This window comes from Oryctolagus cuniculus, chromosome 6 (genome assembly GCF_051225735.1).
Source record: "Oryctolagus cuniculus isolate XC-2025 breed Fujian yellow rabbit chromosome 6, ASM5122573v1, whole genome shotgun sequence".
NCBI classification, from domain to species: Eukaryota; Metazoa; Chordata; class Mammalia; order Lagomorpha; family Leporidae; genus Oryctolagus; species Oryctolagus cuniculus.
In genome coordinates this window covers 104,322,360-104,394,448 of record NC_142872.1, presented here as the reverse complement: position 1 = coordinate 104,394,448, position 72,089 = coordinate 104,322,360, and positions in this window count along the sequence as shown.

Sequence of the window (72,089 nt, the reverse complement as noted above, 5' to 3'; positions counted from 1 at the left end):
TTGTAGGTACATAACAATAGGACTTTCTGGGTAATAGTTGTAATTTGTAGGGATTGTATTCAATATAGTTCAAACGGAATAGAGATAATATGCAAATATGTGAATATTTTCATGTGTCTTTATGATATGAGATTCATGTTTCTTTATGTTAATAAAATAAAAATCTTAAGTAAAGATGGGATCAGTAGCAGTGCCAGCTGAATTATATTGGAGTTTAGGGCAAACGCGAAACTAAGTAATAGTCACCTTTTACCTGACTCTTCCTTCTTTGTCTCCTGAGTAATTTCTTCCTGTTATTGTTGTGTTCTTGCTACTCCCCATTCCAACACCTCACTACATCTCTCTGTGTTTTGCTCTCTTTCACTTACGTCAGTTTCTGCTCATTCATAGCTTCTTCTTATTATTTAGCCTTTCAGGATTACTCTTATTATTCATTTGTCCTTGATGCATATATGGTTTAAAGAACACTTTTTCGTCTGATATTTCTATTTTAATTCACTTTCTGAATGAAGATAGCTGATAGGTTCAGTTTTTTTTATGACTGGCATTATATGTCATTGCCATGTATGTATTTAATGCTTGTTTGTTGTTGCATATCAAGTAATGTGTGGCCTGGTTATGATATAAAAATGGTGGAATAGTACTAAAAATTGTTGTTTTTTTGGATGTTCCCAGAAGCAAACTTGTGATGAGGATTCAAGTGTATGCATTACTTTGTTTCACAGGTGTATGGGATTACAAAGTGAGTACTGGATAGTACATGCTGGTTTCATCATTGTCTTCATAAGTGGTGTATCCCCAGTGATCAGGGAAGAGTGACAACAATGCCTATTAAAATACCATCAAAAGACTGATACTTCAAGACAGCATCAGGTCCTGGAATGGTTGCCAAAATCAGTTTATTGAAGGCACCTTTGCTGAAATCTAGCATAGTATAGAAAAAAGTTCCCTAAATACATATTTCCTGCTTTTATAAGTTTCTGTTTTGAAGATTCCTCAGAATTTTAGTGATGATTGCAATCACAATTTCATGAATAATCAACATGTATCATTCTTATGTTCAGTATTTATACATATTGTATATAGATCAAAATATCCTTAGAATACTCTCCTGTTACAGAGGGCTAGATTGCTATTAAATGCTTGTGCCACCTGTTGCCAATCTTGTTGACAGTTAGAAAGCCATAAGTAAGCTGAGAAAAATCACGTTACTGGGACAAACTAATTTTAATCTACTATATTTCAGAACCCAAAACTGATCTATGTAACTGTATTAAAGAGTTAGCTGGTAGAATCCCACTGTTAGACACAAGTGGCCAAAATATGGAAAACAATTAACAATTGTCATCATTAAATTATTCATACTTATGCTTTATAAAGGTATAAGTCATTTTAAAATCAGATGTACTGATGTATTAGCCTGATGTACTCGTGTTTTATAAAAGTGAGGGATGTGTGCACATTTATAAATCACTTAGAAATGATAACAAGTATGTCCACAGGTGCTCTAAGCATACCGGAAATGTGATACATTATTAAATCTCATTTAAATAGCTTCACACAATTTCTTTTCCTACTTGGTCTTTTTTCCTTCTTTTTTAAAATTCCCTCTTCTTTCCTTCCAATTTACCATAATTCATTCAGTCTTTTGAGACTCAGGAATTCTCTTAATTAAGTGGCTTTTAAGTGTTTTTAAACCTTTCTGCCTCTCTGTTATCTGTATCACTTAAAAACTCTGTATTTCTTTGGGTCTCTTTCAGTACTAACTTCAAAACTTGACGTTTAATAGTGCTATTTCACAGTAGACAATGAATAGTTTTATAAGGAGAAATCTAAAGAATTAAAGAAATAATCAACAGAATGAAAGAAAGAGACACAAAGAAAAGGAAAGAAGGAAGGAAGGAAGGAAGGAAGGAAGGAAGCAAGGAAGGAAGGAAGGAAGAAGATAAACCATGGTGGTGGGGGTGGGGAGCGAGAAATCTGGCTTTAGATCCCAACCTCTTATAATTCATGTTTTTTATTAGAGGATTGAGTTGCTAGAGGGAATCTGAGATTGTTATTTTAGAAAACTTTAGTCTGAGGCCAAAAGTTAATGATGAGGATGTTCTATCAAGTCCCTCCAGGGCATCAAAATCCTTTCAACCAAACCTACCTTCTCTCTCATTCTTTACTAATCTCTTAGTTCACTCATCAAAGAAGATATCCCGAGATCAGTGTTATGCACTTGGCCCTGATCAGTGTAGTGATTCTTGCACCCTGCTCTCTGCCCCATTTTGATTGCTCAGCACCGATTCCTGTTAACAGCTTATATCTCATGCCAACCCCATTGGCTATCATAGAAGAGTTTGTAATACAAAGTTCAAAAAATTCAGTATGGACATTCAGGCTATTTAGTTTGATAGTGACATCGACTCGAAAGGTATAGATATTATAGGAAACAAACCCAAATATTTCTATTGTCTGTAAATGATTATTTCTGCTGAAAGATGATCAGCCTTTGAACTGCTTTTTAAACTAAGGCATGTTACTAATTTTCTGACAAAAATCCCTCTTTAACCCCTTCCATTTAATTAATATTGAGTTTAAAGCCAATGATGATAGTGCTTGTCCCAAATTTCAGCGTTTCAACAATAAATTATCTAAATGAATGATATACTTAAAAGTCATTACTTTAAAATAGTGATATACTTTTATTACAGCTTAGTTTTCAAAGTAGTCCTCAAGGAAAAATCTTTGATCTTCATTAAAAGAATAGTGAATTGGGCAAGAGAGTTATTGCTAATTTTAATTACATGTAAAGAAACGTGAGGTATGGAAACATTTACAAAACAACTTTCAATAAACTTTTCCTACTGTAAGATTATAGATTGTGTTTAGAATTTATTTCTGTCCTCCAGCACAAATGGCAACTTAACAATTAAGAGTATCAAATAGATGGAGGTTTACAGAAAAAATTGCTTGAAAGTGTATTTGTCTCCCTCCCTACATCAAGAAAATTTTTTCTAGTATTAATGTCTCACACTGGTGTGACATGTCTGCTACAAGTGATGAACTAGCATCGATAAATTGTTATTAACTAAATGTGGCCCCTTCCCTTAGGTCTCACTTCTTGTGTTGTGCAGTCTATGGTGCTCGCCTTATACGTAATGTTATGTATCCATCATTCCAGGATCGTACAGAGCAGTTTGATTCCTCTAGAAATTCTCCTTGCAACTCTAGCAACCACTGAAATTTTTACTTCCTCCATAATGTTTCCTTTTCCAGATTGTGGTAGACTCATGACAATGGATTTATAGCTTTCTGTATTAACATTTTCACTTATAAATGTGCATTTTAGATTCCCCACATCTTTTTTAAGCTTGATAGCTAGTTACTTTTTATTTGTATAAACTTTTCTTTTATCTATTCACCTATTGAAGGGTATCGTGGATTCAACTATGATTTTGCAAACATGAATAAAGCTGCTGTCATGTGCAGCTTTTTTGTTTACATGCATTTTTGGGTTATTTCTGAGAATACCAAGGAATTCTGTGTTTTATGGTGAGGGTATGTTTAGCTTTACAAGAAATTGCAAAGCTGTCTTCCAAATGTTTACTCCATTTTCCAATCCAAGCAGCAATGGAGAAGAGTTCCTATTTCTTCACATCTAATCTAGCATTTAGTCATGTCACTGCTTTAGATTTTTGTGTTGGCTAAGTACTTTTTTCTACTGTAATTGGGTTTTAAATTTTATTTTTTGTGTTTAACAGCTTACTGCATATTAAGCTTTATCAGATATAGATAATTTGCCACTATGTCCTCCCATTGTTTTCACTTTCTTAACAGTATCTTTAACACTATTCCATTATCACATGGAGCAGAAAATTTTAACTTCAATGAATTCCAACTTATATGCTTGTTTTTCTTTCTTAGATTGCACTTTTGGCAGTGTATATAAAAAGCTATTTCCATGCCCAAGGTCATCTGGATTTTCTTGAATATTACCTTCTAGTAGTTTTGTGTTTCACATGTAGCTCTAAGGATTTGACTTATTTATTTATTAGTTTCTTTAAGATTTATTTACTTATTTGCAAAGTAGAGTTATAGACAGCAAGACAGAGAGGCAGAGAGAAAGGTCTTCATCCGCTGGTTCACTTCCCAAATGGCTGCAATGGCTGGAGCTGGGCTGATTCAAAGCCAGGAGCCAGGAGGTTCTTCTGAGTCTCCCCTGCTGGTGCAAGGGCCCAAGCACTTGGGCCATCTTTCACTGTTTTCCCAGGCCATAAGCAGAGAGCTGGCTCTGAAGAAGGGCAGCCAGGACATGAACCAGTGCCCAAAAGGGATGCTGGTGCTGCAGGATGATGCTTAGCCTACAATGCCACAGCTCCAGCCCCAGTTCTAAAGTTTTAAACAATACTGTTTCTTGGCATCAATATAAATGTATTTAATAAAATTGTTAGAAAGAGTCTTTGGTGCTAGAACTTCTGGGTTCTAATTTTTGTTGCATTTCTTTACTTGGTATGTCTTGCGTTAGGCTACTTTTGTCACACTGAATAGGCAATCAATGAAGTAGATTTACAAAACAGAGATACAAGGACAGAACAGATACTTGAAGAGAAGCTTCTGTGAGAACTGGAGTCTACTGTTGACCTACCTAATTGCAGCAACTTCCAAATGCCAAACTGCATTTTTGTTTCTTTTATTAGGTACTCTTATGATCCCATTAATACAGTCTTACCTTTTGCTTAGTGTTGATACAGGTGACTCTTGTTAATGTCAACAGCAAACAAATAGTCCTGGATGTAAGGTGGATGAATAATGAAGGGTGGTGGCAGGGTTAATGGGGAGCTCTCTGGAGTGGGGAACCTGAATCATCATTCCAGTTTTCTGATCCTTCTCATCCTCTCCAGCTTAGTTCTCATAGCCAGAGAGTTCAGCCCAGTATTTCTTTGGCGGCTTTGATTCTTATTAACTAAACCACTCTGGAAGATAGAAATATTATCTTTTCAAATTGCAAATTTGAAGAATTGTAGATCAGAAATACACTTGGTCTGATAATATCCAAGTTGATTATGAACTGGAACTTTTAGTGGCTTTTAAAAATTGCAAAATCATTTTTACTTATGTTTTAAATTTAAATTTTTATTATTATTTGAGTGGCAGGGAGGGAGATTGAGATAGCGAGAGAGAGAAATATTTTCCATCTGCTATTCAAACACTCCCTAAATGCCCACAATAGTTGTGTCTGAGCCAGGCTGAAGCCAAGACCCAGGAACTCAATTTATTTTTTCCTTTTTTAAGATAGTTTTTTTTATTAATATAAACAGAATAGATCATATGCATTCCATAGGTATAGTTCCAAGAAGACAATCACACTTCCCTCATTCTCTGCAAATCCTTCTCTCTCCCTCCCTTCTCTTTATCAGTTTTTGCAAAGACATAATATCAATCTACTCCATATACACTGGCTTAATTTGCCACCATGCATAATATTCGACAAGTAAAAGCACAAAGACCACAGCTCAACATGAGCACAAAGTTCCAAAACTTGAATCATATTTCAAATGACCATTTCACTCCCATACATGTTTTATATTCTATATTAACTGCAACATATCAGAGAAGACATATTTGTCCTTTTGAGACTGGCTTATTTCACAAAGTGTAATGGTTTACAGTTAAATCCATTTTGTTGCAAGAGATAGGATTTCATTATTTTTTTCATAGCTGAGTAGCATTTCATAGTGTGTGTGTGTGTGTGTGTGTGTATTTATTTCACATTTTCTTTATCTAGTCATCAGTTGATGGACACCTGGGTTGATTCCATATCTTAGCTATTGTGAATTGAGTTGCAATAAACATGTAGGTGCAAATAACTCTTTCACGTGCTAATTTCATTTTGTTTGGGTAAATTCCCAGAAGTAGAATTGCTGGGTCAATACAGTAAAGCTATTTTCAGATTTGTTATGAATTCCCATACTATATTCCATAATAGTTTTGTTAGTTTGCATTTCCACCAACAGGGGACTGAGGAACCTTTTCTACCATATGCTTGCCAGCATGCATTATTTTTTGATTTCTAGATTATAGCCATTCTAACTGGGATAAATTGATACCTTATTATGGTTCCAATCTGCATTTCCCTGACAATGATTCTGAGCATTTCCTTTTCTTGTGTCTGTTGGCCATTTGAATTTCATCTTTTGAAAAATGCCTATTTAAGCCATTTGCTCATTTCTTAATTGGATGGTTAGTTTTGTTATTGATGAGTTTCTTGAGCTCTTTATAGATTGTGGGTATTAATCCTTTATCAGTTTCATAGTTTGGAAATATTTTCTCCCATCCTGTTGATTAATCCTCACTTTGTTGAGTATTTCCTTTCCAGTGCATAAGCTTCCTAGTTTGTTGCAATCCCGTTTGTCTATTTTTGTTTTTAATGCCTGTGCTTCTGAGATCTTTTCCAAGAATTCTTTTCGTATGCTAATGTCTTGCAGAGTTTCCCCGATATTTTCCTCTAGTGATTTCGGAGTACCATGGAAGTAGATTGAGGTCTTTCATTCATTTTGAGTTGATTTTTAATTAAAGTGTAAGGTAAGGGTCTAGTTTCATACTTCTGCAAGTATATATCCAATTTTCCCAGCACAATTTGTTAAAGAGACTGTACTTTCTCCAGCAATTGATATCACCTCATTTGTCAAATATTAGTTGGTTGTAGATGTGTGGATTAATTTCTGGGCTTTTCTATTCTGTTTCATTGGTCTACATGTCTATTTTTTGGCCATACTAGGGTGCGTTGATTATAGTTTCCCTGTAATATGTCTTGAAGATGACTGGTATTATGATGCCTCTGGCTTTGTTTTCATTGTTTAAGATTGCTTTAGGTCTTCAAGATCTCTTTTGTTTCCACATGAATTTTAGTGTCATTTTTTTCTAGATCTGAGAAAAATGTCATTGTTATTTTTATTGAGATTGCATTGATTCTGTAAATTGCTTCCAGAAGTATGACATACTGCTGATATTAATTATTTTGATCCACTTACCATGGAAGATTTTTTTATTTTTTGTGTCTTCTATTTATTTCTTTAATGTTTTGTAATTTTCAACGCAGAGATATTTCACCTTTTATTTTTAACTTTTATTTAATGAATATAAATTTCCAAAGTATAGCTTATGGATTACAATGGCTCCCCCCCATAACTTCCCTCCCACCTGCAACCCTCCCCTTTCTTCTCCCTCCCCCCTTCCATTCACATCAAGATTCATTTTCGATTCTCTTTATATACAGAAGATCAGTTTAGCACATATTAAGTAAAGATTTCAACAGTTTGCACCCACATAGAAACACAAAGTGAAAAATACTGTTTGAGTACTAGTTATAGCATTAAATCACAATGTACAGCACATTAAGGACAGAGATCCTACATGAGGAGTAAGTGCACAGTGACTCCTGTTGTTGACTTTACCAATTGACACTCTTGTTTATGGCATCAGTAATCACCCTAGGCTCTTGTCATGAGTCGCCAAGGCTATGGAAGCCTTTTGAGTTCACCAACTCTGATCATATTTAGATAAGGTCATAGTCAAAGTGGAGGTTCTCTCCTCCCTTCAGAGAAAGGTACCTCCTTCTTTGATGACCTGTTCTTTTCACTGGGATCTCACTCACAGAGATCTTTCATGTAGGGTGTTTTTTCTTTTTCTTTTTTTTTTTTTTCAGAGTGTTTTGGCTTTCCATGCCTGAAATACTCTCATGGGCTTTTCAGCCAGATCCACGTGCCTTAAGGGCTGATTCTGAGGCCAGAGTGCTGTTTAGGACATCTGCCATTCTATGGGTTTGCTGTGAAGATATTTCACCTTCTTGGTTAAATTTTTCCAAGTTATTTAAGTTTTTTTAGCTATTGTTAATGGGACTGATCTTACAAGTTCTTTCTCAGCCATAGTATTTTCTGTGTATATGAAGGCTATTGATTTTTATATCCTGTTGATTTTATATCCTGTAAATTTCTTAAACTATTTTTTGAATTCCAATTATCTCTTAGTGGAGTTTTTTTTCACATTTACTGTTTTATGTTTATATTTTTTCCCAAAGAAACCTTTTATTTAAGGAATACAAATTTCATAAGTGCAACTTTGGGATTATAGTGATTCTTCCCATCATACTAGCCTTCCCACCCATACTCTCACCTCTCCTCCTCCTCCCTCTCCCATTCTCCATTAAGATTCATTTTCAATTAACTTTATACACAGAAGACCAACTCTATTCTAAGTAAAAATTTCAATAATTTGCACACACATACACAAAGAAAAAAAAGCTTAAAACAAGTTTTACAGTTAACATAATACAGCTTATTGAGGACAGAGGTCCTGCATGGGAAGTTAGTGCACAGTGACTCCTGTTGTTAATTTAGCGATTAGCACTCTTATGTATGGCATCAGTTGGGTTCCCTTATTTATAGAATTATGTCACCTGAAAATAGGGATAAATTGGCTTTTCCTTTCCAATACCTATCTCTTTGATTTCTTTTTCTTGCATAATGGTTCTGGCTAACACTTTCAGAACTATTTTGAATAGCAATGATGAAAGTGAGCACACTTGTTTCGTTCTGGATCTTAATGGAAATGCTTCCAATTTTTTCTCATTCAATAAGATGCTGGAAGTGAGTTTGTTATATATTAACTTGATTGTTTTGAGGAATGTTCTTTCTGTACCCAATTTGCTTAAGGTTTTTAAAATGAAAGGATGTTATATTTTTTTCAAATGTTTTCTCTTTCAATTTAGATCATCATCTAGATTTTATTTTTTAATTTGTTAACACAAATTAACATCACATTTATTGATTTGTAAATGTTGAAACATCCCTGCATACAAAGGAAACATCCCACTTGTTCTGGGTAAATGATCTGCTTATGTGTTCTTGGATTTGATTAGTCAGTATTTTGTTGAGAATTTTTGGATCTTTGCTCATCAAGAATATTGATCTATAGATGTCTTTGTTGTACCTTTTTTTTTTTTTTTTTGGTTTTAGAATCAAGCTTATGCTGGCCTCAGAGAAAGAGTCTGGGGGGATTCCTCTCTTTCAATTGTTTTGAATAATTTGCAAGATTTGATTTAGTTCTTCTTTTAACATTTGGAAGAATAGAGCAGTGAAGCTATCCAGTCCTGTGCTTTTTTGTTGGGAGAGTCTTTACTACTGATTGAATCACCATCTTGTTTATTGATCTGTTTACTTTTTCTAAGTTTATATGACTTAATTTTATAGATTGTGTGTGTCCAAAAATCTATCTTTTTCTTCTAGATTTTCAATTTTTTGGCATATTGCTTTTTGTAGAGCCTATGATAGAGAAGGCAGATGTGACCACCTCACAGTACTAAATTGGTGCCCTACTCCCTGCAAACCCTCTGGGCCAGACTCAAAGTCAGGGTGGTCCACAAAGTTCTCCCTAAGACAATTTCACCAGTAGAACTGGCTGCCTTCTCTCACCTCTTTGTCAGTAGCTTGCATCTCCTCCAGCCCCAGGCTGCAGGAGTTATGGGTTCTGCCCCCCTGCTTGCTGCTGTGTGTCAGTACTATCCACACTGCTCCACAGTATTTCTCTTCTTTCTGTAGAATTTCCACTGCAAACTTCTCTCCAACTCTCTCCTGTGAATGCATTTCTATTATATTCCCCCGTATGAAGCAAGCACGTCTTTTCCCGAATCAATCATCTTGAAATTCCCTCAGAAACTCAATCTTGTTCTCTCATGTGAGTGGCAGGGACCCTAGTGCTTCAGCCATTACCTGATTCCTCCCATGATGTGTGTTAATAGGAGGCTGCAATTGGGAATGAAGAAAGTACTCAAACACAGCAACTCCAACTTGGGATGTAGGCATCCTAAGAATCATTTTTAACCATTATGCCAAAAGCCCACCCTATGGTGTCATTTTTTTTTAAAACCACAAAAATGTTCAGTTTCATCCCTATAATTCTGTCTAGTAGATTCTTTTTAGTGTTTGAGAATTGACGTTATTGTGAAAATAGAGAGCTGATTCAGAAATAATATTTGAGAACCGCTGCCCTAGACAAGAAAGTGTTGTCAATAGTGCTTCTCTAGCTTTGACTTCCATGGCACCAAACCTTAATTTTTTAACTTTCCTGTTAATTGAATATTGTCCATTTTGGTTTTACCATGAGAATAATTCCATAATCACTTTAAATTATTTCAGATGATTTTTCTAATATAAACTTTATTCTCCTTAGCTTAACCATAATTTTTTCCTGTTTCAATAATTCTACTACTGATCAAAATATCTACAAATCATAACTTACTTGAAAATGACCTTTCATTCTTTGGCCTTTTTTCATTTTGTGTTTCTGATATCAAGAACTGAGCATTTGGATTTGTTCTATGCTTTGTACATTGCTTTTGATTGCATTTTTAAACAATTGACTTATTTATTCAAAAGTCAGAGTTACAGAGGGAGAGGGAGAAACAGAAAGAAGATCTTCCATCTGCTGGTTCGCTCCCCATATGGCTGCAACAACAGGTTTCCCACACAAATACCTGAGCCATCTTCTGCTACTTTTCCCAGTCTATTAGAAGGGATCTGGACCAGAAGTGGAGCAGCCAGCACTCAAAGTAGTACCCCTTTGGGATGTTGGCACCACAGGCGGAAGCCTTACCTGCTATGTCACCAAGCTGGCCCCTGATTTTGATTTTGATAGGGAGGCTATCAACCTCTATTGATTGTCAGCAAAAAAAAAAAAAAAAAAAATCATAACACTTAACAAGTGTCAAACCTACAGTGTTTTTGGCAGTTTTTGATGCCTCAATATCCTTCTTCATTCTCTACCAGAACCATCTCCAACCTTCTCCACTACTTAGCATTTCAAGTGCCTTTTGACCACATAACATGACTTCATCTCCCTTTTTCCTGAGACAAAAATCAGTCTCATATGAGATTCTTCATGTTGCCTTCTGTCTACCACCAAGTCTGTCCTTATCATCAGTTTACATTTTGCTTTTAGTTCTTATCTTTTAGAAGAACATGCTCCTTTCCTTTACTGAGACAAACTCTTACATCTGTGGTCCTTATCTTATCTTTCGTGTCCCAGACTCTTTTTGCATCAATTATTCTCCTTACATGCATCTTTAATCTTTTTTTCTTTCTACTTGATTCTTTACTTCTGCCTTCAAATATGTTTTTGTCTTCCCATCCTTGCACAAAGAATGTTGCTCCATAAATATTTAATGAAGTGATATTGAATTGAGTTGAACTTAATTCCTCAAACTCACAGTTACTAGTGGCAGATTGAAAAAATTAAAACTTGGGATTTCTGAGTTAATTCACCATTCTTTCTTAAAATAAACAGTTATTGAAGGTGTATTTATAGCCTCAAAAAACTAAATCTAATGACTATTATTTGTTGAAGTGTAAATATTTAATCTACTGAAATGTATTGTTTGTCTATTCATCAGAACATACTTTTGATTCTAGTCCAATATTATATTTGGTCATTAAAATCACATGTTATACATTATACATGTAAATAATTAGTTATAGAATTGTAAACATATTAGTCATGTATGATAGATAAACTAATTTGAAGGGCTTATTTTATTATCTCATGTAACTGCTGTTATAGGTTAATTTAATAGCAAAGACTTTTTATTTATTACCAAATTGATTATTACTTAATAACTTACTATGTTTATCTCTTGGAGATGCTTGAAAAACAGTCACTTAATTTAAAATCATTTATAGTAGTTGAAAAAAGAACCATTATCTTTTTTCTGACTAGAAAAAAAAAACCTAGCACCAAAACAATGCATCATTTTTTAGAATTAAAATCTTCTGAGAAAAATGATGCCAGTCACACACATGCAATACAAATCTCTGACCAGACATAATGCTATTATATTAATTTATTGGTTAACTCTTCTTGGGCAGCTATAAACATAACAGGAGCCAGACTCTGAATTACAAAATATATTCACATGAATAACTGAATACTAGAATTTCAACATGATATAAAGGAACATTCTTCTGAACAAGAATCTCAATTTCTGGTTTCTTTTGAACATAAGTGCCATGCTGTTTCATATCAAAATAATTTAATATAATGACAGCATAGAAAATTTTCTGAGAAAGCTCTTATTTGTGGTCAATATATGACCATACTGTTCTCTCAAGCTGAGGTTTAGAATTTTGAATTTTTGTTATTGTTTATACAGGTATCTTGAGACACTAAGTGCTGCTTGCAATTTTAGTAATATATTTTCATTAATTTAATTTTTGGGGTTTTAGATATTTCAAAATTGTATAAGGACATGTTTTCAGATCATATTTTTTAATAATTTTTGTGCATGACTTCCCTCAAACCTAGAAAATTTCTCTTAATTGACCATAACATTATTCTACTTATATTGATGTGAACCAACTTTTGTCCTTTCTAATTGTAAGATTTTTTTCACACATAATCTACAATAATTTTAACTGTATAATAATGAAAAAATAAAGTCCATGACAGAGGAAATCTAAACTTGTTAGGTATTTTGAGATTACACATGATATCTGCACTTCACTATATAGCATTTTTATTGATACTGAATGTTTTATCACTGTACCACAATATTGATGCTTTTTTTTTATTACCTTAGCATACCATTATAAAGAAACTGGATACTCATGTAAGCTGCTTATGACTTTGTGTTTAGATACGAATTGTGAACCAATGCTTTGTTCAAGATCAAGTGGGTCCAGGTGGGTTTAGCTAATATCTTTATATGTTCTATCATGTCAACTCTATCATTTCCCTTCTGTCATGAGGACAAGTAAGGTTTATCTAGGAAATCCATTAATGATAGTGTATTCAATATTTGCAAAGTGAATTATTAGAATATGCATATTTTTCTACTGTCACTAAAATGATGACCCTGAATAGCATAACCAAGTGCATAACAAAACAGGATGTGTGTGCTTTGGTTTTATGGGAACATTCATTTCCTTCATCATCAGTGTCACCCTGCTAATGTTTACATCCTGTTTATAAGGGAGGAAAAGGACAAGAATGCCATTTACCCTTTGCTGAAATAATGGAGCCTGTTTCTTACAGGACTAATATCTTTCAGTATCTCATAATAAGCACCACTCAATTAGATGTAGAGAGACAGAGTGGAAATGGGTGAGAGGAAGCAGTAGATCCTAAGAGAATCTGGGAAATTGTCCTAAACATAATATTATTATAGTTCTCAAATTTCAAAGATTATTTTAAATACATAAAAAATGGTCATGACTTTCTATTTAGCTTGTCACAATCTTTTTATATCATAAATGCTATATTTATTATCTCAATATAACTTCTGAAGAACATACTTTATTTCAGAATAAAATGTTTAAAATTTAAGAGTTCTATCAGACCTCAGACATTTTTGATATGTTACCACAACTTGTTTGTGCACTTGTTGGTTGCTTTATTCTGTGATTTATACATTTTATTTGTTCTTTAAAAATTAATTATCAATACTGTGTATTTGTGAATTACAGTGCAACATATCATGAAATAAATTGGTAAGAGGAAAGATGGAATAAAGATTAGAGAATAAACCAATGAAATACAAGCTAAAAAAAGAAAAAAGAATCTCAGATAAAATTAGAGATGAAAAAGAAGACATTACAACTATTACCACAGAAATTCAAAGGAGCATAAGAAACTCTTATGAACAATTGTATACTAAAAAGTTAGAAAACCTTAAAAATGGGCCGGCACTGCGGCTCACTAGGCTATTCCTCCGCCTGCGGCACCAGCACCCTGGGGTTCTAGTCTTGGTTGGGGCACCGGATTCTGTCCTGGTTGCCCCTCTTCCAGTCCAGCTCTCTGCTGTGGCCCGGGAGGGCAGTGGAGGATGGCCCGAGTGCTTGGTCCCTGCACCCGCATGGGAGACCAGGAGGAAGCACCTGGCTCCGGATAGGTGCAGCACACCAGCTGCAGCAGCCCTTTTGGGGGTTGAACCAACGGAAGGAAGACCTTTCTCTCTGTCTCTCTCTCTCACTGTCTAACTCTGCCTGTCCAAAAAAAAAAAAAAAAAAAAAAATCTGAGAATGGATAAATTTCTGGAGATATACAATACAATATAACATGCTTAAATCAAGAAGTCATAGAAAATCGAAACAGACCAGTAACAATTAATGAGATTGACACATCAATTAAAGTGCCCATATTATTAAATTCCAGAGCTTGATGACTTTATAAATTAATTTCCCAAATTGTTTAAAGAACTAACTCCAATACTTCTCGAACAATTTCAAAATATTGAAAAAATTGAAACTCTGCTAAATTTGTTATTACTGTGTACTAGTAAAACCAAGACATAGCACAGTAGGAATGTTATCCAACAATATCCTTAGTGATTTGCACTATTTGAATCACTAGCATTTCAAAAAGATGATATGATCCCTCTTTCTTATTAATTAACTTATGTGAAATGAGAATTTACTGAGAGAGACAGAGAGAGAGAAGGAGAGAGAGAGAGAGAGACAGAGATTTCTCCTGTTGGTTCACTGCCCAAATGATTGCTATAGACAGGCCTGGGCCAGGTATCCAGAATTCCAACCTAGTCTCCCAAATGGGTGACAGGGGCCCAAGTACTTGGGCCTTCATCTGCTGCTTTTCCAGGCACCGTAACAGGGAGCTGGATTTTGAAGCAGAGAAGCTGAAACTTGAAACTTGAACTGGTACTCCAATATTGCATGCAAGTGTCACAGAAATGTCTTAACCCACTGAGTTGCAATGCTGGCCCTAAGTTTCTCATATTTTTGATTACATTTCTACCCACCTAACGGAGCTGTATTGAAGATTAAATCAGAGAAGGTATTAAAAAGCATGTATTTGTTACATGTTGCATGATAGACAGGCAATAGATATTGTTTCCCATTTTTCTTATTTTTTCAAAGCCATTATAGTCATTAGTAAGAGAAAGAAGATTAAAATATTTTACCCTGTTAATACAGGAAAGTTTCTTGGAAAATCAGTGTATGCATATTATGTATATACAAATATAGTACTTGTTATGGATATCAGAAATAAGAACTATTTTTAACTAAAAAAAATCCACCTTACTAACTCCACCATGTCACTTCTTTAAACAGGTACATTTGTCAAGTAAACAATGATATTGAAGAAAAGAGATCACGTTTCAAATGAAAAATATTACCACATTACAAAAATACCCAATTAAGATATTTTTATTTTCAAATGTCCACATATAAAAGGTTACATGAGATGATGTAATCTCCATTTTTTACCATAAATCTTATGGAGTAAAATGGGAGTGGTAGAAGAACCAAAAAACTAAAGGACACTTGAATTTTCTGATTTGTGTCATTTTTACCTTAACATATTTTTCTGCATGTTCCTTTCCTTTGTGTGCTTTTCTTTCTTAAAGAATAAAAGAAAAATCTGCCTCATGAAAATGCAGGAGAGTCATCCCACATAAAGACCATCTTTAAAATGCGCATTATTTATTTGACAGACTCTGATGGCTGTTTCAAGGATATTATGGGCTGTCACGTGAATATGTATTTTAGAATGAATACTACAGTACAAATACTGTGCTTGCACAATGTACATCAAAAATATAACCTAATGAAATGTCTTTTGAAGATTAGGCAGTATATAATAATATACTGGAAATGGAAAACCCGGTTGAGTTAAAATATAAAAAGATGTTACAACCCAAATGAAACATAGGTCAACTTCTTTAGTATGTGATAGAGTGGAAAAGGGGAAAAAAACCTTATAACATAACTTTGTGATGTTATTATATTTCCAACTCTTGATTCTGACATCAAGGAAATAGAATATTTTAGAATTTTATATTTGGTCGATATTGATAAATCATTAGTCTTACAATTGTATAGTACTCAAAAGATTTCAGGTTCAGTTAAACTTGGGATTATCAATAAATTAGAAAATTTAATTACAGAAAGTTTATTTTAGGTTAGAATTAAATAATTCATGTATTCATCTAATCCTTTTTTGAGTGTCTCCTATTTCTATGGTTCTGTATTAAGTTCAGTAGGAAATTCAAGAAGCAATGAATACAAATTCTTACCTGAAAGTACATATGTGGTAGTGAAAGAGCTTAGGATCAAAAGGGAAGCTGACTATGACATCAGGCTAAAAGCAATAAGGGTTGTAAAAGGCATTAAAGATAAGGTGCTGCAGCAGTCCCATAAGAAATAATAAATACTACTATATAAAATTATGTTATGTAAATAATAAAAAATAGAATGAAGCATAACTACATTAGTATCATGCTGACAGTATCAAATGTTTAGGTTACATTCCAATAATTCAACTCAATAATTGTGAGTTGAATTTAGAGTCATTTTACTCAAGTTCTTATACAATATTATATAGTCTTTTAAGTGCTTAAATAGTATTTTCATTCGTTTTTTTTAGAACAAATAAGTCTAAACTCTGTAAGTGTTGTTATGCTTCATTCTTTTTTGATAACCAGTTTTTTTTTTAAATTCAGATTTGTCTAATAAATTTAACAAAATGAATGTGATCCTCAAACTTCAAGTAAGCCATTCCCTTTGGGTTTTAGTTTCAGTAGAGGTTTTTATGTTTTGATTTTCTCTTTTTTTCCCCTTTTATCCTTTATTTACTGAAAATTGTTCAGATAGATACCAGAACTTTTGCTGAGTTAAAGATAATTCTGCCAATCAGCTCCTTTGTATGTAAGTTGTTTCTACAGAACAGAATCTCTCTGTAGTACATCTTCACTGGATTTCAGAGCCATTCAAGGACTCAGATTAAGGACCTGAAATTTAAGAAAATGAAATCTTGCACAATAGCCAAATTTATTGATGTTTAACTATTTTAAGTGCTTAATGCTTATCTACCATTTGTTAGGTTATTGCTGTCTTTTAGAGCTATACTGTGATGCATGTATGTACTTTCAAATTCCCTAGTCATCAATTAAAAAAAGTAAAAATGAAAAAGATGAAATTAGTATTAATAATATATTTCCATGTATTTGACTAACACTTAATGAGATACTTTGCATTCTTTTTATCCTACTAACTCTGAAATTTGAGGTATAATTTCCACTTAGAATACATAATAATTTAAATTGGTTACATTTTATGTGCTTACTAGTTTCATGTGGGCAGTTGTTACCTACTGCCAGGGCTGGTCTAATACTTTCAGCCATACTTCGTTATTTAACTCTCAAAACCATCCTGTAGGAACACTTTTGTTAATCCTCATTAGCACATGAGAAAATTAAAATTCAGTAAGTGTGTCTTCACATGGGCAAAAAATGATGGAAGTGAAACTTGAATACCATTGCTTCTCAATCCTTATCATATCTTTGCAGCATTTTAAAAAATGAAGTTAAGAATTTTGGAATTGCAATTTCAGGTAAATAGTTCTTAAAATAGATTATAGATTTTTCTAGAAATATTTTTCAAAGGTAATTAAACTTGAAAATACCTTTCTGTTTTGTAGCCTTTATTGACTTCTGATCCATTTCAGTGTAAATAGCATATAATTGAAATACTCCTTTGGCTATGTAACCTTTCTTTGAAGTCTATTAAGACATAAAACTGATTGCTATTATTTTTTCAAATATTTTTGATTTTATTTTCCCCCTACTTTTATGCGTTTATTTTCCAGGGTTTTGCTAACTTAGACATTGAAGAAGAATAGTGAAGTGTTTACAATAGGAATTGAGTCCCTTGAATGATTTACAGTAAAGTACTTAAAGCAGAATTGCCATAGTTTTAAAGTAAGGTTTTTTTTTTTTAACTTCTATTTAATAAATTTAAATTTCCAAGCAAAACTTTTGGATTACAGCGGCTTTTCCCCCCATAACCTCCCTCCCACCCGCAACCATTCCATCTCCCACTCCCTCTCCCATCCCATTCACATCAAGATTCATTTTCAATTATCTTTATATACAGAAGATCAATTTAGTATATACTAAGTAAAGATTTCAACAGTTTGCACCCACACAGAAACACAAAGTATAAAGTATTGTTTGAGTACTAGTTATACCATTAATTCACATAGTACAACACATTAAGGACAGAGATCCTACATGGGGAGTAAGTGCACCGGGACTCCTGTTGTTGATTTAACAATTGACACTTTTATTTATGGCATCAGGAATCACCCGAGGCTTTTGTCATGAGCTGCTAAGGCTATGGAAGCCTCTTGAGTTCGCCAACTCCGATCATGCTTAGACAAAGCCATAATCAAAGTAGAAGTTCTCTCCCCCCTTCGGAGAAAGGGACCTCCTTTGATGTCCTGTTCTTTATGCTGGGATCTCACTCACTGAGATCTTCCATTTATTTTTTAATTTATTTTAGTTTTTTTGCCAGAGTGTCTTGGCTTTCCATGCCTGAAATACTCTCATTGGCTTTTTAGCCAGATTCGAATGCCTTAAAGGCTGATTCTGAATTCTTTGCTCATTAAAGATCCTCTTGATATAGTTATTTGCAGTATTTTGGTCATTTCTTGAAATTTCTTATTTATATAGGTCTTGGATAGATTCTAAGACTGTGAAACATGCCAAAAATTTGTTTTCCTTCTTTAGTAAAAAACTAACAAGAGAAAATTCACTAGTATTCATTAGAGGACTTATGGAAAACTCCATAATATTATTTCATTGCCAGTATGAGTGTCTAACTCCAGGAACTATTATGAAATTGTAGGTTCTCCCATAAAATTCCATTTAATATAATTGAGCATTTCTTTTTAAAAATATTTATTTATTTGAGAGACAGACTTAGAGAGAGAGAGAGAGAGAGAAAGAGACAGAGAGAGGTGTTCCATCCACTAGTTCACTCCCTAAATGGCTGCTATGGCTGGAGCTGGACCAATTGGAAACCAGAATCCAGGAGCTTCTTCAGAGTCTCCCATGTGTGTGCAGGGACTCAAGGACTTGGGCCATCTCCCAATGCTTTCCCAGGCCAATAGCAAGGAGCTGGATCGGAAGAGCAGCAGCTGGGACTTGAACAGGCACCCAAATGGAATGCCAGTACTACAGGTGGAGGCTTAACCCACTATGCCACAGTGACGGCCCCCAAAATAATTGAACATTTCTAAAAAGTTTGTTTATATTAAACATCTTTAAAATCTACTAATATGTTCAAAGGAAAAGAAGACTTCTTTCCTCCTGTTTTTAGGAACTTAGTATAGAATATAGATAACAAATAAACAGCTCAGGAAAGAATCATTTTAATAGGAATTTTAAAATTTTAGTAGAATATTATACAAGTGTAATTAAGATGCAAGTTAATTCCAATGAAATGAACTCAAAAACCAAGGAGCAGTTTAGAGAGAGTTAGGGAATGCTCTTGGAGAGGTGCAGTGAAGAAAATGGACTTGATATTCTCTACTTAAGTTTGTAACATTTACAAAATGATGAAGTGCTGATTTTCCCTCATCCAAGTATGGGAAGCAGACTTTCTGAAGTCTTTAATCTGTGCTTTTGTATATTATCTTTTGATTATAACCCAGAGACACATCTTCTCTTTTTTAGCCATCTGTCCCATTTCATTTTCATAGCCTCATTTGTTGTTATTGTTTTGTTGTTTTAACTCATTATTCATTCAATAAATATTTTAAAGCAAACAACAAGAAAAAATAATGGGGATTCACATTTGTTCTTTTTATTTCAAGTTCAATTTTTTCTCACATTAGGAAGTCATTTGCAAACAGCTGTTAGAATGGTTGAATTGCGTAAAATCGAGGCACCTTCCTGGATGAAAATTCTGATCTCATACAGTATAGATAATTATTGTGCTTCTTATGTTTTCCTTTGGTTAGCATTTTGGCTGTCTAGTCTGCATTTTCATTCTTTGTAAATCTGATCTATTCCTGGGACTATTTCTTCCCATTTCAATATCTTGTGATCAGTCTGTAACCAGGTGTCATCAAGGAAAGGTGATGAAAGGCAAATGTCATTTGCATGCTCCCTCCTGAAGTTTAGGACTTGGGCAGAGAGAGGGAGAGACTAAAAATATCTGAAGTGTAACTCCAAGCAGTAACACATAATCCCTACTGTTCTATCCATGAGTTGGCTGTGTTGGTTTCTTCTTCGAAGTCTTTTTTTTCCCCTAGCTATGCGGGAAATTTATAAGAGTATGCGATGTCCTTTATAAAATCATTTTTCGCTTTTTTTGCTTTAATCTATTCAGAGATGTTGCCTAGTACTTTCTGTCCAAAGCACTCTAAATGATAAATTAATCAGATCAATAGGGATAAGTTAAAGTTCCTGCCATGTATCTGCGAAAGTTGTTTAATTTATTGATATTATTTTTTGGCTTTTGTAAAGTGAAAATGTTAACACTTTCTTGAAAGTTATTTGAAGCTATCAAGTGAAGTGTTATAAACTACTTGGTTCAGAGCAAGTGCTCAGAAATGGTAGACAGTATGACATGAAATTTATTGCTCAGTGCTCAATTTCCATGTGTGTACTATCCATATTATCACACACATGGACAACAACACGTGTACTCTCACACTCATAATACTATAAAATTCTCTCTCACTCAAAGAAGAGTACTCCAAACTTAGGGAGTAATTTGCATGAAACAGGGCACTATTCTACCAAAAGCTGGAACCATATGCTTGCGTGTTAACATGTCTAATGATAAATTGTACATAAATAAAAATGACATTACACTGAAGCTAGCTTTTAAAAAAAGATTTATTCATACAAAAAGCAGAGTTATGGGGGGGAGGAGGGAGAGAGAGAGAGAGAGAGAAAGAGAGAGAGAATCATCCGCTGGTTTGCTCCCCCTTGCCGAATGCTTTCAACAGCTGAGGTTAGACCAGGTAGAATCCAGGAGCATGGAACTACATTCTGGTCTCCCATGTGGGTGGCATGAGTCTAAGCAATTGGGTAGTTTTCTGATGCTTTCCTAGGCACATTACCAGGGAGCTGAATTAGAAGTGAATAGCCATGACTGTAACTGAAACTCACACGGGTTGCAGAGTCACAGGTGGCAGTTTAACCTGCTGTGCTTAGTACCTGAAGTTAGCTTTTGATAATAAGGTTGTATGGTATATTTTCCTCTCTCTCTCTCTCTCTCTCTCTCTCTATATATATATATATATATATATTCAACTTTACCCCATGCCTCAAATACACACACACACACACACACACACAGAGATCTGCCATGCACATACACACACACATATATATAACATGCTATATATCTATGTGTACACATATACATATAAACATAACCTATGATGTGTAGATATATCTATAATTGTATATTATGTTTATGTGTGTGTGTATGCGTACACTAAGTATTTTGATTTTCCTTAGCTCTGTTAATTCTCTGGAGTTGGTTGCTCCAACAATTGTACACTGTGCAAGTTCTAAAGGTTTGCAATAGATTTCTTGGTTTAGCACAGTTATTTAGTGTTATACTCTTTTTTGAGTTGTAATTACTTATTTAAATTAATTTGAAAGGCAGAGAGACAGAAACATACAGAAAGAGGTCTTCCATCCACTACTTTACTCCCCGAATGCTTGCAACAAATAGAACTGGGGTAAACCAAAGCCAAGATCCCAGAATTCGGGTATTGCTTTTCTGTGTGGGAGACTAGGAACTAAGTACTGGAGCCATTTCCTGCTGTGTCGCAGGGTGTACATTAGCAAGAAGATGAATTGGAAGTGGAGACGGGATTTGAAAAAGGTACTCTGATATTGGATGCCAGTGTCCAAATGACTTAGCCGCTGCTCAAAATGCAGGCCCTGGTGCTACATACTGAGAGTGTAAGTGAGTGGTAGGCTTTTCTTGAAGTTCTTTGTAAATTCTTTGGACTTTCTTGTTATATTCCTGGAGAAAATTAGCATATGATTTTAGTATATGATTTTTATTATAATTTGTTTTGATGGTCAATCTCATTTGATTTTGCAGACTGTTTTATGCTTACACATTTCAGAAAAGATTTTAGTGTATACTTACAGAAGTGCCAAGAGCAAAAGGTAATGTTTTGAGGACTTCTGATTATGTGTATGCACCCTACCTAATTTGATGTTTATAGAAGACATTTAACTTGCAGGGTGGTCTATTATGGGTTACTAGACACTGAGATATAGCCTCAAGCATTACTGTGTAAAATTTTTGTAAACTGGAAAAGAATCCTTAAGCCATCATCAACTAGACTTAATTATTTTAATATCTGTTAACTATGATGGGATTCTTAAATTTTTGCTTAAATTTTGAGAAAATTCATATTTCTAGGTAAATGATCAAAATATTAGAGAATTTTACATGAATCTTTTTCATATTTATTGAACCATAATGCTTTCTGGGATTTTGAGGTCACATCCATATAAACTGGTGAAAATTCTTCTGCTATTCTATAGTTCTAAAAACTGATTATGCAGCTTAATTATGAAATCCAACTGACTGTAACAGAATAAATATACTGAAAGTTTAACATCAAATCAAGAATGCTTGTTTTTACTTAGACTAACAGAGAAACAACAATAATTGGTTGATGTTATTAGGCTTATTATACCTGAACCATTTGTTTGAAAATTTCAGGTTATTTAGAGGAAAGAATGGGTATACTATCAAAATACGAGGTTATAAACTGCACACACTTGAAAGAAAGAACAGTATCCATAGTTCATGAGTTTTTCCATTAGGTTGTAAAGTTTGATATCAGATTTCAACGGTTCTAGACTCAAGGTGTCACACTTTTGTTGTCAGTGGTCTAAAGAGCATAACATTTAGTATCAACTGTTACCATGACTTGAAAATTTCATATATTTTTCTGGCTGTTAATATAAAATAATGTAAGACATCCAGACAGTAGAAACTTAAGTAATAAGAACATTTAAAAACACTGAAAAGGGTACAGCAACCAAATTTTCCATCAAGAAATGTCTTTTTGGAGGAAAACCAGAAATTTCAAGTCTCTCAGGGAAGTCACATATTGTTATATGTAGAGAGAGATTACAAGTGTCTTGACTTTAAGAAAATTAGAGAAGAAATGAAAAAATGGATTTATTTATTTTATATGATGATTTGCCTTAGAAATCACAAACATGTAATTTAAAAATTTAGCTCTTTTTGATATATACCATTAAAAATTGTTAGAACAAACTGTTTTGCTTGAAAATTTGTATGATTAATGCATTGATTTAACTACCCAATGTAGACTGCTGCTAGGCAGATTCTGATATTATTTATTTTTATTAGTTTATAATATGTCAATTTTTCTTGCTTATCTGTCAACTCCCAGAAAAATACATAAATCAAAAATGTAGCAATGTGGACACTAACAAGGCATAATTATTGTAGGGTCTGTCCTCCTTTAAAGAAAAAATACAATTACCTACCAGAATGCTGCTGGGATTAGGTCAGAATTTGCATAATACTGACTCATATTTTCTTAACAATTTTAATATCAGACAATAGCTTTTGCAAATCTATAATCCCTTATTATTTTCCAGCTTTATTTTGGGGGCTCAAATAAGGAATTCAGTCAAAACAAGATAATTATTAGAATCCAACCCATGCAAAACTTTAATTACTCGGTGGCAGCTTGTAAGTCCGATTTTTAGGAATTTTACATATTTCAAATAACACAAGGCAATTAACCTTGCCTAAATGTATTTTTGTACAGTTAAATGTATTCATTTTTCTACAGATAAATATTTAATAGAAAATACTTCAATCATTGTGTGAGCTTACAGAAAAAAATCTACTTCATCATAATCTTTAAACCACAGTTCTAAAACTGGCCTTATTAAGCTAGTGGGCTAGCAGTCAAGAGATGATGAAAATTTGGAAAATGTTAACTGCTATAAAATAATAGTTGCTAATGTGGAGGATTATGAAACACCCAGTAGCAGAATAAGTAACAAATAGATCCTTTCTGAAGTCCTGAAGGCTGGGGGTGGGATCTGGGGTTAAGTAACCGTGATATATTTATAGAGGGCAAGGGATCACCGTAAAATAAAGCAGCAAATAGTAAAGAAGTCAATGTAAAAGAGAGGCCGGGGATTTAGGGTATAGAGATCATAAATTTCCATCGATATAAACAGCCTGTGTACCTCAGGAGTTGAGGTTTAGCTATAATTTCAGGTCTGACCTATAGGCCTTCAGTGTTCACAGTGCATGCACGATCAAGACGCCATCCAAAGAAGTGTAACAAAAAAAAAAAAAAAAAAAGGAAGAAAGAAAGAAAGGGGGAAAATGTTTCACATCTGTGTGATTTACTCATTTAATCATCCCCAAATCCATCCCAAACACAACAGCACAGTAGTTGAGAAGATTTTATTGTCTCACTAAATTATATTTAATTCTTACCACAGCATATCCTATAAACAAGAGGAGTGAATGATGTCTGTTCCACCATGCTCTTGCTAAGGAAAATTGTTAAATTTGTATGCATGGCTTCTCAGTAGGTCATTTTCCCTTTTTCTATATAGACCAGACTTCTACATTTATGTGTTCTAATTTTAAATATGTATTTTAAGCCCCACTTAAAAACTTAGTGCATTGAAAAAAATCTTAGTGATACAGTGAGCTTGTTTAATGATATAGCAGAAGCAATAAAAGCAAGGAAATCAACATGAAAGAACTATTAAGGATTTAGTTTTTAGGAATTACACTGAAATGGAATACTGCATGGTTTTAGAAAGAAAAAGTAAACTGCATGAAGATCTTGACTTTTTATTCTGGGACATTGATTTTAATATATGTAGGCACTAAAATAAGCTTTCTCTTCTGAATTGCTACTTAATAGTAAATTATATTATTATGCATGTGTGTGTAATGTATATGCCTAAATACATAGGTAATCTCTCTCTCTCTCTTTTCATTGTGTGTTTGTGTGTGTATCTAGAGAGAGTGACACACAGTATGTTTTGCAGACTTAAAATATAATATATACACAAACACAAGTGCAATTACTACCAGGCTAGAATTTGCAATGTTTAACATAAAATCACTCTAAGTAGATGATACGTGAACAGTGCTTACTTTTTATTGTGAACTGCTTATTCAGTATTTCTATTTAAAATCTCAGAAACTAATTCTCTAAAGCATTTACTTGAGTATTCAGTTATTAACTTTAAAGAAAGGCTTTTTTTCTAAAAAGTTAAGAGTCATGTGTAAAACAGAAATCATGGGGATTTTCTTAGAAAAATAATTTTTTACCACTTTAAGATATCAAATGCATCAGGCAAATTCGGAATGGTCTTTAAATAAAATCTTATCTCCTGCCTTAGTTGGCCCTGAAGGGCAGGGCTCTTTGCTTCGTCCACTAGGTTGCACTGTTGTACAGAAAACCGGAAAGAACAGTTGCGTGGCCTGCTGTGTGGGAACAGTGGCGTGCTGTGAGGAACCTTGTAGATGCTGTTACACTGTTTTCACTAACAACGGAAAGAAAGAAGATCAAGATAGAAGATGGGCATTTGAATGTGTCTGTCTCCTACAACTCCCCAAGCGAGCATTGCTGTCCTGGATTTTGAGAGAAGTTTCCTTGAAGGAAAGAAACACCCACCAAAAAAAAAAACAAAACAAAACAAAAAAAAAACAAAAACACACACTTCACTTTTGGTAATGAAGAAAGGAAGGGATGCCAGTGAACGATATTCATATTTGGATTAATTTTCTTAAATGTTTCCATAGATGTTGACTCTTCTAGGAAACACACAAGCTAATCTCCTTGTAACCTATCCTTTGAATCAAGCATTGTTTGAATGTCAGACTCCATGAAGGTGAACTAAAGATTTTTCTTTTTGGATGTGTCATAGTTATTCTTGAATGCATAATTGTGTTTGTTTATTTAGTTCATTTCTGTCTTCATGGCATTATTAGAAATACTGTTCCCCTTTTATGAATGAATAGAAGCAGGATTCCTTTACTCTAATTCACATTATCTAAGTCATATTAAGAGAACATTTGTAGCATTAACTTTGAATCTGCTAGCACATTCCCTGTCTACATATGAGCTGTACCCTATCAAGGAAATTACTTACAGAGAATCTAGTAGGAGGTGTAGAGTGGGTGGTGGGGGAGGAGGAAAACTACTCCTTTAGTTTTGGTGTAAATCCTTGGGAATTTTTGCTTCATGGATTAGCACCTCTTGTATTCCTCATCTCTTCAGGGCAGTAAGCTGAGACAATGATAATGAAGACCAGAGCTATTGGCTACCACCATCACAAAACTTTCAGGGAGGATAGGTCATCAAAAAGACCTGAGTCTGGAAATGGTTATTTCAGCTGGCTTGATATAAGTCTCACATTTGGTAATTGCCCTACTTCAAAGTTTTGAATATTTTGCTAATAACTTTCCACTACCTAATTAATTTCTTATTGTGCTATGAATGTGACAATGAAAAGCTGATAAACTTCAGTTTGAAGGGCAGGAGAGACAAACTAAGACTGTGAATTATGTGAATAAATATGTTTTGTGTGTATAAACTAATATATGGCATAAATTTTGGAGAAAAAAATCTTTTTGTTAAAAGCCATGGGTCTCATTTGTTGGAATAAAGGCATACGAGAGTTGTGTTTGAAATTTTTGTAAGAGGCTACTTTTTCTAGGCTCTATCTTTAAATAAGGCTTAACCTGAACTGTTGTAGACACACAGATAGCATGCAATTTTTTAAAACAAATTCCAGGAAATGAAACTTTCCAGCTTTATCTCACTGCTGGTATTTCACTTCATAGCCAAGTGATGGTCCATATAGTGTAGTTGTTTTGTTTCATTTTCAAACATGAGTTTCCATGTACTTTAAAGTTGCTTACATATCATTTTACTTTTTCTGCTTTTTTTAAAGATTTATTTATGTATTTGAAAATCAGAGTTACACAGAGAGAGGAGAGGTGTGGGGGGGTGTCTTCCATCCGAGGGTTCACTCCACAATTGGCTGCTGCGGCTGGAGTTGCACTGATCTGAAGCCAGGAGCCAGGAGCTTCTTCCAGGTCTCCCACATGGGTGCAGGGGCCCAAGGTCTTCGGCCATCTTCTGTTTCCCAAGCCATAGCAGAGAGCTGGATCAGAGAGTGGAGCAGCTGGGTCTAGAACCCGCGCCCATATGGGATGCCGGCGCTTCAGGCCAGGGTGTTAACCCGCTGCGCTACAGTTCTGGCTCCTTTTTTTCTGCTTTTTAATATGACAATTATTTTAGCCTCTCTCCCAAGATGTTGTTATCCAACTAATAAAACTTTTAAAATATAACCAGTAGAGTGCTTGAAATATGATTAAATCAATAAGTTTGAATGCAAAGATACATATATTAACTAGATAACTATCATTTATTGAGCCCTCCTATATGTCATCTATCTTGTGAGGTATTTTATATGCATTGTATCATATAACTTATATTATCAATAGAAGTAGGTATTTATTCTTACTTTTATACTTGTATAGAAAGTGAGGCTTCCAATGGTTAGCATATTCTCCAAGTGAAAAATATATTCAAAATTTTAATTCAAATATATTATTTTTACCCTTATCTTTTTGTCAAATTAATATGTTTTTCTTGTAAACTTTTTGAGGCTTCCAATTGCAATCAATCATAAATATATATTTATTGAGCACTTAGTATATATCAAACTCAGATGACAAAAACGAGCATGCAAGCTTGTAATATGTATAATAGAACTGAGGAGAGAGGCAAAATGTATAGACAGAAAGTGTCTGAAGACAATAAAAAATTAGTAATGTGCCATATGGTATATTTTCTTTTTTTTTGAAGATTTATTTACTTATTTGAAAGAGTTACACAGAGAGGAGAGGCAGAGACAGAGGTCTTCCATCCACTAGTTCACCCCCCAATTGGCTGCAACAGCCAGAGCTGTGTTGAAGCCAGGAGCCAGGAGCCAGGAGCCGGGAGCCAGGAGCTTCTTTCCAGTCTCCCATTCCGGTGCAGGGGCCCAAGGAGTTGGGCCATCTTCTATGACTTTCCCAGGGCATAGCAGAGAGCTGGATAAGAAGTGGAGCAGCTGGGACTTGAAACGGCACCCATATGGGATGCAGGCACTGCAGGCGGCACTTTACCTGCTATGCCACACCACCAGCCCCCATATGACATATTTTCAAGTCCTCTTGGCATTCAGAAAAGATATAGTCATTGTTGAACAACAATCTATTAACATTGAATTCAGCATATAAGCCATTCATTAAACTATTCTTCAAGTGCAAATGCAAAGTCTTCAAAGCAGATAGAAATAAAGGACTATTGGGACTGGTGCTATTGCATAGTGGGCTAAGCCTCTGCCTGAGGTGCCGTCATCCCATATAGGCACTAGCTCATGTCCCGGCTGCTCCATTTCCAGTCCAGCTGCCTGTTGATGGCTTGGGAAAAGCAGCAGAAGGTGGCTCAAGTGCTTGGGCCCTTACACCTGTGTGAGATACCCAGAAGAAGCTCCTGGCTCCTGAGTTCAGATCTGCCCAGCTCCAGTCATTACAGCCATTTGGGGAGTGAACCAGAGAACAGAAGACCTTTCTCTCTGTCTCTTCCTCTCTGTCTGTAACTTCACTTCTCTAATAAATAAATAAATAAATAAATAAAATCTTTTAAAAAAGAAATAAAGGATTGTTTGTGGATCCAAAAAGAATGTAGAAAGGAAATATCTGCTTAGGCACAATTCCTAAAGAACTGATGGTTTTAACTAGGAACTTGAAAAAAATAGATTTTGTCTGTTGAGACCTTGGATGGAAGTCTTAAATGAAAAGCTGAAATTTATCTGATAACTAATTGTGTCATAGTAAAGATTTTCAGGTCTGAAAATTTAATGGGTACTTTTAGAAATAATTATTGCTGCATTAGATGGATTCACTGAGATTGAACATGGAGAAAATAAAATCCACTGGAACATAATTTCTTTCCATATGGGCAAGAATATGCATAGTGGACCATATCTATGGTCATCATTACTTATAAACAAGGCAAAAGTGTTTCAATTTTAAGATATGCAATTATACATTGATATGCTGGAAAGTACTAGTAGATAATAACTATTGAACTAAGAATATTGACGAATCCCAAAGGTTCTAAACCAAGAAGATAGACTCAAAAGGCTACAGAAGTTATGGTATTAAATTTTCAGAGAGCATAGAATGCTTACTAGTATTCATGAATTCTTACTAATACATTTTGAAAACATACCTGACTACATAGGGTCATCCTTTTGTAAGGCAGTGTGCACAGAGGTTGGAATATAATTCATGCACACTAAACACTTGTATTATTGAAATGCATTTGGAATTCTTATGGAGTAATCCATATTTTAGAGTTATCAAATGAATCCAAATATATCAGTATTAAATAAATGTTTCCTGGCAATTGCATATATTCCCATTTGTCTTAAGAATTTATTCTTAACTTTTAATAATTTGACCCATGGTTCTTCAATTGAGTAAAATTATAGCAAAATATATATTTACAGAAATAATAGACACGATATCCAGAACTGATGCATTTGTGTATTAGTCTGTCAGTTTTACTCTTTTACAATAGATTGATTGTTAATTTATCTGGAATCTGAACTATTGATTTAAGGTAAACATTTACTAAATGCACAGTGGACATAAATATCAACTGCTTAAAAGATGATGAAAATATTAGATTTGGTCATTTGAATAGAAGAAAATATATTTAAGAATATGAACATGAATTCTGCATCAAACTCAAGATGGTGTGTGCCAAATACTCACCACAGTTTTGAAATGTACATGTTGTTATGTTGGAAAATATAAAATATAAATGTTAGAGTTTGTACAAATTTCTAAAAATTATCCATTATCTAACATGACTTGAAATCATATCTGTTATTTTCCATTATAAATGAAAATAACCCAAAAGAACCACAACCCATCGAAGTGAGGAGTGAATCAAATGATTAAGTTGATATAAAAGTCAAGTGGACAAAATCCAAGACACATAATCTGGAGAAATGTACAATTCACACTGTTTTCATCTCCATTTTAATCTGGCTAATGATACAATTAATATGTTGCATTACCGTTACTGATTTCAATGCTTTCGCAAATGCATAGTACAAAATTCTTAGTAAGAAAAAAGTTATAATATATATAGGTGCCTTGAGGAAGCTTTAGGACTCTAGCAACTAGAAAGGATGACAAACACGAAAGATGGTAGTAGCATACATTTACAACAAGTCATTAATTTTCCAGGTTCTTTTCTTTGTGTAGGAACTTTTCTCCACATTTTATGTTTGTGTGGAGACAATGCCTATTTATGTCTTCACCAAACAACATTACCAATCCCTAACTTTTCAGTAAATATTTTATTTGATTTAAAATATTTTATTAAACATTTTAATAGGTATATAATGCATTTATTGTACATACATTGCATAATGTCAAATCAGAATGTATATCCTCAAGCTTTAACATTAATTTTTGATGAAAACATCCAACATTCCATCTTCTAGTTTTTTTTATTGTGCATTTACATAATCACACTATGGAACCTCAGAACTACTTACCTGTCTAGCTACAACTTAATCCTCATTAATAATCCTTTCCCCAATTCCCCTCTTCTCTTCCCTTTCCAACCTCTGGTAAGCATCAATATACTTTTAACTTCTGTGAGAAAACCTTTATTTTTTTTCCAAGTAACAGATGAGTGATATCATTGGTTATTCATCTTTCTGCACTTGTCTTATTTCATTTAACACCATTATTCGATCTTCAATTTAAAGTTTAAAGTAGATACTGACAGCATATTCTTGATGGCAAGGGACATAGCCTTAAATTTTATAAATAATATAAGAGCACCACAGAAGAGTCCTTGTATTCCTGTTGAGAGATGTTACCTGTTCTGTGACAATCAGTATGGATAAAAAAAAACAATGACTATCAGACACATAATGACTTAAATGTACTTGTATGATGGACTCAGCATGTAATTGTTGCAGGAAGGACATAGACTGAACTAGCCTGATAATGGTTACTCTGTGATTCTGCAATTCAATTTAATCCATCTCTTAATAAAATATACATAAAATAAAATATACATAAAAAGGAAAAATTTCTTTGTGAACCACATAGCTATGATTAATTTCAGACACTAAATCCTGAATCTAAACACACTGACACACACATACAAATACACATACAGTACACACACTGTAATATACATACACAGTCACAATTATTTGCCATGTAAAATCAAAATTAAATGATAAATCATCAAACTGTCCTTTAAAAACTGCATATTTTAATGTACTGTGTAACATATATTGCCGCTATTGACAGGGTGATATTCCTTCGCCATTGAAAAACCCGAGACTGTCCCTTCCTCTCACCCTTCCCCCCTCACCTCTCCCTGATTCTCCCCTTGACCTTCCAAGTGTAATTTCCCATGGCTAGAGCTACTTTGTATTTATTATAATAACTCTCACTCTCACTCTCTCTTTCAATCTCTTTTAGTGGGAACAATAAGCTGACTGATGGCTAGAAAATTAGCTCAGGGAGCTTGCTCTCTTTCTCTCTTCTCTCACTTTCCTTGTTAGACTAGTGAACAAATTTAACCTGTGAGTATCATACACTCATCATTAAGACAGCAAATTTCTGTCCCATTTCTGTTCTAGTGTAGGATGTGACCAAGGTTTCTCATTAGAATTCAGTGGTGAGAGCTCATGTATAGAGTCTGAGCATATTATGTATACAAAGTTAGTAGTCAAAATATTTCAGTTATCTCTTTCCCTAAAACGCCTCCTCACCAGAAACATAAAATCATATGAGGCTACCTTTCTTGGGATTTTGAGGAAATTCAATCATTTTAACCTCTCCGTTTTTGTGTTTCCTGAAGGGGGAAATAGCTGCGGCATCAACAAAATATAGTCCTTTTTATTAAGGAAATCACAACTATAAAAATGATAAATATTAACAATAGGAGACAAGTAATGGCAACAGAACATAGAAATAGAATTTTTAAGCTTGAAATGTTGTGTTGGTCATATACCCACCACAGGGAAATAAATCATAGTTAAATAGCGTGTTTAAGTATAATGACCTTTGGTTATAATTTAAAATGTTATAATCTTCTGTGTGATAAGCAATTTTGAGAATATCATGATTTTACTTTGTGCAATCTTGAAATTTAAAACATTATTTGGCTTCACATTTCTAATTAAATTGTTCAACTGAAGTCCTCTACATTTCCTGAAAAGGTTAGACATATTTATTAAATGGCAAGTTAATGCAATTCATATATTTATTGAACTTTCTTAAGTTTAAGACTTGAATATCCTTCAAATAGGAAAGCATGGAATTTGTCTGTATAAGAGTTTTTTGTACACAGCATAGTTTATTGTATACCGTTATTTATAGTGGAAGGAATGCGATTAACATTACTGCTTAATGTATCCCTGATAATGAACTGGAAACCAAATTGAAGAGAAGTCAGGGTCTCTGTAACTTTCCTTCACCCTGAATATAAAAGCACTGCCATGTTGAACTTGCTTTTGTAAAGTGTGCCCTCAATGATCTTCTCCCCTATCTTTCCTTTCCTGAGCAGATTTTGCCCATGATATTTCAACTAACATTGTTAGTCCTACCTTCAGTGATACTAAATACTTTCTAGATTGGATGTTTAGTGAGTTTCATAAGGAGATCTTAATATTTAAGTTATTTTTGGTTGCTTTGTATTTAACAAAAATTAGCCCCAAACTTGACCTGACTGCTTTGGTTAAAAATAATCTGAAGGCTTAGACATGAGCATGCAAATAATGGGGGAGATCAATCTCACCTAGATGCTTGTTTCTATTGGAATTTAGAGTGGTTTTATGTAGATTATTTAAAATATTGAGACAGGTGCCAGTTTATTAAATTAGATTTATATGGAAAAGCATGCATTTGCAGCTTCTTTAAAAAATATCAAGGCTGAGTGTTTCATGTATTAAGAGATTGTTTTGGACACTCTCTTGCCATATGGAAAAGCCAAGATTAGAGTATTGGCTTCCTGTTGACACACACCAGGGTCTCTTCCATTCATGTAGGAATACACATGTCCCTGCTACCCATGAGATAGGCTTGCATTGAGTTTTGGGCTCCTGCTTTTACTTAGCCCTGGAGGTTGCAGGCATCTGGGGAATGAACCAGTGGATGAGAGATTTCTCTCTCTCTCTCTCTCTCTCTCTCTCTCTCTCTCTCTCATTCTCTCTCTCTCTCTCTCTCTCTTCCCCCCATCAAACTCATTAATTAATAATAATTTATCTCTATCTATTTACCTATCTATCATCTATCAGTAGCTCTGACAACATGAGCCTTGTTTCCCTGTAAAGCAACAACCACCTAAAGGTAAGTAATGACTTCTCTTTACCCAGAGCATGTCCTCTCCAGTTTACACTGGTCACATGGCCAGTACCTCAGAAATGTATCGCAGTGCCATTTGATGCTTATCATGATCACATCTACCACCTTATCTTATACTGCCCTACTTCATTCATTGGTCATCTGCTTGACTTTATAGGTACCTGAATTTGTGATATTAAGCCTAGAACAGATATGATTGATTCAAAAAGAAAAGGATGAATTGTCTATACTTGTTTTAAAGGAGAAAATAAATTTGGTTGTTAATAGATGGCCAAATTTCAATTAAAGTCAGGTCATTTTAGCTCTTATACCTGTGTTCCAATTTACCTTTTATAAGTCCTTATCCAGTCACTCATTTTCATTCATCAAATTCTCACATACAGAACTTTTAAGTGATCAGACAATAAATCATATTTTAGAATCATTATTTCAAGATTTTGACATCCTGTGTCCATGTGCCTTATATGCATCTTTTTTTGGTAATGATTACATATTTATTTGAAAGGTTGAATTACACAGAGAGAGAGACAGAGAGATCTTTCATCCACTGGGTCACTCACCAAGTCATTGCAACTTCTAGGGCTGGGCCACGCAGAAGTCAAGAGGCAAGAGCTTCATCAGAGCAGGGTCCATGCCCTTGGGTCACCCTTTGCTGCTTTCCCAGGAACACTGGAAGGGAGTTGAGTTGTATTTGGAGTAGCTGGGATATGAACAGGCTTCCATGTTGAAGGATGGCATCACAGGCCGTTGCTTAACCCACTAAGCCACAGCACCAGCCCTGTCCTAATACACATTTATGGCCTATACTTTATAGAGGAGAGCATCCTTGGACCTTTTAATTTCTGACATGACCACAAGATTCTTTCAGACAGCCTGCATAGGTTCCTACCTATGAACTTTAAGAATAGAACAATTAACTACATTAGAGTATAGGAGTTCTGTAGTACTGCCAACTGGTTTTAGTCAGAGATTGTATAATGAAATGTTTGAGACCTGAGTCATACTTCTTAATACTCTGAAGCATTTCTCTTGGGAAGCATTTGCCAGGGGCCAGTTTTATTATTTACTTGTATGGCTATTTCCTTCTCTAGACCAGGATTTTCCAATAAACTTTCTGGATGAAGAATATGTTCCATAATCTACACCAGCCACCTGTGACCACAGAATACTTGAAATGTCACTAGTACAATTTGAGAAAGTGAAGTTTTAGTGTTATTTAATTATAAATAACTTAAATTCTAACAGCTACATGTAGCTACTGTTATACAGCTCCAGACTGTGAACTCTCCTGGATTGAAATCTTAACTGTTTATTTTTCTATCTTGGTCCCTTACACAATGGACAAGAAGCATGTGTTAAATGAATGCATTTAAGCAACATACAGTGAAGCAGAACAGGTGACAATATAAAATTAATGAGTTGGGTATTTGCAAGTTAGTTTCAATTCACGTATACTGCATAAATGAGAAAGCATAGACTTCTAATAGGACAAGTATCCAGTATTAATAATCTTCACAAATTTCAAATACTTAATGTTCCTCTTGGTCTTACTTTTATCCTATGTTTTAAAAGTTATGGAACATAGAATAGGAAATGTTGTGACCTGCTAAACTAACTTGACTGAAGAAACAAATACTTAAGTTCACAGAAAACACACCTGTCTTCTCCTTTGTGGTGTGCTTTTGGAATGGTCTAAAAAAGAATGGTGGCCTGTAAAAGTGTATTTTGTGATTTCTACTGCAGCTTCACTTTTGATAGATATGTTCTTGTATGGCCAGTTTGAAATAGATACAAAATCATTTTTATAATGTATTTTACAGCTGCTTGCTCTTCATGTTTCATTACTTCCACATTTAACACATTTTGGCTTTTTAAGGAGTGAGCTGTATATCTAAAGACTTTTAGAACTGTAAGTACAATTTTCAGTTTGTGTACTGCTTGTTTTTTTTTTTTTAATAGAAAAGGATGTGTATTTAGTTCACAATTTTGGAGATGTAGGCTTCATGATCAAGTGGCTCCATCTGTTTGCTCTCAGGTGAGATCCTCCTGCCATCCTGATACCCACCTTTGTCACAACACTGAGAAGAAGAAAGGAAAATGGCTATGTGCAATCCACTCTCTGAAGAACAGATTCACTCTACAACACCAGCATTAATCTTTTCCAAAGGTGGAGTCCCCATTATCTCATCACCTTCTGCTAGGCCATTTCCAACATTGCCACACTGGGGGCAGAGCTCCCAGCTCATGAGCATTTGAGGGACACACTCAGGGCATGGCATCCCCATTCACAAACTTCTTTCCATTACTTTTACCCTATTTAAGAGTTCTCATCTGCTGGTTTCATCCCCAAATGCCTGCAAATGACTAGTCCTGGATTGGACTGAAATAGGAAACAAGAGCTCAATCCAGGTATTCCACATAGGTGTCATGAACCCAACCACTTGGGCCATCACCAGTCTCCCTGGGTCTGCATTAGCAGGAAGCTGCTGTCAAGAACTAGAGCTGGGTATTGAAACCAGGCACTCTGATAAAAGACGTGGGAGTCTTACCTGATAGACTAAACACCCACCCTCATGCTATATAATTTATTATTTATTTTCTACTTCCCCCTGGAAAAAATTCAGTAAAGATTTTTCATTAGTAGATTATAAATGTTGTAAAGTCCATGATTTTGTTTTCTCACATACTATTGCTTCAACCGTGGCATGTAATGCCTGATACAAAGTGTATGCATAATAAATGTTATTGAAAGGATGAAGGAATTGGGAAAATCGTTGCTGCAGCAGCAGGTTTAGCTGCTGTTTGAAACATGGGCATCCCATCTGAGTATGCTTGTTCAAAACTTCGCTGTTCTGTTTCCAATCCAACTTCCTACTAATTCACTGGGAAGACAGTGGAATAGAGTCCAAGAACTGGGGCCCCTGCCGCCCACTTCAGATATCTAGATGGATATTACAGTTCCTGGCTTCAGCCTGTTCTGTTCTTGGCTATTTGAAGCCATTTAGGGAGTGAATCAGAGGATGTGATATCTTTCTCTCCCTTTCTCTCTCTCTCCCCTCTATATTTCTATATATTTAAGGAAAGCAAATTTCCTATATTTCCTATATACAGATTCAAGAATACAGTGATATTTCCCACCATACCCTCCCTCCCAACCATGATCCCATCCTTCCTGCTGCTTTCTCTTTTACACCCTATCTTAATTTTTATAATAATCTACTTTTAGTTTATTTATACTCATAAGATTAATCCTACACTAAGTAAAGAGTTCAACAAATAGTAAAATAAAACACTGTTCCTCAATAGTAGAGACAAGGGTTCTAAATAATCATCAAATTTCAAAATGCAAACAATCATCAAATCTCAAAATCTCTGTATTCCTAAGCATAACATTTTTTGATCTTCTATTAGTTACTACAGATGAGGGAACACATATGGTATTTATCTATTTGGAACTGGCTTATTTCACTAAGTATAAAGGTTTATAGTTGCATGCTTTTTGGTGCAAATGACAGGATTTCATTCCTTTTTATGGCTGAGTAGGATTCCATCATGTACATATATCACAATTTCTTTTTGCAGTCATCAGTTGATGGACATCTGGGTTGGTTCCGTATCTTAGCTATTGTGAATTGAGCTGCAATAAACATGGAGGTACAGAAAACTCTTCCATATGCTGATTTCATTTGGTTTGCGTAAATTCCTAGGAGTGTGATTGCTGGGACATACAGTAGATCTATTTTCAGATTTCTGAGGTATCTCCATTCTGTCTTCCACAATGGCTGTACTAGCTTACATGACAACTAATAGTGAATTAAGGTACCTTTTTCCCTACATCCTCACCAGCATTTATTTTTTGTTCATTTCTGTATGAGAGCTATTCTAGCTGGGGTGAGGAGAAACCTCATTGTGGTTTTGATTTGTATTTCCCTGATGGCTAGTGATCTTGAGCATTTTCTCATGTGTCTCTTGGCCATTTGAATTCCAACTTTTGAGAAGTGCCTGTTCAAGTCCTTTGCCCATTTCTTAATTTGATTTTGTTTGATTTGTCGTAGTTGAGTTTCTTGAACTCTTTATAGATTTTAGATATTAATCCTTGAGGCCAGCACTGTGGCGCAGCAGGTGAATGACTTGATCTGAAGCGCTGACATCCCATATGGGCACTGGTTCGAGACCCGACTGCTCCACTTACAATCCAGCTCTCTGCTATAGCTTGGGAAAGCAGTATAAGATGGCCCAAGTCCTTGGGCTTCTGCACCCACGTGGTAGACCTGGAAGAAGCTCCTGGCTCCTGGCTTTGGATCAGCACAGTTCTGGCCGTTGTGGCCACTTGGGGAGTAAACCATCGGATGAAACACCTCTCTCTCTTGTTGCCTCTCCTCTCTCTGTGTAACTCTGACTTTCAAATAAATACATAAATCTTTAAAAAAAGATATTAATCCTTTATCAGTTGCATAATTTGTAAATATTTTCTCCCAATCTGTTGGTTGCTTCTTCAGTTTGTTGAATATTTCCTGTGCAATGCAGATGTTTCTCAGCTTGATGTAATTCCATTTGTGCAGAGATTGCTGTGAAAAGTCAGATCTTTCTTTTCCAAGAAGCTTTTGCCTATGCCAATGTCTTGCAGAATTTTGCAAATGGTCTCCTCTACTAATTTGATGGTATCAGGTTAATGATTTTGATCCTTGATTTAGAATTGATTTTTGTATAAGATGTAAGGTAGAGTTCCTGTTTCCTATTTCTTCGTATGTAGATACAATTTTCCCAGCACCATTTGTTGTTTATCATCCCATTAACAAGTCATCATCCAGTCTTTTTAAAATATTCCTTTAAAATTAGTAATTCCATGTGTAAAATATGTATTAATACTCTCAGCTTCTGGGTACACACCTGTGAACAATTAATCAGTATAAATATTCCATTAACTTAGGAATCTCTTTACTCAGTTGGAGTCATGCTTGCAACTTTTGATTAGTGAATTAAATGTATTTCATTTTTAATTTAGAATATCTGAATATTTGTGATGTCTATTTAAAAATTTTCATTTTGTAAATATTGGCTATACTTTAGTCACATTTGTACAATGATCCTACTTACATTAAAATATTTTTAAAAGTACTGTAATTTTCCTTGTTGTTTGTGGTGGAATAGCCTTTTACTTTCCTATGATAGATGCTCCATTGCTTTCTATTTAAAATCCCTGATAACAGATAACATGGTAAAATGAATACCTCCTATTAAGATGATCTCTTATTTTCCTTGAAAAAAGATAATCATTTGCCCTCAGGGTGGCTTAAAGATTAAATGATATAAGTATAAAAAATTCCTGACATCATTAAATGAAAATTATTTTTATTTCCTTAATTTGCTTGGAGGGTTTTACCTATAGCAACAATTCATTTATGTATTATAGATCTGACACCTAGAATCATGCAGAAAAAAAAAAAAAAACCAAAGAGATTCCTTAAACTATCTATAAATTATTGGCACATATTAAGAGTCTTTTCTTCTGGCTAAAATTCCCTAGGTCCTTCAAATTTTCCTTAAATACTGTATTAAAATATTTTCTCACCAGACACAGAGAGCTTGCATGTGATAAAACTTGTTTGCCCATGTAAGTGTAGTGTCAGTCACCCCACACAATGTTTCAGAAGTGATCTGACTCCTGCAAGGTAACAACGCTGGATGACACATCTCATTCCGGATGTGGGATTTCTGTAAAGGTCATGTTAGAGAGTTTTTTTTTTTCTTCTTCAATAAGGTAGGTCACTCTGTTGGTACATTTTGAATTCATGGTCAACCAAACGACTGCAATTCCGTTTATATGGATTTCTCTGGAGTCTGTTATTTCCCTACTTTCCTTGTATACTTGGTTTTTGAAGCAGAGTGTCTATACATGTTTTCTATTTTACTTTGCTATTAAACAATTTAACACATTAATTCAATACCTACTACTAGTAATTAATTTAACACCTAATAACTACTCTGGTCTAGTTTATCCTCTAAACACAGATATTGCAATGAAAAGTCAGACACAGTCATACCCATGTTCAGAACACACAATTAAATACAGGGATAGTTATGAAAAAAGCCAAACTCAGTGTGGTGGATGTTTACTTAAGTTTCAAAGCCTCCAACAAGTGACCTGCCTCTGAGAATTTGGAAGGCTTTGATTGAATGCTGAGTCAAGTGCTTAATGTTGTCCATAAGAAAGCATGGGAGTGTGAAGCGAGCTGAGCACAGCAAAGGGGTGTGCTGGACAGAGGACCAAGCGTGGCAGAGCCTCACAAGAGGCAGTGAGGATTGGCAGGCATTTGTTTTCGCAGGTAGCTGAGGCTTAAGAGGAAATCATTGCGGGGGGGTGGGAGGGTGGGGGAGGGATTGATTCATAGAGTGAAGAGTGTGTGTACAGGTAGGCAATAGGAAATTAGAAAGTGACTTTGGGTCGTGAACCAGTATGTAAGTTTTTAGAGTATTTATTAGAACTTAAAGAATGAAGTAGAGGCACTTGGTGATTGAGAAAATTATAGATTAAAATCTATAGTATTCCCTTAGAGGACAGAGCCTGAACCAAGGAAAAAATTTGTTTCCTTAGTCGTGTCTTCTCTGTGTATTATGCATAAAAACATTGAGCAAAAAGTTTATCTACTGCCCTATAATGTAACTCTGCTAGAAACAGAAACACCACTCTGGGCTATGGATACAAATTGATCCAAATTATTATCCATCTATTAATATCTCTGCATTTTTCTATAGATTCAATTGTGCAGTTGTTCCTATTTCTATCATTGGTTTCTTCATAGTTTCAAAAAGAAAACTATAATTCCTATTGTTAAAAACGGTTTGAATGATTACATAGATGGCATACAACCTTTAAACATTTGTCAAAAAGCAGCAGTGCATGATGTCTCTATGTGTGTGTATATATATTTGTATGGTGTATATACATACATTACCTATCCTCTATGCATATTGAAATGATTTGACTGTCACTTAAACTTTAAAAGGAAAACTATGCCTAAAGTATGAGTAGATTTTTGGCTTAATTCTTTGCAGAGCTTGTCAAGCCAAAATACAAATAGAAGACTTGCTCACTTATTGATGTTTCATTAAAATTCATAGTTCTGAATAATCTTATTTTAGCATCTGAAAGAACCAATTCCTTATACACAATAGAATCAAATAAAGCCACAACTAAAATACCATCTATATTTAACTCCAAATTATGTTTCATATATTGTTGAATGGTGTTTTGTGATTTTAAATAGATTTACAAAGCCTGCTGCTTCAATAAGAATAAAACTTTATAAAACCAATGTACTGAAAGGTTAGAAGGGTAACACTTTTATATCTCCAAATCGGAACTCAGAACAAACTCCCAAACAGACTTACAGAAACCAGGACTTTTTGCTGCAGTAGCATAAAAACCCACACAAACATACAAATGAGTTTTTTTTTTTACTGTAATAGAACTTAATAGATGCAGTTTGTGGGATGTTTTTTTCCTCTGTAACCTTGCTTTTTCTACCTGTCATTTATTCTTAACCATCTCTGTCTTCTGTTCTCTGTCTACCTTTTCTGTGTCCCTCTGCAAGGTTTTTTCCCTATTATTGTACTTTCTTCTTTCTTTTTTTCTCTAGGCATCCCCCAGGCCCATGCCACTCTGGACCCTTCGTTGTTTCTTTCTTCTCCTAGCAGTTTCCTTAATATGCCTACTCTCTTTTGTTTTTAAATATTTGCTTTTCAGTTCTTGTCTGTCTTCAGTTGGGTCTTTTCTAACTTGAATCAAATTTGCTTTTTGGTATTTTTCTTCTTATTCATTGGTTGCTTTCTCTGTGTATTGCTCTAGATTCTTCTTGTGTGAATTTTCTCTTTATGGATATATATAGATATATCAATATATATATATTGATTTATTTATTTCCCCCTTTGGTCTTCCCTCAGCTTCCTCTATTGACTCTTTAATTCCCTTTGTAATTCCACTATGTGTTCCACATTTCCTTCCTGACCCTTTATATCTCTCTTATTTAAGCTTTCTCCTATATATTTTGTCATGTAAGTAAGTCATAGTGAGAATGCAATAATAAAATAATTACAAATATCATTTTTTGAAAATCACATGAGAGTATTTGTTTTTCATTGTATTATTTTAACCTGATGAAGTTGAGTGGATGTAATAAAAGTAGTCTTGTTTTTTTGATGCACAATTTATTCAAGTGTTTTAAGATTATCTTATGTGCTGTATATCCTGTTCATTTTCCTATTACTACCTTGAGAAACTTGAATCTTTGCTTAGAAGACCAAAAGGGACAAAATGAGAAGCTCAATTCAGGCTGTTCTTTGATGGAATTGATTTACAACTTTTTGCTTTTGTCTGTGTGATGCAGGGAAATCTTAACCCAATCCACATGTTTCTTGCATGCATACCAGAGGGCTTTCCCCCTTTATTGGTGGGTGCTCTGAATTTCTCACTTTGGACAAGAGGAAATGATAATGCTGATCTTTCTCAACAAAGCATATTAAGCTTATTGCAGTATGTGATGTTACTTAAATTTTGCAGAGAAATATTTCCTAGGAGACTTCTAATGCAAAAGGTACACTCTTATTGTCTTTCTTTGTTGCTATAAATTAAAGCACTACACTGATCCTACATTCATTAACAAGTTATTCATTTTGTCCTATATGATTTGCCAAATATATTGCAGAATGTTTAGTATGATGTCACTCTTGAACTATCATATATATTAAAGAATTGTCAACACTAAAAATGCTCTGCAAACATTTGGGAAGTAGAAGTACTAATTTTGCAGTCTTGTGACAGAAATATTTATTTCCAGGCTTTTGACTTATTTCTGATACTCTAGGGGGACAGATTTTTCCCTTTTTGTGTGCCTATATTGCATCACACAAAGAACTTTCCCTATACCGTGCTGTACTAAACACTAGCCTTGTTCCATTTGCTTTGTTTTTGTTGTGAACATAATTTTTTTTAAAAGCAAATGTCAACAAACTTACTTAAGTAAATGGATAAACACATGTTAGTGTACACAAATAAAAGGGAGTTCTCCTTTTTGCTTTCCCCTCCCCCACAAATAAAGTCCTATTGTGGAATGATGTAAACAAACAAAATATCAATTGCATATTTTATAGATATTTTTGTTCTTATTTTTAATTGTGGAAAATGGCAATTTTAGTGAGAATTTAAAATGTATAGACATTTTTAAAATATTGTATTTATCTGTATATGTTTATTCATATATATTTATCATCCATTCATTTATATATTTTGAGGAACTGAAAGCAATCATCTATGACACTAGGAAATAAAACTATGTGCATGTTTGTATGCACATGCACACTGGGACAAGACTAGATGATGGATACTGTACAATGATTAAAATAAAGCATCCATCCTGATGCACATAGAATTTTTAAGATAACAGAAAATCTTTTCATTTTACCTTAGAAGATACTCCAATTAATCTCAGAGAGTGCATATTACCATTAAAACTTGATAATTTTTGAATATAAAGAAAAATTAAAACTTTTTGATATTAAAAATAAAGTTTATAGTTATACAAAATGGTGATTCTGATATTTCCCTAGAAAAAAGTGATAATGCAACAAAGTCTCTTTGTTGAGAAAAAGTGGAGTATAACACTTTTTGTTTTTAATTTTTCAAAATATTCTTAAAATCTCATAATATTATTTTAAATCTTGCTTTGCCTTTGGCTAACTGAATTACATTTGGCAACTATTGATTAGTACAATTGATTACTGAACAGCAACTACTTTAGAACCATACTTTTGGAAGAAAAACAATGAGAAGTCACCCAAATATAACATTGAAAATAGGAATGGCTTATATACCATGGTAATTTTCCCCCTTGATGTTTGTACAGCACAGAACCCACAAAATTGCCTACTAAATGTTATGTTTTCCAAAACCAAAAGAAACTGCAAGTTAAGCTCAAACTGAATTAAGATGGAGAGACACAAGATTATGGAGATATATGGGCAGCAAATCATTAGCCCACACTGTGTACTGACACTAAAGAAATAGTAAAATGCATGTTTTATATGCTTTGTTTTGCTTTATAAATGTCAGTTCACCCATTGTATCCTAATTTGTTGTCATCATAGTGAATATTATTGAATTCATTCTAGTGTCACACCTCAATGTCATAGTTCAACTTCTAACACTGTATGAAAACAAAACTCCTTTTACTTTTACAATTATAAATGAAGGACTCTTTCAGCCTTCATCTAATTTTTGAAACTAGAAAATTTTCCAACTACAAATAATGTTAACCATGTATCATACCTCCTTTTTTCCTAAGACATTGTACAATAGAAATTTTGATTAATTTTTAAATGTTTATTTAATTTCAACTAGTTGAAAGGCACAACTAGAGAATGGGAGACACACACAGACACACACACACACAGAGTGAGAGAGAAAGGGAGAGCAAGATCTTCCATCTGCTGATCTACTCCTCAAAGGCCCAATACAGCCAGTGGTGGGCTAGGCCAAAGTCAGAAGCAAAGATCTCCATCCAGGTCTCCAGCATGGGTGGAAGGAACTCACGTAGAACCCAAGTAGAGACACTGATCGTTATCATCTGCCCGGTAGGATGCATTCATTAAGGTGAATTGTGAGCAGAGAAGCCATGACTTGGACAGGCTCCCTGAGAGGAGATACAGGAATCCCAAAGTGGTTTCTTAATCTTATGCTCCACTATGCCTATCCCACACACTTTGATTCTTCAGTGTAATTTTAGGAGTTGTTCCCTCTAATGCACATGAAAGAGTTATTAACAAGACAAATACTGAGTATGAGATTTGATGATTGGTAAATACTTTGTGTCTCTGCAGTTTTTTTTTTTTTTAAATAAATTTTTAAGGTAAGTTCCCTTAATTTGATATTATTTACTTTCTTTAAAATAGTGGTCTTATAGTTAGATTTTTTTTTTTTTTTTTTTTTGGACAGGCAGAGTGGACAGTGAGAAAGAGAGACAGAGAGAAAGGTCTTCCTTTTCCGTTGGTTCACCGCCCAATGGCCGCTGTGGCCGGCAGGCTGTGGCTGGCGCACCGCGCTGATCCGAAGGCAGGAGCCAGGTGCTTCTCCTGGTCTCCCATGGGGTGCAGGGCCCAAGGACCTGGGCCATCCTCCACTGCACTCCCGGGCCACAGCAGAGAGCTGGATGGGAAGAAGAGCAACAGGGACAGAATCCTGCGCCCCGACCAGGACTAGAGCCCGGTGTGCCGTCACCGCAGGAGGAGGATTAGCCTATTGAGCCTTATAGTTAGATTTTATATTTTAAGAAAGATTGTTCTACATAGTAATACATTGAGTAATTTTTTAATACTCATAAGAAAACTTAGGAAAATTCATAAAATCTATATATTCCAAATCAGACCCACATAATAACAACTCAGGTACATATGGGAACATGTTTCTAAGAAACAAGACATCTAAGGATTTTATTGAGTCTATTTTAAGAACAATAGCCATTCATGACATACTTAGCTTATGAGTGTGACACACACTGTATATTTTATCACTTAGAATAATTTATATTTATTCCTTTAAAGAATATTTTAAAAAAGCATTGTAATTGAAGGTTTTTCTGTTCACCTCTCTGCTACATCAAACTTGCCAGAGCTACAAATGAGTTTGAGAAAAGAAGAAAAAGACAATATAATTTAATATCTGGAAATTTCAGTGATCTAAAACATGATCTTGCATGTTGGAGGATACTGAAAAATGAGTGAATCAGAAATGGGTCAAGTAAGAGTCAATTTGTGGTGTCCGCATTGTGTTTGGTACAAGGCATGCAATACTCAGGTCATTCACTCTGCCGTGGTGTGCCAGTCTGGCACCAAACCTTTGACCAAACACCATGACCTTTGACAAAGCATTGTTCCTGATACAAATTTGTGAGTGGAAATGCCTCCGGTTAACTTTCTTGGCTTTGATAACCCATTACCTGGTGTGTTAAATGTGAGAGTAAACCATTAAAAGGGGTGCTTGACAGAGGATTGATTTCAGAAACTTGTTATTTTTTTTTCTTTTCCTTTTTTCTTTAATGAAGAAAACTAGTATTTAGTGCCCTGGCATGAAAGAAGCAGAGGATGAGAATTTAAAATGATAAAGACTGAATGGGATTTACATACTTTCCTTTCTTGCTTTAGCCTTTGTCACTGTAATGCAAATGTCAAGGAAGGAAAAATCAAACATCTCAGGCTTTAGGACTGGAGGATAGCTCATACGTCCGAAAATGACTGAACTGAGAACATTTCTCAGAACGTAGCTATTCTTGTGGCAACGATTATAATAGAAAGGAAAAATGGGGCAAAATTAGGCAATTCTTGGGTTTTTATAAAGAAATCTTATGCACCTCCTCTAATGTGGTACTATGTGTTATATCAGCTAAGGTGGAAAATTGGAGAGAAAAAGAGCCTTCCTTCCAAGTCAAGCTTGCTCGGCGTGATTCTTGTAACGGGAGCCTGCTCAGGAAGATCTCAATTTCGACCAGTAGATGTCACCCCAATCAACAGAAATACCCCAGGGGCTCGGCAAACATGTTAAGAAGCACTAACCCTAAGACACAATGAAAATAAAACTCATCAGTGATAAATTCTGAATGAAACAAACAAATAAAAAAGCTCGGAATAGTTTGCGTTTTAAATTTCTTAAGCTAAAATTTCGTATGCTTTTACCTTTGTAACTGGAGTGGCTAATAAGGACCCTGGGAACATGGTTCCAATGCCGACGCTGTTAGGACCGATGCCCTCTGTTTTTTTTTACTGCCCTTGATGTATGGAGTAGGCTCACCGGTCCACTGCCAAGTTCCTGGGTCTGCTCTGTAACCTTGCCTGGACTTTGACTCACTCTACGATCTGGAGTTAAATTGCATATGAAACAGATTTGCAGGGGATGGTCTGTATTGTTCCTATTGCTACTGTTTAGGAGTTGTGGGTGGCAAGGGGACTGCCTGTTGCCCGCACTTTCTCGTTCTTCTCTGTCTTGCGTTCTCTTTCCCAGTTTGAAAAAAATTCATAATTTTATTGCTTTTTTTTTTCTTTTGCCTGTCTCCAATCCACTCTATGTTAGAATGATTTCTATGCTAATGTTTTGTGCCATTTGGCAGGTTTTTGTTTTGTTTTGTTTTTCTTTTTTGAGATGGGAATACAATAAATCAGCCTCTTAGGATCAGCCTCAGCTTCAAATTTAAATGCCACCAAAAAGAGCATGCGTCTTCCCAGCCTCAGAACTTCATGACGCTTCATTTGTGCACTCACAGTTCTGCTTCAGTTCATTCTGGGTTAAGTGCCTATGTGGTTTCAAAGAAGATCCCACATTGGAAAATTTTGTGAAGCCCTCTTGCTGCCCATTGGCCATCCCTTCTATGTACATCATGTACATCCCTTCTATGTATTTTGCAGGACCCCTTAAATCTCTTCTTTTTGATGAAATCAAGTGGATGAAGACAGGAAAAACTTCACTCCATTTTTAGTTTTAAATCATGGTTTCCACACTTATTTTTGCAAATGCTAGATGGTAGATATGCTTATTTGAATTAGCATGGCCTGATTAATCTGAGACAAGGGTATAGTTGCCTAAGCCTGGTTAGCTAAGCTCTCTCTTTCCTGCATCGGATGGTAATGTCACCTTCTACTGTATCTTATAGAAGATGTTTAGCATTGACTGGAATTCAGATAACCTGAGGTGATATGTTTAGCTTGTCCTGAAGCTTGTCCTAAGAGTGTTCTGGTTTTTTCCAAGTCCCTTGAAGTGCTGGTAAAGGTGACAGCCTCACAGATCTCTTTTGTTCCAGTCTAAAAAAAATCAGTCGGATTTCCATTAGTCCTCATGGCTCTTTTGAACACCAGGCTTTTATTTCATACTTAAAAGAAAAATCTGTCAAGTATTTTGGTCACCAAATATATCCTACCTACAAATGTCAGATGGTGATGATTAGATCCTATATACTAGACATCCATTTAAAAAAAAAATCAGACTTCTGTCACTCTAATTCGCTGTCTTTAAAATAACGACCATTATTTGCAATACTTATGATATTGTGTCATCGGCTAGGACTAGGCTGTGAGAAAAGGTTGGATGGTAAAGATCTATAATGTTAGAAATCCCCTAGGGAGAGAATGAGAGCAAATGAAAGGTACACAAAGCTACTGTGCTTTTTTCTTAAAATGTATAAGTGAATAATATGGAATAATAGAAGTATGTATCTTCTTGCAGATGCAAACAGAGAGAACTGGTGCATAAATGTTTTCACCAGAAAAAATTGTATCATCAATTATAAGAAAAACCAATTGTGTAAATCTAAATATGATATTGTCCCTTTAAATGTTCTAGCCTTTTCAGTGTTGCTTGTCTCTCTGGCTCTAAGGATGCTTGATCCTCTGTTCTGGAATTCTCTCAATTAGTTTTGGATCTGTCACCCTAAAGTCACTGAAATTGCTATTCTAAGACATTTCAATATTTACTCATGACATTTTTCGATTCTCAACACATAGGAATTCTTAGAAGTTTTGAATTTACTTTGTATCCTTTAGTCCATATAAATCTGGCAATCAAGATTTCTCTCCATTTAATTTGCTTTCTGTTGAGGATTTAAATGATATTATCCTGAAGCTTTAGCCAGCCACTTCCAGTCCCTAATCCTTGGCCTTCCTCAGTGGTAAAAGGCTGCTCTCGGTTTTCATGGTTCGATTTAACCCTCCTAGTTAATCTCTGACTTCTGGTAAATTGCCATCATGTTTAAAATCTGCAATTGTAACTCCTTTCCTTTAACAAAAATCCTGCACACAAAGGACAATATGACTAACTTATATCACCTTATTTTTTAATTTAACTAAGAGCAGTAGAAGAAAGTCACTGCCGATCAGCTCCAGGAATATCTTAACTGTCATCAGATCTAGAATGAATTTCAGTCAGGATTTTTGTCCTTTCATAGCACGTAAATTGTACTTCTTAAAGTCAGAAATGTTCTGGCTGTATTGCTGGCACTCTCGGGCTCCTTATAGAGTTGCTGCTCCTGGGCCTTTGGACTGGGCAGCTGCTGCTGTCCAACAGGAAAATGCATTTATTAAAATGAATTTCTATTCCACAAAGGTTTTGCTGGCATTGTTTGTTGATTTTGTTTCTCATTGAATTCCAGTTTCTCTCAGCTAGAACTCATCAACAGATTATGTCTCTTGCGTAATAGGGTCCCTTGAGGGTTAGTTCCAAATGCTATAGAGATTTGTATGTTCACATGCATAGGGCTCTGGAAGACACTCTCTATTTGGCCATATACACATAGATGACAAGCAGGTCATTTACTCCACTTCAAGAAATATTATACAAGTTCTTCTCAGTGGATCTGTTTATTTGGCTGGTGGACTTACTGTGGGGAAATGGCCAAAGTTTTCTAAAATTGAATCCAGATAAGAAAGAATTCCTTGAGATTGGATCTTGTCCCTAGGTCCATCAACACTCTTGCATCATGTTGAAAGTTGGCAACTCGCTCATAGCCCTATTCCCAAAGGATGAAACCTTGGTTTTATGCTTGACTCTATTCTGTCATTTATGAATTGTCCAAATATAAATATTAAACTATCATATTTTCCTTTGAGAAAGATAGCAGGGATAAGGTAAATGATATCTACTGAAGATTGAGAAGTGCTGCTTCTGATTACTTATTTTCACTTGTGTAATACTGAAATATATATTAATTGAATGACTTGAACAAGTACTTTCTAAACCCATGCATTTCAATACCAATTTCAGGAAAACCAAACAATTTTTTTAACCTCCTGAAAAGTGTTATATTGAACTTGATTCACTTCCTGATCATTGTGAGAGAGGAATGGGTTTAGAGATTCCTGGGTGTCGAATTTGTTTCTCTATCTTGTTCTTGTTATCTAGTTAACTGGAAATTAAGTGGCATCAGAGAGTCTACCATAATGGAAACTGCAATTCTTGCTGAATTATGATCAGAAGAATTTTTACGATTTTAGCAAGAATATCCAACTGTCAATTGTGGGGAGCAACTCGGATTAGACTAAGTTACTGGAATTAAGACTTATTCTATGCATCTGCTCTCCCACAATATGGCGCTGGGAGAGCAGGAAACAGCTTCTACACAGCTGCTTCCAGTTCAACTAATAAACAGCAGGACCTGCTCCTGATTGGAGGAGAGCAGCGCGCTCGGCATGTGGGTAGCAGAGTTGGGATTGGCGGAAGAGGACTATAAAGGAGGAGAGAGACAACATGCACCAGGAACATCTAGAGGGAACATCTATCTGAAGGAACACCTGAGCAGCCCCCAGAGAGCCGGCCGGTGGTGTGCCGCTCCCCTGCGGAAGTGGGGAAAGTGGCAGGGGGAACCGCCCTTCCACGGAGGTGGAAGGGACGGTAACCAACCTGGGAAGAACCAGCAGCAAACCCGGGGAGGGCCGAGCAGACAAAAGAACAGCGCAGGGTCCTGTGTCGTTCCTCCACGAAGAGGGGGAGCGACATAATGGTGCCGTGACTCGGATAGGAAGCCTAGGTAGGGTTCTGTGTCGCTCCTTTGCAAAGAGGGGGAGCGACAGTCAATGGATCATGAAACAATTTGTTTCTTATATAACAACCACACTTCCTCATGGATCCATGCAACTGGAATAATACTTGAATTTCAATGATCACATTGACAGTTCACAAGGATGTCTATGACTAACAATTGAGTGTGTTTCCAAGGAGAAGTTCACTTTGTTACTAAAAATGGTATGAAACAGAGGATTGATTATAAAATTCTATTTAGATCTAGTCATGATATTTGATCAGGATGCAGAACTATATACATTCTATTCTAATCCTGGATCTCCATCCTGTGGGCTGTACAGGCTGTAAAACAAGGCAAAATGGCAATCCTTTCATATTCATTTAATCCACAACATTTTTCATAAAATTTTTGTTGCTTTCGGTATACACCAGGGAAGCAATTTGTAAAGGCAACATGGTTCCTGTGAAATGCACCACTTGGGGCCAGCATTGTGGTACATCAGGTTAAGCTGCCACCTGTGATGCCAGCATCCTATACTGACACTGGTTTGAGACCTGGCTACTCCACTTCTTATTCAGCTCCCTTCTAATGCTCCTGGGAAAGCAGTGGAAGATGGCCCAAGTGCTTGAGCACCTGCCACCCACATGGAAGACCCAGATGGAATTCCAGGCTCCTAACTTTATCCTGCTCCAGCCCTGGCCATTGTGACAATTTGGGGAATGAACTAGCAGATGGAAGACTCTCTCTCTCTCTCCCTCTCTCTCTCTCTCTGCCTTACAAATAAATAAATCTTCTAAAAAATGTGGTACTTGTAATTAAACAGATGATGTATACCATCTTGTTGTATGACCTGATGAAATAGATGAATTTCCTTAAAATGGAATTAGGAGTGTTTCAAAGGATTCTTTTGAAGCTAAAAAAGCTAAAACTTTTTCTCTTACTATAGTTACTAGAAGAATAAATTTAAGATATATTTATATGGAGCTCTTACATATGTAACGTTAAAATAATCTAGAAACTTTTCCATTTCATTGGAAGTCATGGGATTGTTCTTGCTCCTTACCCAAAGACATAGGGGTCTATCCACTCAATCAAACTCTCATGAAACAAAAATGAAAATACAGGATAAATGATATTTCTAGATAAATGCAGAGGCAAATGTGAGTGTACCTTTTAATTTATTTGTGCTATTTGGTTCTATAAGACAAGGGTTCTATACATCCTTGGCAACACTGATGCTTGCAATAGAGGGTGAAACTTTCCTTGTTGAAGAAGGATAAGATGGGATAAATCCAGGGTCAGAACTGAATAAATGAATATGGTTCTATGCATTGTCTAAGGTGGCAAAAGGAGATTTGTTCATGTTTCCTTGAAAGCAGAGTCAGGTGACATAAAGATTTGTGTCTTAAAGTAGAGAAGGAGGAGGAGCAGGGAACACTAATGTTTTTATTAATATTACTGAGAGGAAGGACATTAAAAATAACAGAAGTTGCAGTAGGTGTTGGTATTTGCATAGTCATAGGTAAGGCCATGCTGTATGGGTGTCAATAGAACTGAGAATCTGGGCTGCTTAAACAGAATTCTCTCTCACCTTTGCTTTCCATTAATTTGCTCCCTCCTTTTCCTTATTAAGTTCTGTCTGTTAAATTGAGGATTTACCATTTGTTCTTAGAAGGAGTATAGAAATATTGCAGTGCTTTATCCAAATTCTTTCTTCAAGGGTTGACTTTGCCTTTCTCAAGTTGCTGGGTGAACTGGTCACTGATAGCTTCTAGCTTAATCCTTCATTTGGCACTGCCCTGCCCAAGGATATGCCCCATGACTGGCTGGTGAGGGGATAGAGAGACTGCATTAATTGGAAATAATTCTGAAGAGCCATTCTAGTTCTCCATATGAGTGGCTGTATTGTACCATTGGAGGGTCGATTTCTTACACGCTCTGTCTGGCTTTCCCCACGTCCCACCAAGTGTAACTGCCAGTAGAACTTTCCAATAAAACTTCTGAATTCAACTCTTTGCCTCCAAGTTTGTTTCTGGAGAGCCTAAACTAAGAAAGAAAAGGGGGATTTTTAGTGATGGTGGAAGTGGAAATGCTTTTCTTTGGCAACTTCTTAACTCTTGAATTAGTAACTGTATTACCCTAAAATCAATGTTCTTGGTACACAGAGTCAATTTTGCTTCTTTTTCTGGTCCCAGTCATCCCAAAGTATCCTTTCTAGGCTTTCTTATCCCAGAGTTTTTTTTTTTTTTTCTTTTTCTTTTCTTTTTTTTACTAGAAACCTCAAAGTACTTCTTATATTTATTATTATTATTATTTTTTTTTCATTTCAAACTTGATTTAACTGGCAGAGAGACAACAGGGAGAGTGTTCTGCCAAACACTGGTTCATTCCTTAAATGCCTGTAAAAGTTAGGTTTGGCAAGGCCAAAGCCAGAAGCCTGGAACTCAATCTGGGTCTTTTTACTTGAGTTGCCATCTTCTGTTTCCATGGATGCATATAGTAGGAAATTAGAAAGAAGGGTAAACCTGGGAAATGAAACCAAGCAAGTGCCTTAACTGCTATGCAAATTCCCTGCCCTCTCCCAAACTGAGTAATTCTAACAAAGGAAAATTACTCTCCAAAGAACTCTTCAGAGTTTCCAGGTTAGACACAATTGAAAAGAAATATTTCACCGGCGCCGTGGCTCACTAGGTTAATCCTCCGCCTAGCGGCGCCGGCACACCGGGTTCTAGTCCCGGTCAGGGCTCTGGATTCTGTCCTGGTTGCCCCTCTTCCAGGCCAGCTCTCTGCTGTGGCCAGGGAGTGCAGTGGAGGATGGCCCAAGTGCTTGGGCCCTGCACCCCATGGGAGACCAGGAGAAGCACCTGGCTCCTGCCTTCGGATCAGCACAGTGCGCCGGCCACAGCGCGCAGGCCGCAGCGGCCACTGGAGGGTGAACCAACGGCAAAAGGAAAACCTTTCTCTCTGTCTCTCTCTCTCACTGTCCACTCTGCCTTTCAAAAAATAAAAATATATATATCTTCTAGTGTTGTCTTTAAACATGTTGCAAACCAATATCAACCCCATTATTGATCTTGGAATTTTTTATATTTCCCTTAGATTGTAAGCCAATATCTGATTAGGTCACTTAAAGAAAATTCTGTTTCCAGTTCCTCATTTCCATTACTGGGGAGATACCAGTTGTATCCTGGTGGCTACTGCTAATGAATTGAATTAAAAATCCACCAATGGTATTTGTGGTCTTTTTGTTTTGTTTTGAATCTACATTGACTTATAAACATTATTAAATGCTAGAGCAAATTCTATAACATATTAGAAGTCTACTGACTAGGTCATTTTCCTCTCAATTGCCCTCAGTTTCAAAATTCTTTTATTCAATTAAATAATTATGACTTAGTAATAGTATGATTTATATGCTTGATTTTTCTTACTGCTGTGTATTTCCAAACATGGACTGTAAATTTTAAGAAAACTGTTGTTTTACTCCTGCATTTGCTAGAGCATCTAGTGTAGTAGTCATTAAACTTACAAGAATCAATCAATTATAGCCGTGACATGCAGTTAAGCTGTGGAAAACTAAGGCTGAAATCTAGGTGGCACAAATTATAACTTTTTACTCTACAGAAAGGAACTCTTAGGGTTGTGGTTAGGGGTGGGATTTTAGCAACAGACTTGGTTAAAATCCCTGAACCACAAGATTCCAACTGGTGACTTTGGCAAATCACTCAAAACTCCTGAATTTTAACTCTCCCTCTTTAAATGTAGGAGTGTGAGAGTAGCAATACCCCAGAGTTATCACAGGATTGATGGCTCACTGAATACCATGATAAACAAATTACTGTTGAAATCTTTACTTAATGTATACTAAACTGATCTTCTGTAAAAAAAAAAAAAAAGAAAAAAAAGAAATTATCAATTCCCAACTTGACTCTCACTGGGATTAAACATGACAATAGGTCTGATCTGATTTCATCATCATTTAAAAAATCATCTATTATTTTTCACTTTATGTTTCTGTGTGGGAGCAAACTGTTGAAATCTTTACTTAATGTATACTAAGCTGATCTTCTGTATATTAAGAGAATCAAAAATGAATCTTGATGTGAATGGAATGAGAGAGGGAGTGGGAAAGGGGAGGGTTGTGGGTGGGAGGGACGTTATGGGGGGAAGCCATTGTAATCCATAAGCTGTACTTTGGAAATTTATATTCAGTAAATAAAAGTTAAAAAAAAACAAATTACTATTATTGTTACATTGAAAATTCTCAGAACAAAATTTTTGATAACTGTTGTTAAAATAATAATGTAATATGTTGTTAAAATTGTATCAAAATCAAACACTTATTTAATATCTTTCTAATTATCCAGAACATGAGTTCATACTTAGAATAATATATATTTTAGGGAAAGAGTTAATGTCAAAATATGATCATGTGTACAATCCTTCTTGAATATTCTGACGAAAGAAATCAAAAGGAGGGAGCACAATGATTTTTGTACCCATTTATTCATGCTAGATCTTCATCATCTGCTCTTGTCCATCATCCTTTACCAGGTTATTATTTCTAATATTCTGTGAAACCTCCTAAAAGCATCCTGTTTTTCTTCTTCCATGTCTCTCATACTAAGAACCAAGATGTCTCATCTTGCAGTCTTCCAGGCATCAATCTTCCTTCTTCACTTGAGGCTGAAACAAAGAGTTGAAAGTGAGCCACTGTATTAGTTATTATTGTTATGAAACAGACATCCACACATTTAGCAGTTTAAAATAGCAAACATTTACTATTTCATAGTTTCTGTGAATCAGGCCTCTAACATAATTTAGCAGGGTACCTCTAACTAAAGGTCTCTTGCGAGTTTGTAGGTAGTTTAATGGTCTCATCTTTAGCAAGGTCTCACATGCAGGCTTGATTGGGAGAAGTCTATCTTAAAACTGACTTGTGAGACTGCTGACAAGCCAAGACTGTGCTCTTCACTTGTTACATAGAGTATCTCAGGTACTTACTCAGTGATGACTGGAGGCTTCCCTCTGCTGCATGCCCTATGGTTTCACTCTGAAGCAGCTCACAAATGGCAAAAGTGACATTTCATCAACTGTCTGCCATATGCTGTTCATTTGAAGCAACTCATGAGTCTATCCTTTGCTCTAGGTGAGAGGAGTACAGAAGGGCATAAATTCCAGAAGACAGGGTCATTGGCGTCATCTAACCGTGACTGTGATCCTATCAGTCATGACTGAGAAGCGTAATGTTCCCCAGATACACCTGGATTAATGTGTTGATAACCACACTACTTTTTTTTACATTTCTCTAAAACATCTTTGCTATGATGCCTATTATACTTATTTTCCAAGGTTTACTCATTTGCATGAATTTGGTCAAAAGTTTAGCATTTTAAATGTTGTCTGGAGCAAAGTGATTCATTATGTGGACTGGAAAATGCAGGAGCTTATTTATTATTTATTTTTAATCCTGGATGCATAATGTATTCAATGTTGATTCTAGCTTAAGAGTTGCTAAACAGCTGTCTCTTCTTCATTTATAAAAATAAGGCAACAATTTTAGATTACCAAAAATGGAACAATGAGTAACAATTAAAAAAAAAAAAACTTCCCTGGAGTACTTTGAAATCAGTGATCATAATGCCAGTACTTTTTAAACAGCAAAAGCAACTGAAGTCGTATTTGTACTTGGGGTTCACAGATATATTTTACATTGCTTAGAAACAGTTTACTCATGGAAAATTCTTACTTTCTGCTTAATTTATACAGTGATTTTGAGGGCTCCTATTAGTACATGAACTTCTTTTGTAAAGTTAAGAGTGTTAATAGAACAAATAATCCATTCCATAAAATTAATTTAAATAGACAACCAGCTTTTTGAACCAGTTACTTCGAACTCAACCATTCATTTTCTTGTCTTAAATGTGAGTTTTGTAGATAGTTGATGACAACTATCTCAACTTGGAAATGCAATACCAACTTTTCTTGAAGTGGAAACGGACCCTTCAAGTCTTATGTTGGCATTACAAAGTTAAAATTAGATCCCACTTCAAACAGGCTTCTTTAATTAGGAAGTATTCCCAACAAAAGACCTCATATCCCAATGAACATTGAACCCTTATGCTAATTGGATGGCCACTGCATAAATTTTGGGTGGATCTGAAGAAAGTAGTTGTTATTCTGGCCTGAGTTTCCAACCACACTCATTTTGCTAAATTGCAATTTCTTTGGGAAAGCAGTCTGATAGGCTAAAAGTGTTACTAATTCTATTAAATATCCCCTTTTGCATTATTCTTTTATATTTAATGATCAAAAAACTTACCCACTGTCTATTTTTAAATTATATAGTTCCATAAACAGATTGAAATGGTTGAATAACCACCTCATGGTAATTGGGTTTTCCTGAATGTCTGCCTTGTTCTTTCTAATTTTCTCAACGTGAAATTTTAAGTTATGCAAATCAAAATTATGTTTTTAGAAATATGTCATTTTATAGTTCGGTTGGGAAATTTAATTTGAAGTTGCTCAGGGGTGATATTTATGTTCTGGGACAATACACTCAAACCCAAGCAGTCCTGTAATAGGGTGAGCAGCACACGTCTCTCTTCCTGCTCTTCCTCCCTGTGCCCCTTCTTCCTTCCCAGTGTCGGTGATCCAAAGGACCTGTCCCTGTCATCCTGAAGGAGCTTTTCAAGGACAGCAAAGCCATAGCAAATAATCAGAGACCTAAATTATTTTTAAAAGTCTAATGGACTTCATTTTATCTGCTGAAGGAGCCATTTCAAATATATTCCTGTGTGTGTGTGTGTGTGTGTGTGTGAGAGAGAGAGAGAGAGAGAGAGAGAGAAAGAGAGAAACATTTGCCAATATCATACAGAAAAAAATTTCAGCTGGGTTCATTTTATGTTATCAATCAGTCATTTCCAGACTTTTCTTTCCCTTCCATGATTATGCTTCTATTTTTTTTTTTTTAATTTATTTGACAGATGGAGTTAGACAGTGAGGGAGAGAGAGACAAACAGAAAGGTCTTCCTTCTGTTGGTTCACTCTCCAGATGGCCGCTATGGCCAGCGCTGTGCTGATCCTAAGCTAGGAGCCAGGTGCTTCTTCCTGGTCTCCTATGTGGGTGCAAGTGCCCAAGTACTTGGGCCATTCTCCACTGCCTTCCCGGGGGCCACAGCAGAGAGCTGGACTGGAAGAGGAGCAGCCAGGACTAGAACCGGCGCCCACATGGGATGCCGGCGCCTCAGGCGGAGGATTAACAAAGTGAGCCACGGCGCCGGCCCCGGTTATGTTTCTTTTGTACTCTTCTTTTCCCATATATTTTTCTTTTCTTTTACTTGATTTAATTCCTGATTCACCTTAATATTATTTTAGAAAATTTCTCTTTACTTCTTTTAAAGCCAGAGAGACACAGAGTAGAGAGACAGAGGGTGAGACTGAGAGACAGAGAGAGAGGGAGTGAGAGAGACAAAATTCCCATTCATTGATTCACTCCTTAAATGCCCAATGACCAGGAATGGGCAAGGCCTGAGCCAGAAGCCAGGAACACATCCAGGATTCCAATATAGGTAGAAGAAATCCAATTACTTGAGATATTACTGCTTCCTTTCAGGGTCCCCATTAGCAGGAAGCTGAAATCAGGAGCTAGCATGGAGACTCAAACTCAAGCACTCTGACCTAGGACATGGGTGTCTCAACCAGCATATTAATTTTTAGAATAAGTGCTCAGCCCAACTGATTTTTTTATTTGTTGTTCTTTGTTTTTTCAGCATTACACAATCATTAAAGAAACTTCATAATATCTGTATCTGCAATTTGTAAACAGTTTGTTGAGCTTATATATGTTTAATTTTACATTTTTCTGACATTGATTTTTTTCTTTTCTCTGATGTCTTTTTTCATGTAACATGATTTTATGTTCTTGCCATCATCAGTTTGTCATCTTTTCTCTTACAGTGGGTCAGTATTTTGTTACGAATAACTAGAAGTCCTGAAGCGACTTTATCTTTTGATAAGATTTGGCTTTCTTTTGAATTTTTTGTGTTAGTTTCTTTATTTTGGCCCTTATTATAAAGTATAAATTAAAGAATTAATTGAGAAGAGGACATTGAATGAAATGTTCCTTTTCTTCCTTTATAAATTCTTTCTGCCTGGATTCTGCACAGAATCAAAATACAAAACACTGTACACATGCTAGGTGCTTAATCAAGTGTTTCTTTATATGACCCATTCAGTAAAAAAGTAATAGCTGACAATTTATGAATACATATATATATATATTTATGAAAAACAACCATCTAGAAAGTAGATTGCAAGAATTTGGTTTGCATAGAATTTTATGAACATATAATTCTGAATTGTGTGTATATTTAATGTCTGAATTCAGTATTATATTTAAATTGGCTTGTACTTTAAAAATGTACCTTAAATATGTTGCTTAGTTTCTCTTTAATAACTTATTTTTATGCCTATGCTTATTAGAAAATATCAAAAATCTCACTGTTAATCATGAATTCTGCTGATGTGTAATAATTCATCTTATAATTCTATGCTAGTAGGCATTTAGATTACTACCTCCATGTTTTTTTATTTTTTTTTTTCATTTTTTTTGACAGGCAGAGTGGACAGTGAGAGAGAGAGAGACAGAGAGAAAGGTCTTCCTTTGCCGTTGGTTTACCCTCCAATGGCCGACATGGCTGGCACGCTGTGGCCGGTGCATTGTGCTGATCCGAAGGCAGGAGCCAAGTGCTTTTCCTGGTCTCCCATGGGGTGCAGGGCCCAAGGGCTTGGGCCATCCTCCCCTGCACTTCCGGGCCATAGCTGAGCTGGCCTGGAAGAGGGGCAACAGGACAGAATCCGGCGCCCCACCAGGACTAGAACCTGGTGTGCCGGCGCCACAGGCGAAGGATTAGCCTATTGAGCTGCGGCACCAGCCACTACCTCCATGTTTTTATCAGGCACAATGCTGCAGTAAAACATAGCTTTGGAAATCTCTATCATGTGAGTATTCTCGTATGATGGTCTTCCAAGCAGAAACTGCTTGTCAAATAGTCATAATAATTTTCTTTCTAAAATATTGTGCTCAATGATATCTCTACAACATAATGTATATAAGCATTATCACTATAATTTAATTAACATAAACTAAGAAAAATAATATTTAGATTTTACTTCCTGGTTTTCCTTTTTTGATCCCTCAAAAATATTTTCTATATTTAACACTATTTTTATACATTTTCTCTGAACCTGTCTTCTTTTGTTCAATCTTTCTTTCTTTCTTTCTTTCTTTCTTTCTTTCTTTCTTTCTTTCTTTCTTTTGACAGGTAGAGTGGACAGTGAGAGAGAGAGAGAGAGACAGACAGAGAGAAAGGTCTTCCTTTGCTGTTGGTTCACCCTCCAATGGCCACTGTGGCCAGCGCACTGCGCTGATCCGATGGCGGGAGCCAGGTACTTATCCTGGTCTCCCATGGGGTGCAGGGCCCAAGTACTTGGGCCATCCTCCACTGCACTTCCGGGCCACAGCAGAGAGCCGGCCTGGAAGAGGGGCAACTGGGACAGAATCCGGGGCCCCGACCGGGATTAGAACCCGGTTGCCAGAGCCGCAAGGCGGAGGATTAACCTAGTGAGCAGCGGTGCCGGCCTAATATATCTTTCTTGATTAGTTCTATGGCTTTATATTACATGAATTTGACTTTTGGCATATTATTCCTTTTGGTATTGTATATTATAGATATTATCTTTCAGGTGCTGGCTTTTTGATTGGTTTAGGGTTCTTTTGGGGAGAACGCTGATGTTTAAAAATGAAGGTGTTGCTAATCCCTTTCAAGCTGATATTTCTGAGTCTAGTAATTGACTTACTCTCTACCATTATCACTAGCACGTACTTGACATGCAGTGCAGCCTCTTGAGAGAAAGAGGAACAGAGGCAGACAGATATCACAACAGACAGACAAAACGTGATAGGTTGCAAGGCAACCTATTACTCATTTAACATTACTCATATAACATTGACCAAATTTTGTTTTACTTCAATGTATCTATTTTAGAGTTATGTGTTGCCTGTTAGGGATACTGAAATAAATTTGAAGTATCTATAAGAAACAACCCATATAGATAATATTAGGGTATTGATTTAAAAATGTATAATAATCCAATGAACTCTATTAAAGGTAGAATAAGCAAATAACGACTATTATGCAAATGAGAAAAACAATTCTCATCAAACCCTGAGGTCCAACAATGAGTATTTTCTAGTGAAAAGTAGAATCTTGGAATTTCTCATTAATTAAAAAATAGTTCCTTGATGTGCTTTGTTAGTTGGTTTAATTTGTGAATCCAAGTGATCTGTCTTCTGCAGTTAAGAATGTGCTTTTTCTGAAAACGCTACTTTTTGATTTAGGAGCTTTGTTCTCCATTTTCTCAAGTATGCCCTAGAAATCCCAAGTTCACTCCAGGTGTAACTGTCAGCCTTCTTAGTTCACACAATTTGGGACATTTTGACTTCTACAGCTGCTGCTGCGTTCCCTTCCCTTTTCCTTGCCCCCTTCTTCCTCATTTCTTCCTCCTTTCACTATTTTGATATGATAGCTGTGCTAGGTTTGTAAACAGATTATGCGGGCATCTCTGTTTTGAAATTGTAGCATGCATTTTGTGTCACACCTTGTAATTTTTACCATATTGGAAACTTTTGGCAGCACTGGGGTGACATTGTTCAGATGTTCTTAGATGTGATAAAAGGCCTACTCTTTTCTGGTTGTTTTCCTGCTTATCCTTACAATTCCAGTGTCTTATAAAAGAGCCAAAGAGGATTAGCTCAATTGAACAAAATCTTTCTTCCATTTTATAGTTCTTTTTCAAACATCAGAAAATAAAAACACTTGAATCTTCATTGCATGGGAATGGCCTTCCGTAAAATTCAAATTACTAAAAATTACTAAGTTTTTAGATATGTGTGTGTTCTTATGACAATGAAGACCTCTTCTTTTGTGGACTTGTTCGACACCTGTGAAGGAGTTAAATGCTAGAATCAGGCCTTATATAAGTTGACTGAAGTGTAGGAATATCAGAAGTTAGTTGGTTAGTTTAAACATTAGTTGAGACTTTCATTGCTTGAACAAGCATATCTTGACCAGTCCAGATAAGTACTATTTTGAAATGGAAACACATCAAGACACTATATAAATTCTAAGATTTTTACCCAAAGTAAGAAATGTAGATGATTAGATTCCTTTATTAAGCAACTAGATTTTAATTAAAATATAAAAACATATTGATAAATATCTATCGTCTAAATGTGCTACTCCCTGCAATAAGACATGAAAAGATGCATGTAGTACAGTATCCTAAAAATGCATCCCTCTAGAATCAATTTCACTACAAGCCATAGCAATCATGGCTAAGAATATATTTTAGAGGATACACTTGAGGAAAAGCATTACAAGATAATGCTAATCATCCTCAAATGTCAAGATTAGTGTATTGTTAAAAAGATGTGTCTGTGTGTGCTTGCCTTCACATGCTGTGTGTGTGTGTTGTATGTGCATGCACTATCTCCTTTAATGAAATAATTGCTCATTTAACTTCTGTTTCCATATAAGAGTTGAATATACTGAATTGAGTGAGAGTGGTTAATCCAACTCACTGTCAATGTGCTTGTCAGGAGTATTTTTTCTCATATCTTTCTCCAAAGCCCTTACTTGCCTTTCTCTAAATTTCAGGAAACCTTTTTCTCCTTTTTCTTCTGTGACAGGAAGACAGATACCCAATGTGATATGCCTAACATTCTAGGGAAACCCTAGTGAAAATTCCAAAGAAACTGAATGAATGTAAGAGAAATTTGAATTCTATGACAACATGTGAATACCAAAGAGAATTAGACCATGTGTTTTATATTAAAATAAATTCCATATACAGTAAGGATTGAAAATCTGAATAGCATTCAGAATTTAAAAAGGGTTGTTTTTCAAAATGTAAATAGTACACAAACATAGCATATTTATTGAATTTTACTAATCTGAGTATTCTCATGGATTTTTATTTAGTGTATTTTGTTGTCTTTAAAAGAAAATAAAATTGGTTTACATTTAAATATCAATTTGCCATAGCTCTTTTAATTCACATTGCTTCAAATATTTGGATGAATGTCTTAAATTTTTGTATGATTCTTAGGAATTTGGATTTGGCCTTCCTAACACTTACTGTTATTGTGAAAGAGAGATAATGTCATTTCTTAGATTTCCTGGGTTCATCATCACATCAGAATCAAGAGCACACATTTTCAAATATATTTTAAATACCTAATTGTCAATTTCTTGACAATGTCTTTTATATTTGTTTTATTGTATGTCTTCCCTTATTTTATTTAAATTCATAAGTTCTCAATGATTACATTGTATAATTAAATAAAGATGCTTCCAATGGCCCACCCTATGAAGAATGCATTATTGTGCCAGAAAATGATGACTGATGGATGGAGTTCATGCATTTGAGAGTTCTGAGAATCTCTTAGAATATCCTGCTGCAGACACCTTTTTCACCAAATGGTTTCTTCAAGTTCTGCACTACATATGTGGCAAATTTCAAATGAGGCTTTTGCGGACTGTCTGTGGCTTCTTCATCTGGGGCTGAAATGTTTGTTGCCTTTGCAATTTGCACTGATTGCTTAAGAAAGAATGGTTTGTTTTGCAAGGGCTGCTTTTAGTTTAGTGGGTTCTGTGCATACTTAGCTACAATGCTTTTATTTTGTGGTGATGGTTCAGATTGTGTTTTTTGGAGGCCTTTATTGCATTCTTACAAATTACACATATTGCAGAAGGGCTGTTTTTATCCATACATGGAGAAGAGACACACATGGTACTTGACAGAGTACAAAGCAAGATGAAATGGGTGGATATCACACTGACAAATATATGAAAATGATAGTCAAGAAGAAGCAAAGACACTTTTCTAGAGTTCTTATTCCAAGTATCAGAGCTTGATATATTAAATCAGTTTTATTATACTTTTGTTTAGATACCTTTTGCAATTTCAGCAAAAATAATCAGCTTGTATGAAGTTTCCAGGATAAATAAGAATAATACTAACATTGTATTACTGTTATGTATTTTATATTATGTGTACTGAGTGGCATTATGGACACAGTGTCATTTAAATCTGTATCCAACTTATCAAAAATAATTCTTTTCTTCACTTACATTAAGAAGTAAACTGCAGTATAATTTTAAAATATTTTACCTCAAAAACAAAAGAAAGAAAGAAAGAAAGCGAGGTAGAGCTAGGAAGGTAATTCATGTTCTTAGAATTGTATCTACAAATCACATTGCATTTGTTAAAAACCAATTAAAATTAAAATAAATAAATAAATAACAATGACTGAAAGATAGAAAGAAAGAAAAGGAAACTTGAGCAGGAAGTCCTAATCTCTTATTCTAGCTTTGTTGAGGTACAACTGACAAATAAAGATTTCATATATTCAAGGTGCTATACAATACAAAAAATAAACTGCAGAGTCAACATTGTGGCACAACAGAGTAGGCTACCACTTGTGATGTTGGCATCCCCTATTAGAACACTGGTTTGAGTCCTGGCTGCTCCACTACTTTATTTTATTTTTTTAACTTTTATTTAATAAATATAAATTTCCAAAGTACAACTTTTGGATTACAGTGGCTTTTGCCCCCCATAACCTCCTACCCAACCATCCCATCTCCCACTCCCTCTCCCATCCCATTCATATTAAAATTCATTTTCAATTATCTTTATATACAGAAGATCAATTTAGTATATACTAAGTAAAGATTTCAACAGTTTGCACCCACACAGAAACACAAAGTATAAAGTACTGTTTGAGTACTAGTTATACCATTAATTCACATAGTACAACACATTAAGGACTGACATCCTATATGGGGAGTAAGTGCACAGTGACTCCTGTTGTTGATTTAACAGTTGACACTCTTATTTATGACGTCAGGAATCACCCGAGCCTCTTGTCGTGAGCTGCTAAGGCTATGGAAGCCTCTTGAATTTGCCAGCTCTGATCTTATTTAGACAAGGCCACAGACAAAGTGGAAGTTCTCTCCTCCCTTCAGAGAAAGGTACCTCCTTCTTTGATGGCCCGTTCTTTCTGCTGGGAGCTCACTCACTGAGATCTTTCATTTAGATTTTTTTTTTTGGCCAGAGTGTCTTGGTTTTCCATGCCTGAAATACTCTCATGGGCTTTTCAGCCATATCCGAATGCCTTAAGGGCTGATTCTGAGGCCAGAGTGCTGTTTAGTACATCTGCCATTCTATCAGTCTGTTGTGTATCCATCTCCCTGCTGATTTGCCTGGAAACATGGTGGATGATGAACTAAGTATTTGGGCTCCTGACACGTATTTGGCTGATCCACATGGAATTCTTGAGTGAGTCTTATGGAAAGAAAAAGAAGAAAGATAAAAATCGACTATGTTCCTAAATCTGTATATATGAAACACATGAAACTTGTATACCTTAAATAATTTTTTAAAAAATTATGATCAATTATAATAATACAATGTGTTCATAAGTAAAGAAAAAATTTTGAAATCTATGCATGTGAGTATTCTTAACATTTATTAAACATGCATATCATAAACTTTTTCTCTTTCATTTGTCCATGATCTTATTAAAACATGCTGTATATTGTGGTGAAATAATATGGAATTTATCCTCTGAATATCAGTATGCATGTTTCTGCCATTTGATAGCTGAATGACCTGGGTTCTTTTATGTAGCATCTTTTAGTTTCATTATCTTTAAAATGTGATTAAGTGTATCTACCTGTATCTATTCTAAGGATCAAGCAGGGAAGTGTTTTGGAAAGAACTCCATAAAATTTGTAAGTGCTAAGTAGTATCATTCCTGTAATTTTTACTCCAAATGTAATTAGTAAATACACTTTCATTGTTGGTTTTCTGGGAGACCTCATGTCATTCATTAGTCTTACTTTAATTAACTTTAATCTCATTAAAGAGTTTGAAATTTAAATTCCAGTTTGATGGGGACCATTTAGCATCACAGATGCTCCAGATTATATTTATTCTCATCACCTCTTATTCTGAGTTCTTGCTTTTGATTAATTCATTCTCTCTGATATTCTCTTATTTCCTGTATCTCCAGGAATCTTTGTAACCATTTTCATCCTATAAGCCCTCAATCTTGCTTCATTTCATGGAAATGGAGTTATTCTAGGCTCTTTTTTCATTACAATTTAGGATCATGATTTGGAGTGGGATTTTAGCATACATAGTAGGCAGAAATTTAAAATGAAATGTTAATCATTCCTAGCCTAAAATAGAGCAAATAACTTTTCTACACCCTGTTGGGTTTTTGTTTGTTTTGATTTGCTATTCCTGTCTTTAAGTGTTGGCGGCTGCCATATCTAGTCTCTGCTGTCACAGAATCTCTCTTCCTGCATCTCTTTGTTCCTCTGTCAGCCCTGTGTCCCAGCCCTAACAGATCTAGCCAGTGCCTTAGATTGCAACTTGGGGATCATGCTGCCTCTTCCAATGACCAATGATAACATTGCTCTTGGATCTTTGGATTCTGGGAATAGCTAGATGTGCATGAGCCCACCCTACTCCTGTTGTTAGCCTTTCTGCCCACAGCACCAATGCTGCTTTTGTAGCTCCATTTTGGCTTGTGTCATTGCTTGGAGTCTTTTATACCAAGCCCACTCACAGCACCAACTGAATCTGCTTCCAAAAGTAGTGAATCTCCTGATTCCAATGCTCTCTTGGGAGATGGCCTGGGCACTGCATGACTGAGATCACAGCAACTCCACTGCACCCCAGGAGTGCCCCCAGATCCTCATTATAGCTATTGACAAAGAAGATGTGAGGAGACTACACTATGGCATAATGAAACTTTACTACTGGAACAAAAACCAAACGAGTCTATCAAACTGACACCCAAAGATGCATCTTAACAATAAAATAAAATAAAATAAAAAAACAAAAAACTCTTCAGTCCTTGAAACCAACCTCCAGATGCCATAGAAACATCAGATCATCCACACGCACAGAAACCAATGTAGGGAAACAAGAAGTAAGAAAAAACAAGGTGATATGATAGTCTAAAAAACAAACACGATAACAATTTAGTACCAAGCTAGGAAGGAAGGAAGATTAATAAAATGCCTGATAAAATCTCAAAAGAATGATCATAAAGTTACTCATAGAGATACAAGAGAACACAGAGATTTAAATGAAATTAGGAAAATAATTCATGATGTGAATAAAAAATTCAAGAAAGATTAAGAAAAAAACAGAAATCTTTGATATGAACACTTCAATAAATTGATTTAAGATTCATCTGGACACCCAACAATAGACTAAGATAAATCAAAGAAAGACTATCTGAACTTTAAAACAGGTCCTTTGGAAATGTCAGAAGAAAGCAGAAGAAACAGAATAAAAAGAAGAAGGAGAAGAGGAGGAGGAGGAGGAGCAAAAAAGGAGGAGGAGAAGAGGTGCAGGAGGACAAAGGGAAAGAAGAGGAGAAAAAAATTGAAAAAAACATTTGTAATGTCTTGAATACCTTTAGATGAAACACCTACTAGTTGAGTTTTTGGAGTCTCAAAGAAATGGGAAAATAATTGTATTAAAAACCTTTCTATAAAATAATAACCAGGAATATCTTGAATATGGGGAAAGATATGAACATCAAAGTATAAGAAGCCTATATGATCCCAATAGGCAGAACCATAAAACAATATTAAGATAGTGAAGCTTTCTAAAGTGCATCACAAAATATTAAATTTTGGAAAAAGAAAAAGGCATTGGGTTACTTTTAAGGGAATCTCCTTAGATTTATGGCAGATTTTAAGACAAAGAATATAGGCTAGGAAGAAAAAGGAAAGATATTCTAAGTTCTGAAAGATAAAAAGTACCAGACTATAATGTTGTTGTTTTTTTTTTTTTTTTTTTTTTTTTGGACATGCAGAGTGGACAGTGAGAGAGAGAGACAGAGAGAAAGGTCTTCCTTTGCCGTTGGTTCACCTCTGCAATGGCCGCCTCGGCCGGCACGCTGCGGCTGGTGCACTGTGCTGATCCGAAGGCAGGAGCCAAGTGCTTCTCCTGGTCTGCTATGGGGTGCAGGGCCCAAGAACTTGGGCCATCCTCCACTGCACTCCTGGGCCATAGCAGAGAGCTGGCCTGGAAGAGGGGCAACCGGGACAGAATCCAGCGCTCCGACTGGGAGTAGAACCCGGTGTGCTGGCACCGCAGGCAGAGGATTAGCTTATTGAGCTGTGGCGCCAGCCACCAGCCTATAATGTTTTACCCAGAAAAGTAATTTACAAATGGAAAAAAAAATAGACTGTCCAAGACAAGGAAAACCTGAAGGGGTATGTATGCATTGTGGTGTAGATGGATTAGCTGCAAGTTGGGATGCCCACATGGATCTTTGGATACTGGTTTGAATACGAGCTCCTCTGTTTCACTCCAGCTTTCCACATATGAGAGGCAGAAAATAATGACTGAAATATCTGGGCCCCAGTGACCCAAGTAGGAGACCAGGATGTAGTTTCCAGTTTCTGGCATTGTCCTGACCCAGCCCTGACAGTGTGGGCATTTGGGGAGTTATCTTTTCAAGCAAATGAGAAATAAATAATTATTTTTTTAAAAAAGGAAAATTTAAAGAGTTCATAACAGTCTGTCTGGGATTACACATGATGTTTAAGAGTGTTCAACATACAGAAACAATGATATATAATTTCCATTATGAAAAAGTGTGAAAGTATAAGACATCTAAAGAAGAATAAAGAATATTCAAAGCCAAAATGTAAAGGAAAAATGGTAAGGCAAAGTCATTACTTGTTAAAAATAATGTTGAATGTAAATGGATTAATTCCCCAGTTAAAAGATACAGACTGGCTCAGTAGTTACAGAGCAAGACCTGAGAATATGCTGCTTTTCCAGAAACTCTCTTCAGTTGTAAAGACATGTACAGACTGAAAGGCAAAGGATGGAAAAATACATTTCATGCAAACAGAAACCAAAAGCAGGAGGGGTAGCTGTAAATATATCAGACAAATGGACTAAGAGAAAAATGAAAACAAACAATCAAAAAATACATAAAAGAGCACTATATAATGATCAAGGGATCAATTAAACAAGAAGATAATGATCATTGTAAATGCATATGCACCTAATGATGGAGCACACGATTTTATGAAACAAATGCTGTTAGATCTAAATGGAGACATAGCACCAATATTGGGTGACTTCAATACCATACTTTTATAAGTACACATACCATTTAGACAAAAACATCAAGAAAGAAATAACAGAGTTAGCCAGGAAATGAGAGAACTAATTGTCTGAAACGATTTGTTTATGATGTGTAAATCTGTTGAAATACTGCACTATTTTCCTGAAGTGTACAGTATTTCATGTTAATCCAAATTTTTAAAAATAAATTAATTAAAGTGAAAGTTATAGTTGTATATGAGGAACAAGTCATAGTGTTCTATTGCAAAGTTAGCTGACTATAGTCAATAATGTATTGCATATTTGAAGAGTTAGAAGAGGGAACTTTGAAGTTTTACCATAGAGAAACAATAGATATTTGATGTGATGATTGTGCTAAATGCATTCATTTCTTCATAACACAATGTACAGACATCTCTAAATATCACTTCATATCATAAATTTGTACAATTACTATGTGTCAATTGAAAATAAAACAAAATTTTGGGTGCAATATGGCACAGAGGGGTTAAGCTACTGTTGCTGCTTACAATACCAGCGTCCCATGGTAGAGTGCCAATTTCAGCTCCAGCTGCTCCACTTCCTATCCAGCTCCCTGCTAGTGCACCTGAGAGGACAGCAGAAGATGGCCCAAGTACTTGGGTTCTCGCCACCTGCTTGGGAGACTAAGAAAGTATTCCTAGATTCTGATTTTGGCCTGGCCCAGACCGGGATGCTGTGGCCATTTGGAAAGTGAATCAGTAGATGGAAGATACCCTTCTCCACTTCTCTCCCCCTCTCTTTCCATCACTCTGCATCTCAAAAAATAATAAATAAATAAATATTTAAAAGAACTAGAAAATTAAAATGAAATTAACACATCTATATTAAGCCATAAATTGAATATAGCTAGTTGTGACTGTCAAGTTCTCATTTTTAATATTATGTTCCCACCTTAATATTTTCCTTCACTCTTAGTAATAAGTCTTTGATAAAACTTAGAGTGAGGTACTCTTCTTTCTCTTTTACTGCTTTTGTGAATTTGTTAAAAAATGCTGAACTGACATATCTGTGGACTAAAATATTTTGTGGTCACAATGCTATTATAAGAATGGATTTGGGTTGCACAAGCACATGCTGTTCTTTTGAAATGATGTACCTTAACACTGTCCCAGAGGGATTTTATCTATGCAATTCTTGGCTCTTCTACTGAATCAATCAAAAAAGAAACTGATTTGTGGGTGGGAAGAAGGGTTGAGCTCAGTGGAGAGCCTACCGCATTTTAGTAATTACTGGTTTCATGTTAATTTGAAGGATCAAGTTGTATCTAGTATCATTATTCCTTCCAAGTTACTTATGTGTCTTTCTTTAAAAAGCAAAAGAAAATAGTGTTTATAAGGTACTTAACTCTGCTGGCGCCAATATTCTTTTTAACGGTTATCTTAATTCCATTTATAATGGCTAATTTACTTTTTGGGAATATTTGCTTATTATTTTACCAACAATTCTATGGAATTATTTAGCTGAATCTTATAGCTTTATAAATTCTTATACACTTTGTTTTTAAAAATAAGGTGCCAAAGATATTTCCAAAAGAAATCCCAGTTCTCCTTACTGGCATTTTCATGAAGTGATTATAATGGGAAACATTCTCCCCTGTCTCAAATCAAAAAGGGAAGCTGTGTGATGCCTCCTGACCCAGATGCTCTTGGTAATGGAATGGATGGAGGTCTTAAAGTGAGGTCCATCTGCATCACAGCAGATGTAGTCCTTTTCTAGTAAACTGCTTCTCTAGGCTTCCTGGAGCTCTTCTGGTTGCATCATGCCCATTGATACACTGTTGGCCTTTCACAGCTTCCATGTAAATCTGGGGTATCTGCTGAAAGACAGGATGACATCCAACACATCTCTTTTCCTGACTGGCTGCATGAGAGATGTGGCAGATAGAAAGCTGTGTATAGTTTACTGAAGGTAGAATGAGTTCCATATGCTTACCATGCACGTCATTATTGTGTGCACACTAAGGGCATTCCCAGTGCCTATATTTAATCTCCACACAAAATATGAACTTTTCAAAAACCTTGCCATATTTGCTGGGTTTGCACAATTCAGAAAGTTTTACTTTATGGGTCACATATTGAGAAAAAGTGTGCTCCACTCACCACATGAACTGCTAATTTATTTATAAAAGAAAGAAGATTATACACATATACATGTGCACACATAAATGCCCATATATGTTTATGTAGATGTGTCTCAAATCTTCTGTCATAATGGAATTAAAAGTATACTTATTTTGGTATGAAAATCTTTGATATCTATCCATAGTTTTCATGACATGCACGTTTACATGAACCTTTTGAAGACATTTCATATGATACTCATGTATATTCACACATGTATATATATATGTGTGTGTGTATATATTTTATGTATATATTTTAGCAAATTTACGTTCAAGTTTTAATTTTGTCACTGTCTTCCCTATGCCACCAGCTACCACTCTTTAGCATTCTCTTTGGTCTGGGACTGCCACTCAACTAGTTATGTAAGCCTTTTGTTTATGTTTAATTTGCAGTCTCAGTACTCAGTAGCAACATTCTAAAATCCCAAGAAACCGAGATTTACCACATCATCTTCTTTGGCTTATCAGTTTGAAAATTGGCTGCACATGAATAGGTTGCCCAGATTCATCCTGATCCAGTGAACTCTGGTTCAGGGCCAGCTTTGTCCAAGAAGAGGGGTTCAAGAGACTGACAGTTTTCTCAGTGGGAGGATACACCCAGAGACAGTTCCTTTGCTCTTTTTACAACCTCTAACTTTTGGGCAGGCATTTAGCATAGCAAGTATTGCAATTTATAGTTCTTGGGATGCTTATGTCCCATATCAGAGTACCTGAGTTCAATATGTTGGTCTGGCTCTTGACTCCAGATTCCTAATGCAGACTCTGGGAGGCGGTAGTGATTGCTCAAGTTGTTGGGTCTTTGCCATACACGAGGGAGACCTGCACTGACTTCTTGTTTCCTAATATTGGCCTGGTCCCAGTCCAGTCCAGTTCCAGCTGTTGCAGGCATTTGTGGGAGTGAATAAGCAGATGGTGGTTCTCTCTCTCTCTCTCTCTGTAAATAAATAAATAAATTTGTAACTCGATTTCCTTTTCTCTCTTTCACTCTCTTTCTCTCTCTCCCTCCACTCCCCCAAACAAATATATTTGTGTACTAAATTTGTATTTAATCTATCCATTGCTTTGCTAAGTATTTGTTTTGTTACTCCTCTAAGTCCTGGTGTTAAATTTAAGTATTTCTTAATTATTTATAACAAATATAGGTATGTCTGTCTCTGCTTAACCAATATTCTATTATCCCCTTTTTTCCTTCATACCTTATAACAGGAATAAGGAACCTTTGTTTCTGGCAAGCACGGTTTGGATACTTATAACACCACTCATGGGCCACATGAAATTATCAACTTAAATAGCCCTGTACAGGCCTTGGCAGAACCAAACCTGTGGGCCAGACGTTCTACACCCCTGTTTTAGAGATTTGCAAGATTGATGAGATAATTAAATAATAATGTATTTGCCCCTTTATAGAAGGTGGTTACTTTTTTGAGAATATAATATATTCCAGTTATTTTCATGTGAAATCCTTTATTCTCACCTGAAGCCACTGTTGAAGGTATTACTTATTTCCACTGAATGAACAGGCTAATAAAAAGTTACACTGAGTAATTTAATTAGGCACTAATGGGCAGCAGTATAATTCAAGTATAATTCAAGGTTTCTATGATACTGCAACTCCTCCTTTCTCTGCTTCATTCCTCAACTCTGAAAGCATAAAATCAATATACTTGAGAAATTAGTTTCTCAAATTTTGATCAATTTGGTTTTGTTTGTAGACATTATTTATAGAGAGTTATTCAAGAGAATATAAGGGGATTTACATCTCCTTCCAATCCAACTGTGTAAAGAAAATGGTTGGATTAAATGATGAAATCATTTCAAAATCTTTGATATTAGGAA